Genomic DNA, 72089 nt, shown 5'->3' with positions numbered 1-72089 from the left:
TGGTATTACTGAATGAATGTATGTCCTTTATTTCTGAACTGTACTGTGGCATCCTTAGTACCTACGGTTTACTGTTACTGTTACTGTTACAGAGATCTCTGTCGGTTCCCTCGTGGAACCACTACTGTTTACTGACTGATGGCCATCATTACTGTTCGGTCTTTTAAGACCTACTGTTACTGTTATGCTAATGGATGTACCACATATGACTGTTTACTGTACTGAACAACTGAATGACTGATTGAAATGAACTGTTTTCATACCGTAAAGACATTCATTCTTAACCTCTTTACATATTGTGTTATTCACTGGGCTTTAGCTCACTGTTTATATATATATGTAGGTGTACAGGCACCAGACCGCAGCTAGGAGCGTCAGGGTAACTCCAGTTTTGTCAAGCCAGCCTATGTGCCTCACTGCGAGGTTCCGAGCCTATCTGTTAAGGCTTAGGGGTCTTTTACAATTCCCCCTTCTGTACTGTTTTACTGTTCTGTATAGACCGAGTGTTACTGTACTGTTATATAAGGTTGAGTCCCTAGTCTGAATGATTGTAAATATTCTGTATAGACTGTACTGTTTATGTATAAATGTATGAAAAGTCCTTTTGCATACAGACTGTCACAGCTCAATGGACACTATTTATTTACTGTATTGGCTTCCGCCAGGCCCTGTACTTTGTTTTACTGTATTACTGTTCTGCAGGCCTTCGGTAATCTCGGATTATTGGCCGGTTACGGTGCTAAACCCATAGGGCCGGGTTTGGGTCGTGACACTAATACCACTCTGTCACGACCCGAACTCGCGCCCATGGGTTAAGGACGTAACCGGCCAGTAATCCTGAGATTACCTATGGCCTCGAACCAAAATAGACATAAGTCAACAGAGTAGAGGGGCCAAACGGAAGCAATAATAAAAAACTTTGTCCATAGAGCCGTGCTTATATGCACTACAAAACAAACCAAACTCATATACGTTAATAACCCACGTCAAAAGTACAGTACCATAAAATTCTTTACAGACAGGATCATCTAATTAAGTCAACCCATGATAGACTATTTACAAATATACATAAAGTCCTTGCCGGCAAGACAAAATATAATTACGTAACAAAAAGGCAAGGATAGGTCTCAAGAGTGAGACGGAAGGCCGACTTCCTCAAAACTCGTATTTTTCCTAGCAGACTTCACTGGGGCTGGGTTTGGACTTCCCTTGGCTCACCTACAAACACATGAATGAGCGTGAGCGATAGCCCAGTGAATAATATCAAATACAGAAGTCATATAAACAATATGTAGAACAATGTACTCCAAACGGCCTTGGGCCCACTTCATATTCCTACTTAACATATGTACATTTATACAAAGTTTAGATCAAGTGACTGTAGTTCTAAACATATTGGCCTTTGGCCCATTCTGATTTCCATCTACGTCAAAACGGCCTTCGGCCCATTCATTTATGTCAAAACGGCCTTCGGCCCGTTCATTCTTGTCAAAACGGCCTTCGGCCCGTTCATTCTTGTCAAAACGGCCTTCGGCCCATTCATTCTTGTCAAAACGGCCTTCGGCCCATTCATTTGTGTCAAAACGGCCTTTAGCCCATTCATTTGTGTCAAAACGGCCTTCGGCCCACTCATTCATGTCAAAACGGCCTTCGGCCCATTCATTTATATCAAAACAACCTTTGGTCCATTATCTCTATCAAAACGACCTCTGGTCCATTCATTTATTCGTATCAGGCTTTTGTTCACGGTCCCACTTAGCAAATTCATAAGGCTTATAAGGGAATAACAATTGGACATTCACAAGCTTTCAAATATTGATATTACTCACAGTGATCGGCTTGTGGATTTGCCCTGGAGCTTGACCCTACACATTTCATGAACACAAAAGGGTCATTAACAGTTCAATCCGTTCCTTGCTTCACATGTTCCTCATTAGGCTTTATTCATATCTCATTAATTCATTTATAATGCTTAACATATGCCTAAGAGTGCTTACAAGTGAAAGAGAACGGAAAACAGAACTCAGAATGCAAAAACAGAATCTCAGAAAACAGGGTCCCCGCTCTAGCGTGGACTTCCCCGCTCGAGCGGATCCCTGGGACCTGCAAAAGTACTGGATATAGGAAATTTATGCTCGAGCGTTAAATCTGGCGCTCGAGCGGAGGGCCTCTTTACATGGCTCCCCGCTCGAGCGCGAACTTACCCGCTCGAGCGGAATCCATGCCTGCAAAAAGTTCTGGATGTCTCATTTTTACGCTCGAGCATGGACTTCCCCGCTCGAGCGGATATCAAGGGCTGCAGAAAATATACTGGGAGCACGTATTTCTCGCTCGAGCGGCAGTTCCCCCGCTCGAGCGGACATCAAAATCTGGGAATTCCAGATTGAGTTCTTGAGCTCCAATTCGAAATCTCAGCCTCAATGCTTGCATGCAATGGCTCAAATCTCAAATATAATCATACTAACATGGTACCAATGCAAGATTATAACATTATGGAGTTCAATTTCTTGATTTATCTACATGCATGTCTCACAACATGTCAAACTCAACATCAACATAACAAACTCATGCATTCAAGCTCATGTCTTCTCAAATTGTACATGGATTATACAAAACATGCAAATTCAAGGTACTTTCTTACATGCATGCACATAATGGCCTTCAATTCAACCAAACCACTTCAATTTCCTCATAATCAAACTAAATCATGTTCTTGACCATTATTTCAACTTGAATTCACAAAATTACAACTTAATATTCATGGATTCACTTACCTAGAGGCTTGATTCTTCCAATCTATGATCAAAACTTGAATAATCTTCAAGGCTCCCAAGCTTTGAGCTAAGTTTGCTCAATTCTCTTCTCTCCTCCTCTCTACAGCCGGCTCTCTCTTCCTCTCAATAGTCTAACTCAGATTTTGAGTTCATAAGGGCTAGAGGGGAGTGTAATGCTATCATACAACAAGGCCTATTAACATAATATTTCAATATAAAATATTTGGGTACTAATTCATCAATTAAATCGACTTAATCTGGCCCGAATAAATTTTCAATTAAATTTCACCGTAGGCTCTAAAAATTATGCCAATCACAATGGCGTAATCAATTTCGGGTTCCGTGACCGATAAGGCCTTCAATTTAATTTCCAAAACAGATTATTCAGACAGGTATTCCTACGGTGAACAGATAAGATTTCAAAATCACAAACATTCACATAATGACACATAAAATCATGCTAAACACATAATCATACTCAAATTAAGGACCAATTAGCATATTACGGGACAAGGGTATCACAACTGTGTTTTTTGAGAGAAAAAAAATGATTGTGTTTTTTAACTATCAATTAACTTCATTGCTTATTATGAGTAAAAGAGTAATGATTGAAACCCCTACAAAAAACTCCATCCCACATCATCCTATGTAAGAGAGAGAATGGGAAAAAAAAAACACAAACACACACACAAATACACATGGACTAATCACACAATTTAGGGGTCATGGGAATCCCAAATTGGGGGTCTCAAGCATTTTCCACATGTTATTGTATTTCCTTACACTCCGTTTTGATCACATTTTTGAACTGATTGTGTTTTTTTACACTCCATTTCAATCACATGATGAGAAAAAAAAAATTGTTTGGGTTGTGACAATCTTTGTGTTTCAACTATCAATTGACTTAATTCATTTTTTAATTTGATTTTTAACTCACTGTGCTTTTTGAAGAAAAAAACGGATTGTATTCATTAGGTTCACATAATGTACCCATTATTGATGATGATTAGATTGTATTTTGAAAAAAAAAAAATTGTTATTGATTTTTTTAACCCACTGCGTTTTTTTTTTTTTAAATATTGTGTTTTTTAATTATGAATTGACTTAATTTATGATTTGATTTTTAACTCACAGTCTTTTTTGAAAAAAAAAATGGATTATATTCATTAGGCTCACATAAAATATTCATTATTGATGATAATTAGATTGTATTTTGAAAAAAAAAAATTGTAATTGATTTTTTAACTCACTGTGTTTTTTCATTAAAAAAAAAATTGACTTTGTTTTTTAACTATCAATTGGCATGGGAGAAGTCAATGTGTTTTTAATCCATAAGTTTTGTGGGAGTTTCAATATCTCAATCTTAATATCTTAATTTTTTTGATTTAAATAAAAAATAAAAAAACTCAGCACTTATTGACTTCTCCCAAACTTTTTTGACTTTTTTCATACACAGTCTTTTCAACTTCTCCCGTACTTATTGCAGCCTTTTTCCACTTCTACCGGCAGCACATTTATCTATCTATAACACATAATTATTCACTTATTTTTTATACTAGAAGGACAAACTAAGATAAAGAGAAAGTTTCAAAACCTGTAAGTAATCTTTTCATTTATTTTTTTTTATTGTGAGAAAAATATGATCGTAGTTAGATAAACATGAACAGTCACAAAGAAAAAGTTTCAAAACCTGTAAGCAATATTTTTATTTATTTTTTAATGGTTCTTTTTTTTCATTTATTTTTTTTATTATGAGAAAATGGTGATTGCAATTAGATAAATATGAAGAGTTACAAAGATAGCATAACAACGATAAAACAACCAAACGTAAACTCAAATACTCAACCATTCTTTCCAAGTGTTCAGCATATCTACACCAAAAAAAAAAAAAAAAAAAATTGTGATTTGTTTTTTTAACTCATTGTGTTTTTTTTTTTAATTGTGTTTTTTAACTATCAATTGACTTAATTTATGACTTGATTTTCAACTCACTGTATTCTTTGAAAAAAAAATGAATTTTATTTATTATGTTCACATAAAGTACCCATTATTGGTGATGATTAGGTTGTATTTTGAAGAGAAGAAAAAAAATTGTAATTGATTTTTTAACTCATTGTGTTTTTTGAAAAAAATTTACTGTATTTTTTAACTATCAATTGACTTGATTTGTTATTTGATTTTTAATTCACTGCATTTTTTGAAAAAAAAAAATTGGATTGTATACATTAGGTTCACATAAAGTATCCATTATTGATGATAATTAGATTGTATTTTGAAAAAAAAATTGTAATTAATTTTTTTAACTCACGGTGTTTTTAGAAAAAATTAATTGTGTTTTTTAACTATCAATTGACTTAACATTGGTGCTGTTTGGTGTAGCTGTTAAAACATATTATAGATTATAACTTAACAGATTATAGATTATGACTTTAATCAGAAGCTGTTAATCTGTTTGGTATAACTGTTGGATTATAGATTTAAGTTACTGAGTAGTGTTTGTTAAATAAGCTGTGAAGTAACTTTTTCAATTAATTTTTATTTTTTATTATTCACTATTTGTCTACATTTTTCATAAAAAATAATAATAATATTTTATAGTCTATTTGGGTCTTTTTCTATTTTTAAAAAAAATAAAACATAAAAAAATCTAAGAGTATAACCGTGAATTAACATATTCATAGCAGAAACTGATAATCAGAAGCAATGGGTGAGCAGCTTCTCAGAATCAGCTTTTTTGACTTAAAATAAGTTGTTAGAATCAGAAGCTGCTTGAAATAAGTTTAACCAAACAGTCCAAAACAACTTTTTAAAAGCCAGAAGCCATAAGCTGGCTCAAAAAAGCCCCACCAAACACCCTTATTGTGGTCGAAGACATGATTGGTTCAATAAATCTCCCCGTTCAAGATAAATGGATAGAGTTTATCTTGTGATGTCAACCATAATATTTGAATAATATGAGATCAAATATAGGAAATTATAAAATTTATTATAAATAACTTATTCTTATCTTTTCAAACACAATATTATAATTCTAAATTTTTATAGTATAATGGAGTTGGAATGATTAAAAGATTATTTTGCCTCATGTCAAGATCGTGCCTATGCATTTATTATACCTGCAACAACAATGCTACGTTAACTAGATTGTGCACCATGCTTGACGTTTGTTTTAAATATAGATTGATCTACAGGATGTCTATATCTTTTAGACGGTAAAAATATATATATATAATATGTAAGTATAACATTTTAACTTTATTACAGTTTATAAATACATAATATATGTGCTGTTTATCAATTATAATACTAATTATCATGTTGACAATGCAAGAATGCTGATAGAAGACCCACAACAATTTAGATTTTAGTTATAATATATTTTATTTATTCGGTGAATTTTGAACAAATGTAATAAATTTTTATTTTTATTACTTTAATTATAAAATGTCAATATTTTCTTTTAAAATTATGTATATTTTATGTTAATAATTTAAAAATATTTTTGATATAATCATAAATAAAATTAATCTAATCCCGTATATAACACTGGTATGCTAGTTCCATATGAACCAAACCAAAAGGCAATAGGTAGTATGACATTAGCCCGAGTCATATTAAATATTTTTTTGCCGGCCACTACCAGATCATCACACTTAATTGTTCAAAAGATGACATTATTAATGATAGACTGTGGAAGACACATCATTTGTGAATTATATATTTTAGTTAAAAAATTATTATAAATTATTATATCATTATTTTTTATTTTTTATATATATTTTTAAAAAATATTAAAAAATTATTAAAATAATATATTTTTAAATGAGATTTTATATTTAGAAAAAAATATGTAATAGTTTTAGGAGATTGTCACCTAGTGCCCTAATTCAATATGATTGATTAAAATTATAAAACTCAATACTTTTTGTTAAGTTAATAAAAAATAACTTAATAAATGTCAAGTGTTTAGTAGCATGGCGCAATACTCCTAAATCACCTAATAATCTCTCTTATATTTGGATCACAATTTCCCATCAAGGTAGTTGTAAGGTCAAACAGTCAAACACCAAAACCAGATATTTTGCAGCCAGCATTTGGATCAAAGTACTAATTATAATCTGAATTTTGGTATTGAATTCTTACCTTTCCCTTTACTTCATGACTTCAATACATTACCAAACTCATATGGGAGTGTTTAGAAAACATGTAAAAAATAATTTTTTAACTTTTAACTAAGTTTTTGATTTTTTCAAAACAAATAATTTGAGAAGTTGATAAAAGGTTACTTTTGATTTTTTTGATTAATATTTATTTATGATATTAAACCACAATGAAATGATCAAACTATCTCCATTTAATTTAAAATATTTACAATTTCGCCCACGTAACATATTTTGACTCATGAGGGGTAGAATTGTAATTTCACTAATGACTAAAAATCAACTTTCCAAATGTCTTTAAATACAAAAAAAAAATTACATTTTTACTTTTGCTACAAACTTAAAAAAGTGACTAAAACCTATTTTCCCAAAGACCAATAATCTCCTTAGGAAAATCATAACTGAGAAGTCCACAAGTGTTGTCAACTGAGAGCCTCTCAAATGTACATTTAAAAAATAGTCTGACAAACACTTCAGTTGCTTTCCATATAATATAAGGGGTGGCATCAATTAGGCTGAGGCCAAAAATCTTATGCTCAAGTTCTTCTCATAAATTTTGAAAATTAAACAATTGCTTCATAACAAACATCAGATGAACTACACCACAATTCTGGAAAAAAACAATTCCCAACCATTTTTATTACATAATTCAGCTTACAGCCAAAAAAAAAAAAAAAAAGAAAATAAAAATAGCTATATACATTTCTTTTCAAATGAAGGGGGAAAAAAAGCTTATGCTTTTAACAAAATACAATAGACAACAAAAAAAAACAATAATAAAAAGTATGTAGATGTCACAAAAATAAAATAAAAACAAAAAATAGCAGTGAATGCTTCAAAACCACCTTAGTGGCTTAAGCTCTAATTCTCTAAGTAAGACCCATCACCAATGCTACATAGGCTCTAATGTATCCATAAAACATTAGACCTAGAAACATTACAAATACATTATATACCCCAAAACGGGTTAATGCCCACTTGAGAAAAATTTCAACTATTCTATACATAGAATCTGATCACAAAACTGGACAAACTCTATGATTGTGCCTAATTTTATATTCAGATTGTGTGCGCTTATAATTTTTTCCAAAAATTCAGACCCATTAGTCTCTGTGACTCCAAAAACACATGTACAACCCAATTATTGCTATTTGAATGATCTCTCTCAATAGAGAACTGGTGTAGACATTTTGCCAACTTGATCAAGAACATCAAGAACCTCAGCCCTGCTCCTCACAATCCTATGAAACACCTCCCTCACTTGTTGCTGAAGTGGCACCAATTCATCCATTTTCTGACAAATCTCCGCCAGCTCGGTCACCTGCGCCGCCACCTCCTCCACCTTCTCCGCCTCCGCCGGGAACTGAAAATTGTCCGCGAAATCGACCAAAGACTGTGACACTTTCTCCATCCTCTGAATCTCCTCCAACAACCCACAAGTCCCCTTCTTCTCCTTCTTCTTCCACTCCTCCCCAATCTTCTCCTGAAGCCCAATCATGGCTTGGGCCCAGACCAACTGCCTCGGGACCGGAAAATGGGTCGCAAGCCCAGTCCTCTCCTGACACGGAATCGCCGCCACCAAAGCCCACATCACAAAAACCAGAACCGTGCTCATTATATAGACCGGCAGGGCCAGACCGGTCGGTTCGCCGCCACGTGGCGCGACGAGATTGGAGGACATGGCTTGGATCTGTTTCGAAGCGGACCACGATTTCGCGACGGTCCACGACAGGGACCGGAAGGTTCCGGCGGTTCGGTCCTTGTTCACGGAGGCTCCACCGCCGCGCCGACCGAACGACCATGAACGCTCCGTCGACTTGCCGCCGTGGCTATTGTTCTCTTTGTCATCAAAAGTCATGGAAGTAAGGAGCGTGTTGAGAGACTTTTTGGCGCGCCTGACGTGTCCTTCTCCAATTGGTCGTTGCTCGAGAGCCGTGACGCCGATTTGAGCCAGCTTCTGCCAGTGGCACACGAGCTCGACGCCGTGAGTGATTGCATTGCAGACGTCTAGGGCTTTGACGGTCCGGTCCAGGAGTTCGGGGATGAGGCGGTCCAAGGGAGGTTTGGCGAATTGGGTCGGATCGCGGCCCATGATGAGAACCGCCTTGAATTCGGCTTCGCAGCAGAGGAAGGCGTCGAGGAGTTTCCGGAACCAGGCTATGGAGAGGAGGGTGTCCGCGGGCATCAAGGCGGAGTCCGGGGAGGAATCAGCGGCGGTGGGTGGTGGTGGTTGAGTAGTGACTAGATCGGAGAAGCGATCGACGACGTGTTTCTGGAAGAGTTCGAGATCTTCGAGCTCTTGCTCGTGATTGACGTCCATCGAAACCACCTGGTTTCGGCGGATGCTAATTCGGTTGAGGAACGAGCCCTGGTTGTCCGTTGCCGGCATGGTTGAAGTTTTAGAGAGAGACTGTGTGGAACGAGATGATTTTGAGGATGTGAGAGAGAGAGAGACAGACAGAGGGGGGTAGGAGAAGTGTCTTTCAGGATAGGGAGAGAGAGAGAGAGAGAGAGAGAGAGAGAGTATTTTTAGAGAGAAAAAGGACGAAGATGATTTTGACGATGATGAGAGAGAGAGAGAGAGAGAGAGAATAGGGGAAGGTGTGGAATGGGCAGTTATAGAGGTCCGCAATTGGGTGGTCATTATTAGCTCGTCTGGTACGAGAGACCGTTTCTTCTTCCTTTGTCTTGGACGCTGACTGGGCTGTTTTCCTCTTGTCTATTCCCACAAACACCTTTTGTCTTGTTCTACAGTAATCGTTGGGTTTCGCATGAATTAAGGTTGAATAGTAATTAAAAAATAAAATAATTTTTTTAATTTTAAATTAATAATTATCACATTTAAAATATAATTATTTTTTTTATAAAAATTAAAAAAATTATTTAAAAAGAATAATTAAAAAATCAAAAAAGCTAAAACCACCTCACACCCCCAAAGAAACCCACAATTACAAGTAAAGAAAAGCTGTGAGCCTAGACTTTTTGTTGCGCTGACCGTGAGCCTAGACTTTATCAGCCCATAAATTGAACAATAATCGTACACATCGGGGAAGGAATATCATAAAAAAATCTTCATGAAAATTCTGTAATCATTCAATTAGTTTGTAATATTTTTAGATTGTTTCATAAATATTTTTTATAATATTTTTTTATAATACATAATTTACAATACATAACATTATTCTAAATTGAATTGATGTAAAGTGAATTTATATATGTACATATATATGAATGGTCAAAAATCTTATAAAGTCATAGTTATCAATTTAAAATTTAGTTGAAATATCAATAAATTTTAAAATATGATCTTATGAATTATTTAGTCATTTTTTTATGAATTCAAAAGTTCAATTAAAATGAAAATTACACAAAAAGGTTTTGGGTTTAATTTTTTAGAGATAAAAGTGGGTTTCTCCAAAGGTAAAATTACACATTTAAGCAATCCGTGCTATAGAGGTTTTGGATTTTCCTTCTCATGGAACAAATCTCACTTTACGAATAAAAATGTAACACTTCAATGTAACACTCTAATAACGTACCATTCCAAAGTAACATACTAAGAAACTCTTTGGTGTACTTTTCTCAAACGTAACAACGTAACACTCAAAAAAAAAATTTTACTGTATTTTTTTTCCAAATGTAACACTCTAATATAATACACACAAAAAACTAATACACTCTAAAAGAAATTATTAGCGTACGTTTTCCAAACGAAACACTTCAATATAACACACAAAAAAAAAAAAAAACTTATTAGTTTATTTTTTCCAAACATAACACTCCAATCAATGCAATTCCAAACGTAACATTCCAATATAACATACTCCAATTTAACATACACACACACACACAAAATACTTTAAAACTCTTTAATGTACTTTTTTTAGATGTAACACTCACAGTTTGAAATTTTCACATTTATCTAAAACTTACTAACGAATTTTTATACTCCTTTTGAAATGATTTAAAGAATCTCACTTCCTTTATTTAGAGTGTTACGTTTAAAAAAAGTACACTAAGAATTTTTTTTTGTATTACATTCCAGTGTTACACTAAGGGTGTTTTTTTGAAGTGTTATATTGGACTGTTAAGTTTGACAAAAGTATAAATATTTTTTTTTGAAGTATTACATTGGAATATTTTATTTGAGCGTTACATTGGAGTGTTACAATTTTAAATTATACATTTACTCAAAACTTACTAAAGAATTTTTGCACTCCTTTTAAAATGTTTGAAGAATCCCACATTCTTTTGGAATCTTTGAAAAATCTCATATTTTAAGTCATTTTTATATTCATTTTGAAATGTTTTTTCAAATAAAAAAGATTCTCATATAAAAATTAATTCCAAATTTGCGTCTCATAGATTGTGTACTTTACCTTTCTAATACAAAAGAAAAAAGAGAAGGAAACATAATAAAAACAAGAGTATAATCGAAAATCTAATTTTTAAATAATATATTAAATATATCATTTCAAAATTAATGAGACTAATTGGTCAATAAGAAAATCTTTGGGGCTAAATGGATTATCATTCCTTAATATGGGATTTGTAGATAAATTTTTCTTAAAATTTACCTGAATGTATTTGTGTGATAGGGATTAAAGGTTGTTTTGGAAAGTAGATTAAAAACTAATTTTTTGACTTTTTTTAAAAAAATTTAAAAAAATCTGTAAAAAATGTAAAAAGGTGATGTTATTCAAAATAAGTTCAAAATCAAAAAATAACTTTTAATATTTTACCCAAAAGTGGCCTAAATTGATGATATGTGATGCTTATAAGTAAAATGAATGTGATCTACTGATTCATTTTTATATATAAATTCTGAATTTATAAGTTTAGATTTGTAATTTTGTTGGTGAATGATTTTTTTTTTTTATAAAATTTAATTTTGTACTGTTACTGTTAAAAATATAACACCTACTACAAATTGATACTTGGAACTTTTAAAAACTAATTTTTTGACTTTTTAACTTTTTTTAAGCTCACATTATATCTCTATTTTTTTCAATTTTTTTCAAAAAAAAATTAAAATGTCAAAAAGCCAACTTTTAACCTACTTTCTAAAATAGGCTAAAAAATTTAAAAGTTAAAACTTTTTTATTTGATTTGGTTAAATATATAATTTTTCAATTTCCTTGTTATTGTTTATAGATTTGTGTAAAGATGTTTTTATTCTTAATATTTTGCTAAATTTCATTGTGCCCTTTTATTTTTTATATATATATTTTTGTTCTTAGTAAACTTTTTATATTTTATTCTGCCTTTCTTTTATAATATACTTTTTAGATGTAACTAAAATTTATAATATTTGCAAAAACAGTTAAAAATTCTCATAAAAAAAAAATCAATACATAGTTATTTTCTCTGTCGTGAACATTTTTTTTTTTTATAGATTTTTTCACAATAATTATACTTTTTAAGTATATTTTAATTAGTTTGACTAAAATAAAAAAAAAAAAAAGAATAATGCTTGGGATCCCCTTTTGGGGGTCACCCCCTCACCCCCCCATTTGCCACGTGGCGGGTGGTGATTGGAGGAGCAGGAAAAAAAAGAAAAAGAAAAAGAAAATGTAACCAATGAGAGAGAGAGGGGGTCAAAGGGGGTGGGAGGAAAAGGGGGGATGAATCATTGTTGAAAAAAAAATTCACTAAAAATAAAAATCAAGAAAAAACAATAAAGTAATTTTTAAAATCTATAAAAAAAATTATATTATTAACTTAATTGTCTTGCCAATGCAGGAGAGAGCAAAGCAAAATGTTGAGAAGTTGGGTAAACCAAAATGGCAATTTGGTGGTTCCATAGTTAATAATGGCCTTGAGTTTACCACTATTTTTTGTTGCTTACCAGAGTCGAAGCTTGGTTGCGGCTTTGAACGAGTCGTTGAGAACCACATACCAAAAAAAACACAGTTACACAGTCACATGTCATCCCATTATGGGAAAAAAAATAAAAATGGAAAGGAGTGAGTAGTAGTAGTCTATTTCAGTAAATTGTATAATAATAATGGTGTTCTTTCTAATAAAAATAAAAAAGTAAATTATAAATATATTTATGAATCATTTTAAAGATTATAAATTTGTTTATTTAATAGAATTAATGAAAAAATAAATTTTTTAATTAATTTTATATCTATATAATAAAACAACTCTGTTTTTTTTTTTCCTTGATGGGACTTTTGTTCCGTTGTCAAAATATGGACCCTTAGATTTAATTCAATCTAAGGGCTCACAATGTATCACTCACCCTCTATTTGGTCCAAAATATGAACCATTTTCAACACGCACCCCCTCTCTCTCTCTCTCTCCCTCTCACACACACGCTCCTCTCATCTCTTTTTTATTTCAAATTTTGAGCACACCTCTCTCTCTCTCTCTCCATCGAACGTGCTTCCCTGTCGGAGCCCAACCCTTGCCGACGCGACCGAACCCCAAACCCCCTATTAGTCTCTTCATCTTCTCTCTTCATCTCAATCGTCATCAACAGTGGTAGCCCCAAACCCCCTTCAATATTGAACATTAGCTTGAATGGAGCCACTGCAAAAGAGATTAGAGAGATGGGAGATTTAGAGATGGGAGTCAAAAATGTATGTATATATATGCATTTTTGTGTATTATATATATAATTTTATATATGATTATGTATGTATATATAAAAGGTTAAGATTTAGATATTGGAATATGTATGCATATATATGAGATTGAAATGTGAACATTGAAATGCTTAGAGATCAGCCCTGGTTTTTTTTTTTTTTAGTTGTCATCTATGTATATGTATTTCTGTGTATTATATATATAATTTTATATATGATTATGTATGTATGTATATATATATATATATATAAGGTTGAGATTCAGAGATTGGAATATGTATGTATATATATAAGGTTCAAATGTGAACATGTTGGATAATTTTCACTGTATTTAAATAAATAATTCTGTTGTGTACTTAACAACGACTAGAATATAAAAGAAATAAAGGAAATGAGAGAAAATGTTTGATTACAAAAAATCAAACTAAAAATAAAAATAAACAAATAAAAAAATAAATTTTATTTTGTTACAAAAACAAAATTAAAATCTAATTTAAATAAACAAATAAAACAGAAAATAAATAAATAACTTACTTGATTAATATCTTGAATATTATTCTGATCAAGTCCAGTGTTCGACACTGTCTCTTCAAGACAGATTCGTCCTCTCCACGGTGCTTTCAGAATACGGACATCTATCTCCCAGGATAAAATGATCTATCAACGAATAAATGCAGCACTACAATTTATTCGAACGACGAACACACTAAGTGTTTATACTCTCTCTCACAAGAAAATAATGCAGCAATATGAAGAGTATGTTTGCAGAATTTTATGGACGAAATTGGTGAATCAATTATCAAATGAGGGCTGTCTATTTATAGATGGATTAGTTGTTGCAGGTTTTGAATTAAACATGTGCAACCTGTTTGAATAGGTACAGTACCTGTTGGGTTTTGAATTGGAACTGATTAGATTCAAATTTGAACAGATAAAAAATCGAATAACCTAGATTTGAATCTGTCCGGGTTATTTGAATTTTAAATAGTCAATTCTGTTCGGGTAAGAGAAAACCAGACCAGATTTTGAATTTAAATTCCGAAAACCAAATTGAAAAAATTAGAAATTAATTTTAGAAAATAAAATTCAAATGTTTTTGGCCCAAAAAGATAGGTATTGGGCCGAACAAGCCCAACCCAACCACACTCCATGCACCCGCGCCCAGGCCCAGCCCGCCCGACTGGACAACTGCAGCGGCGCGCGAGCACATGTGTGGTGATTTTTGGGTTCAATGGGTCTAGCCCATTTTGCCCATAACCTCCATCTCTACAAAATTTGGGTACCCCTTGGGGCACACACCAAGTTCCAATCCCATGCCTTATAAACTCATTCAAAACTTCCCACTAAATCAATGTGGGACAAGTCATTTTTCAACCTTAAGAAATTTCCACCAAAACTACATTTCCTTGGAGCTCACTTTGGTTTCAATTTTCCATTCACCCGATAATGGTTTTGAGCAACCAAATATACCACGTGAATCACAACGCGACATAGAACGCGTTACCACTTAGACCCGCCAAATTTGACACTCGCGTCCCATAGACCAAAGTTAGGAAAAAATTTTGATTTTACCCAGAATTTTCCAACCATTTCCAACAGAACATTGAAATGCTTAGAGATCACCCATGTTTTTTTTTTTTTTGGGTAGTTGTCATCTATTTATATATATATATATATATGCATTTCTGTGTATTATATATATAATTTTATATATGATTATGTATGTATCCCTGTTTTTTTTTTTTTAGTTGTCATCTAGGTAGAGTTGTGTTGAATGTATCCCTGTATGTATATGTTCAATACTTATTTAGGGGTTGGATTGATGTAATGAAGCATACAAACGGAACTTTGAGACCCCAATAGCAAGGGTGCAAATGTTTTATCTGGTTGCTCTAATTTTGATTATGTATGTATGTATATATATGATTATGATTATGTATATAACTAATTTCAATGTGTAAATCTAAACAACATTTCATTTTTCTATTTCAACAAATAGGCCCTTATAGAATTCATGAGTTAATTTTTTAAATTAATTGATTTTTAAATTCATACTGTGGTATCATACCATTTGATTTCTCAAATTCATACTTTGGTTTGAATTTGTGGTGTTATATATTGTTCAAACTTTAATTAATCTTATTCGAAACCCCTGTTACTAAATTTTATTTTTTTTTCAAAAGGAAAAAGAAAAGGCTAAGATGGCTTAACAAAAAAGAAAATGAAAGCTATGCAGGAATGGGAACACAAAATGTACCGCAAATGGTATGGTTCTTCAATCATTACTTTTTGAGTTTGTTTTTGGAATATTTAGCAAGTAAAGCAATCACTACGGAATGTGTATATTTTGGAGCATGCAGAACCTATTTTAGTGTAAAGTTTCTAATGATAAGCATGATTCTCTTCTACTAAATGATTGTATAAATTTAATCTATAATTTTTTCTTATAAACTGAAAGTGTATTTTTGTAGTTGCTATGGTCCATTTCTTATTCTCTCTCTCTCTCTCTCTTTGTTTTTTCAAGACCTCTAAATCTCATTTGTGATTGGCAGCAATAGGCATTGACAGGTGTGCTTTCTTATCAACTATGTTGTCCATATATCTTTGCTTAGACTCTACAAAATTGAAGACTCTTATGAAATAGTTTTAATTGAGTGTGACATAGTTTTTAAAAAAATTATTGTTGACATAAATTGAAAAACTTCATTTTTTCTATAAAATTTTGTAGTGTTTCCAATATTAGGTGATCCATTATATTGTCATTGCTAACTTAGTTTTAGTTGCCAAATCCTTGGACACATTATTTGGAGTTTGGATTTACAGAAAAACAAGAAACATGAAGGGAGAAGCATGGGAACATGGTGAATACATCTATTTTGGATTGGAAGATTTAACCTAACAGGAAAATGTGCATAGTGAAAAAAATAAAATAGAAAACATTGTAGGTCTTAAGATAATATACATATCTTTGTAAATTTTGAGTTACTTTAGGAATAACTTTGTGCTAAGTTATTGTCAATATTGAAATCTATGTCTAATTGCAAATATTTTTTTTTTCCAATTCACGTCTCTATCGTATTTGTTTTAATCCCCAAACCAAACCAAACCAAGCCTTAAGTCCCATCAAATGGAGTCGGCTACATGAATCCCTTTGTTTTAATCCCCATTGGAATAAAAGCTAAAAAAATCATAGTGTAGTGCCTTTGTTGTCCCATAGTTCTTCCTACATGTGACCTTATTTTTTTGTTAAGAGAAAATATGTGTGCTCATTTTTTTATCAAGTGCTTTAGAGGAGATAGTAAAAGTAGATGAGGAAAACAGGTGAAGAACATGGGAACAGGTATCACAAGAATTAGCATATTTTTTAGCAGTTAGAAAGTTCATTGCTTACTATGGGACATGATTTGGAAATACCAAACATTAGTTTTTTTTTAAGAAATGATTTCGATTTCTTTGTTAAGATTTTCCATTTAAAGTTTTGATAAATATGGAAGTGTCTTTCTCCCTTTAATAATTAGTTTTCCTAAATTCCAGTTTGTTTCTTTTTGCCATTTTCATGTTGTGTTGTGTCTTTTTGTTGTAGGTCATCAATTTATGGGTTTTCGATATAATCAAAGGTATAAACTCTAAAAGATTTTTTTATTTTATTTTATTATATCTGTTTCATTAATCAGAAAATTTTAGAAAATTTATTTTTTTTAGGCCTATTACTTATTGGGTGTTTTGTTGGATCTTTTGGTATTTTGTGCTTTTTTTTCCCCCCTACTCCTCTCCTCCTCTTCTCTCCTTAATCTTTATTTCTTTTGAATGGTAGTTTTGTGGAAGTCTTTGTAGCTTTCCTATGAGTGGTTTCGGTAGATGTTAGAGTTGTATACTGAAATATAATGACTTTTGCATGATATTTTGGTTTTTGTATTTTGCTATTTGTTGGCTCTGGGCTGTGCACAACTAGCATAGTTTCCCACCCATAAAAAATTGTTGGCTTGACTATTTCATATTTTGTTGATTGTTGGGATGACTTCAATTCCATGTCATCTAATAAATGTGTAGAAGATTTAAACTAACAGCAAAATGTGTATAATGAAAAAAATAAAATAGAAAATATTGCAGGTCTTAAGATAATATATATCTTTGTAAATTTTGAGTTACTATAGGAATAACTTTGTGCTAAGTTATTGTCAATATTGAAATTTATGTCTAATTGTGATTTTATTTGGGTTTTTGGTTTGTATACATTTTATTTATAGAGAAACTATAAATTGCAAACGTTTTTTTCCCTTCCCTGTCTCTATCGCATTTGTTTTAATCCCCATTGGAATAAAAGCTAACAAAATCATAGTGTAGTGCTTTTGTTGTCCCATTGTTCTTCCTACATGTGAGCTCATTTTTTTGTTTAGAGAAAATATGTGTGCTCATTTTTTAACAAGTGCTTTAGAGGAGATAGTAAAAGTAGATGAGGAAAACAAGTGAAGAACATGGGAGCAGGTACCACAAGAATTAGCATATTTTTTAGCAATTAGAAAATTCATTGCTTACTATGTGACGTCATTTGGAAATACCAAACATTAGTTATTTTTTATTTCAAAATGACATTAATCCATCTCGACTTATTCTTTTCAAATCCATTTAATTTGGCTATTTTTTAGGGATTTTTTTTTTTTATAAAGAGTAAATTTCACCATTTAAGCAGTCTTTATATGGGAGTGCTTTGTGGTTAAAAAAATTATAACAGTGCCTTTTTTTCTTTATTTTTCTCACTATATTTCAGGTTTATAATCTGCAAAGAATTGTTAAAATGTGATTGGCAGTAATAGCACTAGCAAAGTGTACATTGTGTAACGCCCTCAAAATAATAACATTAAACCCATCAAATAAGACATTCATTGACATATGAAATAACCACATTCTTCTATTCATCAGAGTTTCATTACAAAAGTATTACATGTTAACAACAAAAGCAAATGCCCTACGGGCTTACAGCTTTCCAAGTTAACACTTGGTTACAACAAAATAATACTAACTCGTTTACACATTAAGCCCTTGGCTTGAATTTACATGTAATACATCAAAAATAAAACGACAAAAGTATGTCCGCCTCTAGCCTCCCAAGCTATGTCCTTGGAGGTGGCATGCTACCTGTACCTGAAAATGATATTCCCATATAGGGTGAGCCACAGCCCAGCAGAAATATACTAAACCAACCATGAACAATGACTAAAAGATTAGCAATTGATAGATGGCCAACACTGATACATTCACATAAATCACATTTTATGTCATCCGACTTATGAGTCCAAGTTACTATTCATTTTCCCTTTTTCAACAGATATGCATATTAGCTCTATCATCATCTCAACAGATATGTATAACAACAATATCCTACATTCACAGATAAGCATATAAGCTATATCCACATTCTCAACAGATATGTATAACAACAATATCCCACATTCACAGATAAGCATATAAGCTGTATCCACACTTCACAAAGATAAGCATATGAGCTCTATCTTCACTTCTCTAGACAAGCATATGAGCTGTATCTACGGAGTTCATCCCCTATCTTCTCCCAACACTATCCGGTTTAGAGGTACATCCCCCATCTTCTCCTAAACCGCGGAGTACATCCCTCATCTCCTCCTCTACACATAACGTATACAAACACATTGGTTCTATATACAATCACTCAATACATACACTTAATGTATTCTATCAACCGTCAAATTCCATGACACATTCTATTGATTAGTTTCCGTTTGCCTAATCATCATGCATTGTCTACAACAATCACGACTATCCTCCACCGATAGCACAAAGCGATTATTTCTAAACAGAAAATAAATGCACAAATGGATATTCAATCAACATTTCAATTCGGTGTGTGATAAACAATTCAACTACACCCTTTAACCCCATACATTCCCAATCTCAACAATTCCATTTCATTTCCTCATTTCTCACAATTAATTATCTCAATTAATCAACAATGTAATTAGGTCATTTTCCATAATTACCATTTCAACCCTTAGGTCCCATTTTCATCAACGATTCAACATTTATTTCCATTTCTCTATACCAACCATGCATCTAGGTTTATTATAAATAAAACCTCAACCTTTGTAAAATAACACAAAAGCCCCAAATCTTCACAAGATTACCAAACCAACCCCAACATCTCAAAATACCAAAATTTAAAGACAAAATCCATAGAGAGGAGTAGGATATCCCTACCTCAAATTCGGAGACCCAAAGGAGAAGATGACAAAACCCAACGTGCTCCAAATCCCGAAATTTTCAGATTAAAATGTAGCCCTCGACGATCAACAACTTTTTTGTAAAGGCCAAAGGTGAGCAAATCACTCCTATTAGATCAAAACCTAGAGAGAAGGTAGAGTTCTAGAGTGAGAGGCTCAACAATGGTGTTTTTGGAAAAGTAAGAGAGAGAAGAGAAAGTGAAAAAGTGATTTGAAAAGTCAAAACACGGAACTTAAACCCAGTCGCCCCGCTCGAGCGTCACTCACAGACTCCCGCTCGAGCGTCAACAATCCCGCTCGAGCGGCGGATACACACTCCCAGAACTTTTACAGAACCAGGTCTCCGCTCGAGCTTCCAACTCCCCGCTCGAGCGGCCAACTCCACGCTCGAGCGTCCAATACTGCACAGGAAATACTGGGTGGGTGCAATTCCCGCTCGAGCGCTAAAACCCCCGCTCGGGCGAACAGGTCAAAATCTGGGCAGCTAGTTTTGGTTTCTAAACTCAACCAACCTGTAACAAACTTGCCCAACACATCCTATAACTCAATACGAAGTAAGAAGGATGTAAACAAGATAATAATCAACTACCAACATCCACGGACACATGTCCGGATCACTGTACAACAAGGGTAAACCCGGGATCGCTATAACCTCCACCCCTTAAAGAATTTCGTCCCCGAAATTAAGCACAAGTTTTCAAAAACAAGTTTTCCTCCATTTTAAACAATGTTACATTTTAACATTCAACAATTCGACCCATTACCGGTCACCCCATCCCTTTAACAAGAGACATTTCACAATATGTAAACAACATATGTACTTTCAACACGCATCAATCATTACGCATTTCCTTTCCAATTTCAACAATATATTCAACATATATAATGTTACATTCAACTTCCATATGAGGCAAGTTCCAAAACATACATCCAATAAACTAAACATTTTCAATGTTTCACAACTTAAGACATATATAAAAGCTCTTAAGTTCAACAATAGTTCAAAATCTAAATACAAGATTACATATCAACGAACAAGTCCGGATATTTTTCGCGGACTTCCAACTCACGTTTCCAAGTGGCTTCCTCCACTCCGCGATGTTTCCACAAGACTTTCACCAAAGGAATGGTCTTGCCACGCAGGATCTGATCCCGCCTATCCAAGACCCGAACCGGTCTCTCCTCATACGAGGCATCCTCATCTACCTCTAAATCGGTCCAATCCAACACATGCGATGGATCCGGTTCATACTTCCGAAGCATACTCACATGAAACACGTCATGCACTCCGGACAACTGCGGCGGTAAGGCTAACTGATAGGCAACTTCGCCAATCCTCTCGAGGATCTCAAAAGGCCCAATAAACCGAGGGGATAACTTCCCACTCTTCCCAAATCTCATCAAGCCTCGCCTAGGTGATATCTTCAGAAAGACATAATCACCTACCTCAAATGCCAAAGGCCTCCTCCTACGGTCAGCATACGATTTCTGACGACTCTGGGCTGTAACAAGCCTCCCATGGATAAGCTCAACCTTCTCCGTCGTCTCCCTAACCAACTCCGGACCCAATAAAGGTGCATCACCCACCTCGGCCCAACACACTGGAGACCTACACGGTCGGCCATACAAGGCCTCAAACGGTGCCATACCGATGCTAGACTGAAAACTATTGTTGTAGGCAAACTCTACCAAGGGTAAGTGCCTCTCCCACGTCCCACTGAAGTCAAGGACACAACCCCGAAGCATATCCTCGAGGATCTGAATAGTACGCTCGGACTGCCCGTCAGTCTGAGGATGGTAAGCCGTACTAAAGGTCAACTTAGTGCCCAAGGCACTCTGCAAACTCTGCCACAACCTAGCAGTAAAACGAGGATCTCTATCTGAGACGATCGTCACTGGGACCCCGTGCAACCTCACTATGTCCCGAATATACAAGTCGGCAAGATGATCTACCGAATCTCTCACGCGCATAGGAATGAAGTGCGCCGACGTAGTCAACCGGTCTACAACCACCCAATTAGCATCACTACCCCGCTGAGTCCTCGGAAGACCTACAACGAAGTCCATAGTGACATGCTCCCACTTCCATTCGGCAATAGGCAAGGGTTGCAACAAACCCGCTGGCCTCTGATGTTCGGCCTTCACTTGCTGGCAAGTAAGGCACTTCGATACGAAAACAGCCACATCTCTCTTCATACCCCGCCACCAAAACTGGCGACCCAAATCCTGATACATCTTAGTACCTCCCGGATGCACCGCAAGGCGTGAATGGTGAAACTCTCGGAGTACTTCCTCTCGGCAAGACTCCGGCATAAACAAACAGTCTCGGTATTTCACACTCAGGTCGGGACACACCGTCAAACCCTTCTCAACCTTCCCACTGGAGATCTTCTCTCAGAGGGATTCTACCTCAAGGTCACCTCCCTGTGCCTCTAACACTCGTGTCACAAGTGTAGGCTGCACAACAACAGAAAACAAGGCAGCAGCCTCAACGGATTCGCCCAGTAGCAAATCAAACTCGCCAAGTGCTCCCAACATCTCCCATTCTCGGATGGCTATACTAGCTACATCACTAATGGGTTTCCTACTAAGGGCATCGGCCACAACATTGGCCTTTCCCGGATGATAATGCAACTCAAAATCATAATCCTCAATGAACTCCATCCATATCCTCTGCCTCAAATTCAGGTCTCTCTGTGTAAACAGATACTTTAAACTCTTGTGGTCCGAGAACACCTCGAACTTCTCACCATAAAGGTAGTGCCTCCAGATTTTCAAGGCAAAGATCACAGCCGCTAACTTTAGGTCGTGTGTAGGGTAATTCTTCTCATGTATTTTCAACTGACGTGAGCCATAAGCTACCACTTTCCCTTCTTGCATCAACACACAACCCAAACCCTCTCATGAGGCATCACAATAAACCGCATAACCCAACCCTCTCTCTGGAATAATCAACACCGGAGCGGTGGTCAATCTAACTTTCAGCTCTTGGAACGACTTTTCACAAGTCTCACTCCACACAAACTTGACTCCCTTCCGAGTCAGTCTAGTCAACGGTGACACTAACCTGGAGAAATCTTTCACAAATCGGCGGTAATACCCAGCTAATCCCAGAAAACTGCGGATCTCAAACACACTCTTAGGCTGTGCCCAATCTTGCATTGCCTCTACCTTGGATGTATCAACAGACACCCCTTCCCCGGATACTACGTGGCCTAAGAATTTGACTTCCCTCAGCCAGAACTCACACTTCCCAAACTTGGCATACAGCCTATGGGCTCTAAGCAACTCAAGCACCACTCTCAAGTGTTCTTCGTGCTCCTCCTCAAAAGGCGAATAGATAAGGATGTCGTCCACGAAAACGACTACGAATCGATCCAAAAATTCCCGGAAGATCCGGTTCATCAAGTCCATAAAGACTGCCGGTGCATTGGTAAGCCCGAATGGCATCACCAGAAACTCATAGTGGCCATACCGCGTACGGAATGCCGTCTTCAGAATATCCTCCTCCCTGACCCTCAACTGATGGTAACCCGATCTCAAGTCTATCTTAGAGAAACAACGGGAACCCTTCAACTGGTCAAACAAATCATCTATACGGGGCATAGGGTACTTATTCTTAACCGTAGCCCGATTCAACTTCCGGTAGTCAATACACAATCTCAAGGCACCATCTTTCTTTTTAGCAAAGAGGGTCGGTGCTCCCCACGGTGAAACACTAGGGCGAACAAAACCCTTATCTAGCAATTCCTGGAGCTAAACTTTCAACTCAACCAACTCTGCTGGAGCAAAACGGTAAGGTGCCATAGAAATCGGCGCCGTGCCGGGCACTAAATCAATAGAGAACTCTATCTCTCGGTGAGGTGGCAAACTAACAAGATCTTCAGAAAAGACATCCGAATACTCACAAACCACCCTCGGCAATAGAATCTGGGTCTCATCACACTCACTACTCTCAAAGCTAGCAAGTAGACCACTAAGCTCACTTCGCCCTCGCGAATCATACCCCGGTGGCAAAACACTACCAACCCGGTCTCCCAAGAAATGGAACCACTCCCTGCTCAAGGTACATAACGTGACCCTCTGGCGGTAGCAATCGATAATAGCCCGGTATGACGATAGCCAGTCCATACCCAAAATAACATCAAAACCCTTCATGGGCATGACAACAAACGGAAAAGGAAGCCTATGGTCGGCGACCTCTATATCACAACCTCTAACACCCTGTTTCAGGATCAACTCACCACCAAGAGGTGACACTACACAAATAGGAGATGCTAACTGTGCTAACTCCAATTCCAAAACAGATGCAAATGCAGCAGATACAAAAGAATGAGATGCACCCGTGTCTATCAACCCATTAGCAACCGAGTTGCAAAACAGAAAAGTACCTCTCACTACCGATGGAGCTGGTACTAAATCCTGCGCGGTAACAGCATACACGCGCCCCGTAGGCCCCTAGTCTACCTGCTCACCTCTAGGAGCAAAAGACTGTTGCACAGACTGGGACGACGAAGCCCCCGGATTGGCCCTCGAGGCCTGCACAGACTGAGCTGGCTGAAAACTCTGCGTCTGCCTGGAACTAGACGCTCCCGAAGTGGCACTCAACTGTGGGCAAAACCTCTTCAGGTGCCCAGGTTGTCCACACTGATAACAAGACAAGGGCTGCCCCCTGCCCAAACTCTGACTCTGCGGTCTAGCTGAAGAAGAAGTAGTTCTCTGACCCCCACCCTTCTGCGGGCAAACTGAAACCTTGTTACCCAGCTGGCCACACTTGTAACAAGCAAACTCCCCCTAATTGCCCCTCCTCGAGCCTGCACTCGACACCGGAAAGGTCGATCTAGAAACTGCGCCCTGAGGCTGCTGAGGGTTATAACCCCTCTGTCTCCTGCCATCACCCTGACCATCCTGGCTCCTCTTGGAGCCCCTCTGCTCTTCCTCTTTTTCCTGCATCATAATTTCCATATGAGCAGCGGCATCTACCAGGTGTCTATACTCTCGGATGTAAGACCCACCAACTCTCAACTTGAGGCCCCGCCTCAACTTCCGCTCAAACTCATAGCAACGGCGTTCCTCAGACGCCACCAGTTCAGGTGCAAACCTGGACAGACTGGTAAAAGTAGCCTCAAACTCGGCCACTGACAAGCCCTGCTGTTTAAGCCGGCTAAACTGATCCCTCAGCTTCTCCCTAGCTGCTGCAGACAAAAACCTCTCCTGAAAAGCGTTCACAAACGCCTCCCAAGTACCACCAACACGAGCCTTCTCGTACTTCCACCATTGACCTGCATCTCCCTTCAGCTGGAAGGATGCCAAGGTCACTTTCAGTGCTCCGTCCTCGATGCCAAGCATCTCGAACGTCTTACTCATTTGCTCTAGCCACTCATCAGCCTTCAGTGGCTCCTTCGGATCCCCGATAAACTCATCCGGATTAGACCGGAAAACTCCCTCTTCAAGAAAGAAGGCCCTGCCTCAGCTGCCTGATTCCCAGCTCTAAGAATACCCAAAGCTCCTGCTATCTCTCTGGCCAAGGCACCCATGGCCTGCTGACCTGTTGGCTTGGCCACATTGGCCTGGCCAACTCCTTCCTGCACTGCCGGAACCTCCCCCGGTAACGGTACCTCCTGCCTCGCAGGTCTACCACACCTAGCACCTCTTCCTCGTCCTGACATCCTAATAAAGGTAATACAGAACGTTAGCACATTCATAAATGTGCCAAAACTAAACACTCGCTTCCTAATGTATGGACAGCTGTAATTCACTCCACGTAAGCACATAAACACATAAGTACTTACGAATTTCATTTCCGGATAATGATAGTCTCGAGGCGTTACTAGAGTTCCGGTTAGAAACAGCATTGATCAAGTGCTTTTCCAACAAGACTCCCAGAAACCCAAGGATCCAATCAACATCCTAGAAATCAAATCCCATACCCACATAGTCACATAAGCATGTTATCAATCAAGCACATAGCATATGATACTACATCTAAGTCTCTATCAAGCGAGACAAACCCATTGTGATCCTAATCACTTCCCACGTACCCAAAGTATTCAAACCCGGTACGCTGTGATACCAAGTTGTAACGCCCTCAAAATAATAACATTAAACCCATCAAATAAGACATTCATTGGCATATGAAATAACCACATTCTTCTATTCATCAGAGTTTCATTACAAAAGTATTACATGTTAACAACAAAAGAAAATGCCCTACGGGCTTACAACTTTCCAAGTTAACACTTGGTTACAACAAAATAATACTAACTCGTTTACACATTAAGCCCTTGGCTTGAATTTACATGTAATACATCAAAAATAAAATGACAAAAGTATGTCCGCCTCTAGCCTCCCAAGCTATGTCCTTGGAGGTGGCATGCTACCTGTACCTGAAAATGATATTCCCATATAGGGTGAGCCACAGCCCAGCAGAAATACACTAAACCAACCATGAACAATGACTAAAAGATTAGCAATTGATAGATGGCCAACACTGATACATTCACATAAATCACATTTTATGTCATCCGACTTATGAGTCCAAGTTACTATTCATTTTCCCTTTTTCAACAGATATGCATATTAGCTCTATCATCATCTCAACAGATATGTATAACAACAATATCCTACATTCACAGATAAGCATATAAGCTATATCCACATTCTCAACAGATATGTATAACAACAATATCCCACATTCACAGATAAGCATATAAGCTATATCCACACTTCACAAAGATAAGCATATGAGCTCTATCTTCACTTCTCTAGACAAGCATATGAGCTGTATCTACGGAGTTCATCCCCTATCTTCTCCCAACACTATCCGGTTTAGAGGTACATCCCCCATCTTCCCCTAAACCGCGGAGTACATCCCTCATCTCCTCCTCTACACATAACGTATACAAACACATTGGTTCTATATACAATCACTCAATACATACACTTAATGTATTCTATCAACCGTCAAATTCCATGACACATTCTATTGATTAGTTTCCGTTTGCCTAATCATCATGCATTGTCTACAACAATCACGACTATCCTCCACCGATAGCACAAAGCGATTATTTCTAAACAGAAAATAAATGCACAAATGGATATTCAATCAACATTTCAATTCGGTGTGTGATAAACAATTCAACTACACCCTTTAACCCCATACATTCCCAATCTCAACAATTCCATTTCATTTCCTCATTTCTCACAATTAATTATCTCAATTAATCAACAATGTAATTAGGTCATTTTCCATAATTACCATTTCAACCCTTAGGTCCCATTTTCATCAACGATTCAACATTTATTTCCATTTCTCTATACCAAACATGCATCTAGGTTTATTATAAATAAAACCTCAACCTTTGTAAAATAACACAAAAGCCCCAAATCTTCACAAGATTACCAAACCAACCCCAACATCTCAAAATACCAAAATTTAAAGACAAAATCCATAGAGAGGAGTAGGATATCCCTACCTCAAATTCGGAGACCCAAAGGAGAAGATGACAAAACCCAACGTGCTCCAAATCCCGAAATTTTCAGATTAAAATGTAGCCCTCGACGATCAACAACTTTTTTGTAAAGGCCAAAGGTGAGCAAATCACTCCTATTAGATCAAAACCTAGAGAGAAGGTAGAGTTCTAGAGTGAGAGGCTCAACAATGGTGTTTTTGGAAAAGTAAGAGAGAGAAGAGAAAGTGAAAAAGTGATTTGAAAAGTCAAAACACGGAACTTAAACCCAGTCGCCCCGCTCGAGCGTCAAACACCCCGCTCGAGCGTCACTCACAGACTCCCGCTCGAGCGTCAACAATCCCGCTCGAGCGGCGGATACACACTCCCAGAACTTTTACAGAACCAGGTCTCCGCTCGAGCTTCCAACTCCCCGCTCGAGCGGCACTCACACAACCCCGCTCGAGCGGCCAACTCCATGCTCGAGCGTCCAATACTGCACAGGAAATACTGGGTGGGTGCAATTCCCGCTCGAGCGCCAAAACCCCCGCTCGAGCGGACAAGTCAAAATCTGGGCAACTAGTTTTGGTTTCTAAACTCAACCAACCTGTAACAAACCTGCCCAACACATCCTATAACTCAAATACGAAGTAAGAAGGATGTAAACAAGATAATAATCAACTACCAACATCCACGGACACATGTCCGGATCACTGTACAACAAGGGTAAACCCGGGATCGCTATACATTGTTTGGTGAGATTGTAGAGCACCAACTAATGTGCATTTTAATTTTAATTTTTTTGAATTGCAGAGTATTGGCCGGAGTCCATTTTATTTTTACTTTTTTTTATATTCCAGAGTATTGGTTGATGTACATTGTTTGGTGTTTTGTTTTAATTTTTTGGGATTGCAAAACACTTACTAGTGTGCTTACTAATTTTTATTTTTATTTTTTGGATTATAGAGTTAACATGTGTACAATAGCTTTGGTTTGTACAATTTTTTCTTGACTTTCTTAGCAGGTGTGTTTTTATTTTTTATTTTTGTGTTGACGTGCGGTTTATACTTTGGTGTTGATATAAAGCTTACACTTTGGTGTTTGTTAATAGAAACGAAATGTCTATAATAAAATTAAAATATATTTTTAAGTTTTATTGGGCGTGCCTTCAGGCACGGGTTATTCGTAGAGTTTACACATAAAGCCTTCAGGCACGGTCGCTGATTGTAATTGGAGCCTCCATTAAAGTAAAAATATGTAAGAAGCCTAATTTTTTGTTATTATTTGGGAATGTGGATTGGTATGTTGTGATAGAAACTATACTTCGAGCTTTGTTTTTTAATTTTTTTTTCCTTCTTTTTTAGACTCGATAACTCAAGCAGTGCTTAAAGCTCAAACAATTACATTTTTTCGCATTTGTTTTGTTATGCATGTGTTTCAGTTGAATAGAGATTTTAAAGAATCAATTTGATTTGGGTAATGCTTTACATTTGAATGACTTCTTTTTTCTTTTTTTTTTCTTTTTCTGTCAATCACTCCATTCATCTTAGTAACAAAATGATTTTTTTTCTTTAGTTCGTGTTTTAGGTGTGATTTTTTTTTTTTTTTTTTTTTTGAAAATGCTATGCTCTGCAAAGTATGGATATCCATGTTGATGATAATGAACTATAAAAGTGATTCGAGCTGTGACAAAGTCACCTAAGATATCCTTATTTTCTTTTAGTTACTCCGTGTATAATGGACGTCCATGTATATTATCCCTTGCACTGTCTACAACATTAATAGTACTTTGATTAATTATTTTCTTTCCTTTGTTTCGGTTGCTATATTTCTATAAATCAATTTCTAATATCTGATTTCCTCTTGCTGTAGTTCATTAATTTTTGATGCAGTTCATCAGTTTCTTTAATGAAAAGAATTCTATTTTTTGATTTCTTTGATAATATTTTTCATTAAAGTTTTGATAAATATGTCATTTCCTTTCACCCTGTAATCATTAGTTTTCTCTCAAGTTTTAGTTTGTTACTTTCTGCTATTGTCATATTGTGTTGTATTTTTGCTGGTGGTCATCAATTTCTAGGTTCTCGATATAATCAAATGTATAAACCCTCTCACACAAATTTTCTTTATTACATCTATTTCATTACTCATATAATTTTGATGAAAGTTAAATTTTTTGGTCTATTACTTTTGTAGTTATGTTTTAAACAAAGCTCCCTTTCCATTTGCATAAAAGATAGACACAAAATGGTGCTAATGAGTAGTAAACAACGATAAAAATAAAAAATAATAATTAGTATTGCTCAAAAATTTTGCTTTAATTTGCTTTTTTCACTAGATTATTTTTCTTAATCTTTCTTTCTGATGTTTTCTATGAGTGGTTTTGGTGAATGTTCAAGTAGTGGAATGAAATAGAATGGATTGGTATGACCTATGAGAAACCTAATGGAATGGCTTATTTGAATGACTCATACACTGTACACTAGATTTCTTTTCCCCCCATAAGAAAGTGTTGGCTTGGCCATTACATATTTTGGTGATTGTTTGGAGTATGTGTTGAAGATTTAAACCAAAAAGAAAATGTGCATAATGAGGATTAAAAAAATTTAAAAAATAGATAAAAAGGGAAGATAAATATAGATAAATCTCTCTTTTTTTTTTCTTTTTTTTGGGGTGAACACACAGACTAATCTTGGTAACAAAATAAATGTGTTTCTTAAAACAATATACGTTGGTAAATTTTGAGTTACTTTGGAAATAACTTTGTGCTAAGTTTTGAAATCCCCTATTGTCAAAATAAAAATTAATGACTAATTGTCTCTTAAATTGGTTATGCATGTGTTTTAGTTGAATTGGGATTTATAAATTTACATTTTATTTAAGAAAAAACTAAAGTTGCAGGTTCTTTTTTCGTCTCTATTTCTGTCTTCTCTTTTTTAACCTTTTGGAATATGAGGACAACAAAATTGTGGTGTAGAGCTTTTGTGTCCCATTGTTTTTCTTGCCTGGTTTAGTTAGTAAAGGAAAACATGTGTTTTCATTTTTTGTCAAGTACATAGTAAAGGTAGTAAAACTAGACAAGAAAACATGTGAAGAAAGTGAGTTGGACTGTGTGTAATGCCAAGTGGTGTCTAATAAATGATAGATGCTTTTGAGCAGTAAAAAAGTTTATTACATACTATGTGACGTTGATTTGAAAATATTGAACATTAGGCATTTTTTCTCCTAATTAGATTTTTTGCTTTAATCCATTTAATCTAACTTTATTATTATTTTTCTTTTCTTTTTTTACAGGTATCTGAGAGGGTAATTTATATATAAATTGGGCCGAGCTGGGTAATAGGCCATTCTGTGGGCCACGGTAAGAAGGGCTAAGTAAAAGGGCCTTGTAATTAGTCCGGTCCAGAAGAGTCTTGCAGATAGTCCGGTCCGAATGAGCTTGGTGGTTAGCTCAGTCACCACGGTCGACGCAGTGACAGTTAGCTCGGTCATACTATATTGGGCCGATGTATGTTAAGCTTTCCTTAGAACCTTGTTATTGGTTAGCTTGGTCCAAGCTTGATGTGATTAGTCCGGTCTCAGACAACACAGTTGGAATATGTCAAACCGAGGTACACGCAGTGAAAGGAAGAACTGAGCTAGTAGGAGCTCGGTCTAGTCTGTGGCTTTATCATGGCCATGTTATCTCGGTCGTATTGACATCCAACTGTGGTAGAACCATCTCACTTAGTTTAAGCAGTGAGGGGGGGTTGATGGATAAGCATTGTCTTTCAGTAAGGTGATTCCTAGGAGGACTCTGCATGGAGGAATAAGAGTCCTACTAGGATTGTGCCACGCGAAACCTATAAAAGCTCAAAACATCACCTATGGAGAGGTAACACAACTTTGATTCTTGAATACACATAGCTTTTGTCTATTTGTCTATTTTGCTGACTTAGGCATCGGAGAGGTATCCGGTACACACCCGCCGGCTAGCTCACGTTTGTGTTTTCAGGGAGTAAAGCGACTTCGTACAGAGGAGCGCAGACTTGATCAACAGGATTATACGAGACGGTTTATTTCTTTCCCGTATAATTGGCGCCGTCTGTGAAAAAATCAGACAAAGAACAAAACCTCTTGATCAAGTTTCCCTCACTAGTTGAATGGCGCACAACGAAGATTTGCCGCAATCCGCCATCGACGGACAAACCCCACAGGGGGGTGGGAGGCGCGAAGGATTACCCTCTATCCCTCCCATGGCGGACTTAGAGCCCCAGCGACAGAATCCCGGGAGGGATGCACGGGGGAGGCAGAACAATAGCCCCCGTCATTCTCGCTCACAAAGTTCTGAAAGGCAAAGGCGAAGAATCGACCCTCAAGCTCTAGAGGATCGTGTAAAAGAGCAAGATGAACTAATAAAGAAGATGGCGGCAGACATGGAGGCCATGAAGCGCCAGATCAAAGAAAAAGGGGTGGCAACAGGAGAGGGGCGCAAAAGCAATACGCCTCCTCGCCACTCAGAAGATCGTGGTAGATATACCACGCTATCGTAAGCAGAGAGTAGGAGCCTCAGGACAGGCGACACTCAATCAAGGACTTCCAGAACTCGTTACTCCAGGTCTGAGAGAACAAAATCATTAAGGTCTTACACTGAGGGAAGTACCTAACGGCCCTCGCATACGCACCAGACATCGTCTAGACAAACAGAGTTGCCTAGATCGTCCGACTTAAGGACCGTGCTTGAAGAAAGGGCACGACGAAAGGAGGATGCCAGGGCACGCGACCCGCACAGAGTTTCAGCCCTTTAGCGGTTGGCTCCTCGGATGCATGGAAGCGTCGAGGTTGGAATGCCAATACCGCACCTTGCCTACGAACCAATAGATAAAGCATTGGCAAGACTACATAGCTCGCCATTCGTTCCGACGATTGAGAACGCACTATTACCCTCAGGCTTCATCCAGCCTAAATTTACCACGTACGAAGGGAAGACAGACCCTTACATGCACTTAAGCCACTTTCGCCAAGTCATGGCAGTATACCGGCGGAACGAAGCTTTGATGTGCATCCTATTCCCATCTAGCCTTGGCGACCTAGGTTTAACCTGGTTTGAAAGGCTACCAGAAGGCAGCATAGCCTCATGGGCGCAATTAGCGGAGGCGTTTGTAACAAGGTTCAGAACGAACACGAAGACGCTACTGGAGATCGATCAGCTACTCTCCATTGACATAGGCGACAAGGAAACATTGAGATCCTACAACAGTCGCTACTGGGAGACATTCAACTAGATAGGGGACTGCCCCACCAATCTCGCCATCGCACAATACAAAAGAGGACTTCCAGTCGAAAATAGATTGAGGGATTCAATTACTATGACTCCACCCCTCACAATGGAAGCCTTGATGGAGAGAGTGCACCAACATATTCGGGTGGAGGAGGATGACGCCCGTGCCAAGGCAAAATCTGGTACAACAGCAACACTAGATAAGAAGACTACGGCAAAAATCAACACGGTAGAATGTCCAAGTAAGAATGGACGAGGCAGACGAGACAACAAAGAGGACCGAGATAAAAGATGGTTAAGAGTCCGTACTGCCATTACCACGGTATTCAAGAAACCAATCTACCGAATTCTCAGCGAGATACGCGATGAACCTTTTGTTAAATGGCCAACTAAATTGGGAGAGGCATAGAAGGACTACGACGAAAGATCTCGATGCACCTTCCATGAAGAAAAGGGGCACTGCACTGAAAACTGCACGCCGTTGAGATAGCATCTGGAGGAGTTAGTAGCAGCTGGTCACCTGGACCGGTACATAGAGGGAGGGACGCAGCCAGCCCCCCAAAACCACGATCACCCAGACGGAACACCGATTAACGCCCTACCTCAAGGCGTGATAAATGTAATACATGGGGTATTCAAGCCTGAGCGAGTATGTGAGCTCAGGGGTATGATAAAGAAGGCTGAGCACTTAAGGGAGGTATTGAGTGCACAGCCCACCATTAAAAAGGAAAAAACAGAGGCCACAAACATCATGTCTTTTTCAGACAGAGACTTGGCAAGGATATATTGCCCTCACAATGATGCATTGGTCGTCACTCTCCGTGTCAAGGATTACGACGTCAAGCGAATTTTGATCGATCAAGGGAGCTCATGTGAGATAATATACTACGAAACTTTCAAACAGCTGGAACTGGAAGACAAAGACTTGGCACCTGTCGTATCTCCCCTGATCGGATTTAACTCAATGCCAGAGTGGCCAGTCGGCAAGATAATCCTCCCAGTCAGAGCAGGAAGCATGACTAAACAAGTGGAATTCTAGGTATTGAATTTTCCTTCCACTTACAACATAATTTTGGGGAGAACATGGCTGCACGCCATGCGATCGGTAGCGTTAACCTACTATCAAGTAATGCAGTTCCCCAACGAAGCTGGAATAATTAAAGAGGTCTACGAAGACCAAATTATGTCCAAGCAATGCTTCGTCACGGTAAATGGCAGCTGAGCTACCAAGGGGTTTGTTCAGAGGATGGAAGAGCCCGAGAGTAATGAATTGTTTGCGGATGTTGGCAAAGCCACTGAACAGAAGGCAGTGGAAGACTTGGTACAGGTAAGCATAGATGAAAAGAACCCGGATAAGTTCTTTTTGCTTGGCTCATCTATGTCCAGCACTGAGAGAATTGAGGTCATGGAATTCTTGACCTCCAACATCGAAGTGTTTGCCTGGACGCCGTATGACATGCCTGGCATTGACCCATGCTTCATCTGTCACCAACTGAATGTCCACCCAACTGCCAAACCAATTATACAACGCACTCGCAGATCGGCACTCTACCATGCCAAAATAGTGGGGGAAGAAGTAGAAAACCTGCTAGAAGCAGGAGCTATCAGAGAGGTGCACTACCCCAAACGGATCTCCAATACAGTAGTGGTACCTAAAAAGAATGGAAAATGGCGTGTCTGTGTGGACTACAAAATAGTCAACAAGGCATGCCCAAAGGACAACTTTCCTCTACCATGGATAGACTAACTGGTAGATTTGATGGCAGGACACAACCGTCTTAGCTTTCTTGATACGTACAGAGGGTGCCATCAGATCGCCATGCATGAGCCAGACCAGGAGGTTACATCTTTTACGACGCCAAAGGACTATATTGTTACAAGGTCATGCCCATTGGCCTTAAGAACGCAGGGGCAACGTTCCAACGGATGGTCACCAAGATGTTCGAACCATTATTAGGCAGAACAATGGAGGCCTACATCGACGACATGGTGGTCAAGAGCAAGAATAAGAATGACCACCTCAGGGACCTAGGTGAGATGTTTCAGATCCTAAAGAAGCACAAACTACGCCTTAATGCATCCAAGTGTGCATTCGGCGTAGGATCTGGCAAGTTCCTAGGCTTCCTGGTGACCCACCAAGGTATAGAAGCAGACCCCTCTCAAATCAAAGCAATTCAGGAACTAGAGAGACCCAACTCTGTAAAAGAAATACAGCATCTCACCGGAATGGTAGCCGCACTAAACCGGTTCATAAGTCGGTTGTCAGACAGATGTCGACCATTTTTTCAAGCATTAAAGGCCAAGTTTGAGTGGGATGAAGAATGCGACCGTGTCCTTGAAAGTTTGAAAGAATACATGTCTTCTCCACCACTGCTAGTGACCCCAATACCTGGAGAAGAACTATTTTTGTACCTGGCAGTTTCGCAGCACACAATCAATGCAGTGTTGGTCTGAGTAGAAGGAATCCAACATCTGCCTATTTTCTATGTCAGTAAGACATTGCTAGGTGCGAAAACCAGGTACTTACCATTGGAAAAATTGGCCTTAGCCTTGATGATGGCGTCAATGAAATTGTCGTATTACTTCCATGCCCACACAATAATCGTCCTCACAGCTTTTCCATTAAAAGCTCTGTTTGAGAGGGCGGACTTTTCTGGATGAGTCTTGAAGTGGACAGTCGAGTTGGGAGAGTTCGACATCAAGTTCTAACCCAGAACCGCCATAAAAGCCCAAGCCTTGGCAGACTTTGTCGCAGAATTCACCCCAGGAAATCATCATATCTACCCAGTTGACCTGACTGATACCACCGAACTAGGGTTGGAAGTTGACGCTGGAATAGCGCAACCCCTGGTGCAGGATACCCAGTCAGACCTTAAGGCAGACCAGAGTAAAGTAAGGGAGGAAGAAACAAACCATGCTACACCAAACCAAGACTCACCAACAAATAACGACTTGGTACAATCAGATAGCGAGGGGCAAACAGCAAGCATGGACCTCGAAGAAAACACCAGCAACACTCTTGATCCCAAGGCATCATCTGATCCCTCCACTTGCTGGAAACTGTTCGTTGGAGAGATGTGGAAGCTCATCGTGGATGGAGCGTCCAACAGGCACGGTGCAGGACTAGGCATAGTCCTCATCTCACCAGATGGCCTAGTGGAGGAGCAAGCAGTCAACCTTGGCTTCCTAGCATCGAACAACGAAGCAGAATATGACGCACTTCTGGCCGACTTAAAATCAGCATCCTATATGAAGGCCACCGAGCTAATGGTTTCCAGTGACTCACAGCTGGTGGTAAACCAAATTTCAGGTGACTACAAGGCAAAGGATGACAGGATGGCTAAGTACCAAGAGTTAGTCAGAAAAGAGATCAAGAAATTTGAAGTAGTGCGGATAGAGCAGATCGGCAGGGAAGAAAACAGTAGAGCGGACGAACTAGCAGGCTTTGCTTCAATAGCAGATACATTCGTCCCACATCCGTTACTGATTGACTACTTACCAAGACCAAGCATTGAAGAACCTGAAGTGGAAGAAGTATGTTGCGCCGAACTAGGCCCTTCATGGATGGATCCCATCATAGCATTCTTAAAAGACCGCATCCTATCGGAAGAGAAGAAAGAGGCCAACAAAATAAGAGCAAAGTCGCAGTGATTTTGGCTCTCCCTATCAATGGCCTTGTATAAGAAATCCTTCACAGGACCTTACCTAAAGTGTGTCCATCCCAGCAAAGTTGAAGCGTTTTTGTTCAAGATACATGAAGGCGTATGCGGAAGCCACCAAGGAGGAAGATCATTAGCTTACAGAGCCATTTCGCAAGGATATTGGTGGCCATACATGCAAACAGATTCTGAGAAATATGTCAAGAAGTGTGAAAAATGCCAGAAGTTTGCACACCAAATACATCAACTGGCCAGAGAGCTTCTACCTTTAACTAGTCCATGGCCCTTTGTAATGTGGGGCTTGGACATAGTAGGACCACTTCCAACGGCACTCGACAACAGAAAGTTCTTTCTCGCAGCAACAGACTACTTCACAAAGTGGGTGGAGGCAGAAGCACTAGCATCAATAAAAGAGAAAGATGTAAAGAAGTTCGTCTGGCAAAATATCATCACTTGGTTTGGCATACCGAAAGCTCTGATATCTGACAACGGCACTCAATTCGACGGCAAAATTTTCAGAGGCTTCTATGAAGAATACAAGATAGAATTCTACAATTCTACACCAGCATACCCCCAAGCGGAAGAAAACTGCATGTTGATAATGCACTTGTAATATTTGTTGTGAAATGCCTCTTGAAAAGAGATGGAATTGACCGGTAATGGGTCGGGTTGTTTAATATTTTAGTTGTTTTGATAGAGTGTTGAACTTGGGAAATTTTGGGACTTAGGGTTTCAAAATGTGTAAAAAGGGTTTTAGGATTTTGGGCTCATAATATGTATCTTGGGTTTCAAAATGATGATATTATTGTTGGTTGGTGATATTGGAACCTTTGGGTTAATATCGAGAGTTGAGGGTAAAACCCCTAATTTGTTGTTTAAAATTAATTGGTATAATTAATTTGGGAAAATTGTGAACTTATGGAATTGTGTTGGAAATAATGAAATTGGCTCATTATGTTGTGAAATGATGGAGTTGGATTTATAAATCGCTCACTTTTGAAAACATTGATATTTTATCTGTTGGAGCTTTTATTATCTGTTTAGAAATAATTGCTTGGGCTACCGGTGGAGGGTAGTTTTGATTGTTGTAGACAATGCATGATGATTAGGCAAACTGAAACTAATCAATTGGATATGTCATAGAGTATGACGGTTGATAGAATACATTAACGTTATGTATTGATTGATTGTGTATATGACCTTTGTGTATATATATATGCATTGTGTGTGTGGGAGGAGATAGGGGATGTACTCCACGGTTTAGGGAAAAATAGGGGATGGACCTCTAAACCGGATGTTGTGTGGGAGAAGATAGGGGATGGACTCCACTGATACAGCTCATATGCTTGTCAGATAATGTGTTGATACAGCTCATATGCTTGTCATTGGAAGTGTTGATACAGCTCATATGCTTGTCCTGGGAAGTGTTGATATAGCTAATATGAATATCTGTTGAAATGTGGATATAGCTTGTATGCTTATCTGTTGAGATATTGATATAACCTGTGTGTTTATCTATTGTAAAAATGGAAAACGTTTAATATGAGTTTTGGTCTCATATAAGTGGTTGGCCAGGTTCTGAGCCATTGATGGAAATTGTGAAATTGATAAGAAATTGAAATAGATTATGAATTGGTTTGTGGAAATTGAACACCTATCAATTGCTAATGTCTTAGTCATTGCTCATACTATGTTTAGCATATCTCTACTGGGCTGTGGCTCACCCTATATGGGAATATCATTTTCAGGTACAGGTAGCATGTCACCTCCAAGGACATAGCTTGGGAGGCTAGAGGCGGACACACTTTTGTTGTCTTATTTCTAATTGATGTATTACATGTAAATTCAAGCCAAGGGCTTAATGTGTAAATGAGTTAGTACTCTTTTATTGTAACCAAGTGTTAACTTAGAAATTTGTAAGCCCTTAGGGCATTTGCTTTTGTCGTTAACATGTAATACTTTTTGTAATGGAATTCTGATGAATAGAAGAATGTGGAGTTTTTATTTATCAATGCATGTCTATATTGATGGGTTTAATGTTATTATTTTGAGGGCGTTACTACTTGGTATCAGAGCGTACCGGGTTCGAATACTTTGGGTACGTAGGAAGTGATTAGGATCACAATGGGTTTGTCTCGCTTGATAGAGACTTAGATGTAGTGTCATATGCTATGTGCTTAATTGATAACATGCTTATGTGACTATGTGGGTATGGAATGTAGTTTCTAGGATGTTAATTGGATCCTTGGGTTGCTGGGAGTCTTGTTGGAAAAGCACTTGATCAATACTGTTTCTAACCGGAACTCTAGTAACGCCTCGGGACTATCATTATCCGGAAATAAAATTCGTAAATGCTTATGTGTTTATGTGCTTACGTGGAGTGAATTACAGTTGTCCATGCATTAGGACGCGAGTGCTATAGCTTCGGCACATTTGTGAATGTGCTAATAGTCTTGGTTACCTTTATTAGGATGTCAGGACGAGGGCGTGGTAGGCGTGGCAGGCGTGGTAGGCATAAGGTACCTGTACCGGATGACGTTCTGGCAGTGCATGAGGGCTTCGTCATCCCAGTCTGTGCAGCAGTCGTTTGCTCCTAGAGGTGAGCAGGTAGATCAGGGGCCTACAGGGCGCGTGTATGCTGTTACCGCGCAGGACCTAGTACCGGCTCCATCAGTAGTGAGAGGTACCTTTCTATTTTGCAACTCGGTTGCTAGTGTGTTGATTGACACGGGAGCATCTCATTCTTTTGTATCTGCTGCATTTGCATCTGTTTTGGAATTGGAGTTGGCACAGTTAGCATCTCCTATTTGTGTAGTATCGCCTATTGGTGGTGAGTTGATCTTGAAACAGGGTGTTAGAGGTTGTGATATAGAGGTCACCGACCATAGGCTTCCTTTTCCATTTGTGGTCATGCCCATGAAGGGCTTTGATGTTATTTTGGGTATGGACTGGCTATCGTCATACCGGGCTGTTATCGATTGCTACCGCCAGAGGGTCACATTATGTACCTTAAGCGGGGAGTGGTTCCATTTCTTGGGAGACCGGGTTGGTAGTGTTTTTCCACCGGGGTATGATTCGCGAGGGGGGAGTGAGTTTAGTGGTCTACTTGCTAGCTTTTTGAGTGGTGAGTGTGATGAGACCCAAATTGTTTTGCCGAGGGTGGTTTGTGAGTATTCGGATGTTTTTCCCGAGGATCTCGTTAGTTTGCCACCTCCTCGAGAGATAGAGTTCTCTATTGATTTAATGCCCGGCACAACGCCAATTTCTATGGCACCTTATCGTTTTGCCCCAGCCGAGTTGAGTGAGTTGAAGATTCAGCTCCAGGAATTGCTAGATAAGGGTTTTGTTCGCCCTAGTGTTTCACCGTGGGGAGCACCGGCCCTCTTTGCTAAAAAGAAAGATGGTGCCTTGAGATTGTGTATAGACTACCGGAAGTTGAATCGGGCTACGGTCAAGAATAAGTACCCTATGCCCCGTATAGATGATCTGTTTGACCAGTTGAAGGGTTCCCGTTGTTTCTCTAAGATAGACTTGAGATCGGGTTACCACCAGTTGAGGGTCAGGGAGGAGGATATTCCTAAAACGGCATTCCGTACGCGGTATGGCCATTATGAATTTCTGGTGATGCCGTTTGGGCTCACCAATGCACCAGCAGTCTTTATGGACTTGATGAACCGGATCTTCCGGGAATTCTTGGATCGTTTTGTAGTTGTTTTCATGGACGACATCCTGATTTATTCGCCTTCAGAAGAGGAGCACGAGGCACACTTGAGAGTGGTGCTTGAGTTACTTAGAGCCCATAGGCTGTATGCCAAGTTTGGGAAGTGTGAGTTCTGGCTAGGAGAGGTGAAATTCTTAGGCCATGTGGTATCCGGGGAAGGGGTGTTTGTTGACACATCCAAGGTTGAGGCAGTGCAAGACTGGGCACAGCCTAAGAGTGTGTTTGAGATCCGCAGTTTTCTAGGATTAGCTGGGTATTACCATCGGTTTGTGAAAGATTTCTCCAGACTAGCTTCGCCGTTAACTAGATTGACGTGGAAAGGGGTTAAGTTTGTGTGGAGTGAGACTTGCGAAAAGTCGTTCCAAGAGTTGAAGATTAGATTGACCACCGCTCCGGTTTTGATTATTCTAGAGAGAGGGTTGGGTTATGCGGTTTATTGTGATGCCTCACGAGAGGGTTTGGGTTGTGTGTTGATGCAAGAGGGGAAAGTGGTAGCTTATGGCTCACGTCAGTTGAAAATTCACGAGAAGAATTACCCTACACACGACCTAGAGTTAGCAGCCGTGATCTTTGCCTTGAAAATTTGGAGGCACTACCTGTATGGTGAGAGGTTTGAGGTGTTCTCGGACCACAAGAGTTTGAAGTACCTGTTTACCCAGTGGGACTTGAATTTGAGGCAGAGGAGATGAATGGAGTTCATTGAGGACTACGATTTTGAGTTGCACTATCACCCGGGAAAGGCCAATGTTGTGGCCGATGCCCTTAGTAGAAAATCAATTAGTGATGTAGCTTGTATAGCCATCCGGGAATGGGAGATGTTGGGTACACTTGGCAAGTTTGATTTGCATCTGGGCGAATCTGTTGAGGCTGCGGCCTTGTTTTCTGTTGTTGCGCAGCCTACACTTGTGACTAGAGTGTTAGAGGCACAGAGAGGTGACCTTGAGGTAGAATCCCTCCGAGAGAAGATCTTAAGTGGGAAGGTGGAGAAGGGTTTGACGGTGTATCCCGACCAGAGTGTGAGATACCAAGACCGTTTGTTTGTGACGGAGTCTTGCCGAGAGGAAGTACTCCGAGAGTTCCATCATCCGCGCCTTGCGATGCATCCGGGAGGCACTAAGATGTATCGTGATTTGGGTCGCCAGTTTTAGTGGCGGGGTATGAAGAGAGATGTGGCGGTTTTCGTATTGAAGTGCCTTACTTGCCAGCAAGTGAAGGCCGAGCATCAGAGGCCAGCGGGTTTGTTACAACCCTTGCCTATTACCGAGTGGAAGTGGGAGCATGTCACTATGGACTTCGTTGTAGGTCTTCCGAGGACTCAGCGGGGTAGTGATGCCATTTGGGTGGTTGTAGACCGGTTGACTAAGTCGGCGCACTTCATTCCTATGTGCGTGAGAGATTCAGTAGATCATCTTGCCGACTTGTATATTCGGGACATAGTGAGATTGCACGGGGTCCCAGTGACGATCATCTCAGATAGAGATCCTCGTTTTACTGCTAGGTTGTGGCAGAGTTTGCAGAGTGCCTTGGGCACTAAGTTGACCTTTAGTACGGCTTATCATCCTCAGACTGATGGGCAGTCCGAGCGTACTATTCAGATCCTTAAGGATATGCTTCGGGGTTGTGTCCTTGACTTTAGTGGGACGTGGGAGAGGCACTTGCCATTGGTGGAGTTTGCCTATAACAACAGTTTCCAGTCTAGCATCGGTATGGCACCGTTTGAGGCCTTGTATGGCCGACCGTGTAGGTCTCCAGTTTGTTGGGCCGAGATGGGTGATGCACCTTTGTTGGGTCCGGAGTTGGTTAGGGAGACGACGGAGAAAGTTGAGCTTATCCGTAGGAGGCTTGTTACAGCCCAGAGTCGCCAAAAGAGTTATGCCGACCGTAGGAGGAGGCCTTTGGCGTTTGAGGTAGGTGATCATGTTTTCTTGAAAATATCACCTAGGCGAGGTTTGATGAGGTTCGGGAAGAGCGGGAAGTTATCCCCTCGGTTTATTGGTCCTTTTGAGATCCTTGAGAGGATTGGCGAGGTTGCTTATCGTTTAGCGTTACCGCCACAGTTGTCCGGAGTTCATGACGTGTTTCATGTGAGTATGCTTCGGAAGTATGAGCCGGATCCATCGCATGTGTTAGATTGGACCGACTTAGAGGTAGATGAGGATGCCTCGTATGAGGAGAGACCGGTTCGGGTCTTTGATAGGCGGGATCAAGTCCTGCGTGGCAAGACCATTCCTTTGGTGAAGGTTTTGTGGAAACATCACAGAGTGGAGGAAGCCACTTGGGAACGTGAGTTGGAGGTCCACGAGAAATATCCGGACTTGTTTGTTGATGAGTAATCTGATATTTAGATTATGTAATGTTGTTGGACTTAAGAGCTTTATATATGTCTTAAGTTGTAAAATATTGGTAATGTTTTGGTTTAATGAAAGTATGTTGTAGAACTTACCTTGATATGGGAGTTGATTATGATATTGTATATGTTGGCTATTATTGTAGAATTGGAGTTGTATCATGTATATTGATTATGGTATGAACTGTGAACCATGCATGTTGAAAATGGTTGGAAATGGAAGAAAACTGCATGTTGATAATGCACTTGTATTATTTGTTGTGAAATGCCTCTTGAAAAGAGATGGAATTGACCGGTAATGGGTCGGGTTGTTTAATATTTTGTTGAAATATTATTGAGAATGGAGAAAACCTGTTTATGAAAAACTTATGTTTAATTTCGGGGACGAAATTCTTTAAAGGGGGAGGTTATAGCGATCCCGGTTGTCCCTTTACTGTTCTGTTGTATTCCGGACTCGGTTCCGTGAGGTTGGTTATGGTATCTATCTTGTTGTCGTCCTTTAATTCCGCTTGATTGAGTTTTAGGATGTTTTGAACAGGGTTGTTACAGGTTGGTTAGGCCTTGGTTTCAATTCCTTGTTGTTCAGTTTTTAGGCGATCCGCTCGAGCGGGTCTTCTTGCGCTCGAGCGGGGATTGCATACCTCCAGTAGTTCGTGTTCCTGCAAAACTTCTGCAGATGTGATTTTTGCGCTCGAGCGGGTTTGTTTACGCTCGAGCGCGTTTGTTGGCGCTCGAGCGGGTAGTACTTTCTGGATATAGGTTCTGGGAGGGGGAAATCTACGCTCGAGCGAACTGGTTTGTGCGCTCGAGCGGAAGTGCTTTATTCTTGTGTCTTGGCGCTCGAGCAGGCCTTATTGCGCTCGAGTGTGTCCAGATTTTGTTCTTGGCGCTCGAGCGTTGTGTTCTCCGCTCGAGCGGGTCATGCGTATATGAGTTATCCGCTGGGTGATTTTAAATCACTTTTTACTTTCTTTTCTCTCTCTTACTTTTTCAAAAACACCATTGTTGAGCTTCTCACTCTAGAACTGTACCTTCTCTTTAGGTATTGATCTAGTAGGAGTGATTTTCTCACCTTTGGCCTTTACAAAAAAGTTGTTGATCGTCGAGGGCTATCTTGTGATCCGAGAAACTCGTGATTTGGAACAAGTTCGTTTTCATCATCTTCTTCGTTGGTTGTCATCTTTTGAGATAGGGATTCCTACTCACTCTTATGGTCTTTGACCTAGATTTTTAGTTGTTTTGATAGAGTGTTGAACTTGGGAAATTTTGGGACTTAGGGTTTCAAAATGTGTAAAAAGGGTTTTAGGATTTTGGGCTCATAATATGTATCTTGGGTTTCAAAATGATGATATTATTGTTGGTTGGTGATATTGGAACCTTTGGGTTAATATCGAGAGTTGAGGGTAAAAGCCCTAATTTGTTGTTTAAAATTAATTGGTATAATTAATTTGGGAAAATTGTGAACTTATAGAATTGTGTTGGAAATAATGAAATTGGCTCATTATGTTGTGAAATGATGGAGTTGGATTTATAAATCGCTCGCTTTTGAAAATATTGATATTTTATCTGTTGGAACTTTTATTATCTGTTTAGAAATAGTTGCTTGGGCTACCGGTGGAGGGTAGTCTTGATTGTTGTAGACAATGCATGATGATTAGGCAAACTGAAACTAATCAATTGGATATGTCATAGAGTATGACGGTTGATAGAATACATTAACGTTATGTATTGATTGATTGTCTATATGACCTTTGTGTATATATATGCATTGTGTGTATGGGAGGAGATAGGGGATGTACTCCACGGTTTAGGGGAAGATAGGGGATGAACCTCTAAACCGGATGTTGTGTGGGAGAAGATAGGGGATGGACTCCACTGATACAGCTCATATGCTTGTCAGATAATGTGTTGATACAGCTCATATGCTTGTCATTGGAAGTGTTGATATAGCTCATATGCTTGTCCTGGGAAGTGTTGATATAGCTAATATGCATATCTGTTGAAATGTGGATATAGCTTGTATGCTTATCTGTTGAGATATTGATATAACCTGTGTGTTTATCTATTGTAAAAATGGAAAACGTTTAATATGAGTTTTGGTCTCATATAAGTGGTTGGCCAGGTTCTGAGCCATTGATGGAAATTGTGAAATTGATAAGAAATGGAAATAGATTATGAATTGGTTTGTGGAAATTGAACACCTATCAATTGCTAATGTCTTAGTCATTGCTCATATTGTGTTTAGCATATCTCTACTGGGCTGTGGCTCACCCTATATGGGAATATCATTTTCAGGTACAGGTAGCATGTCACCTCCAAGGACATAGCTTGGGAGGCTAGAGGCGGACACACTTTTGTTGTCTTATTTCTTTTTGATGTATTACATGTAAATTCAAGTCAAGGGCTTAATGTGTAAATGATTTAGTACTCTTTTATTGTAACCAAGTGTTAACTTGGAAAGTTGTAAGCCCTTAGGGCATTTGCTTTTGTCGTTAACATGTAATACTTTTTGTAATGGAATTCTGATGAATAGAAGAATGTGGAGTTTTTATATATCAATACATGTCTATATTGATGGGTTTAATGTTATTATTTTGAGGGCGTTACAAATGGCCAAGCGGAAGCATCAAACAAAGTCGTCTTGGATGGACTAAAGAAAAGATTAGAGAAAGCAAAAGGCAAGTGGGCGGAGGAGCTCCCCCATGTTTTATGGGCTTACCGCACCACACCACGACGGTCAACTGACGAAACACCATTTTCCTTGGCCTATGGCATGGAAGCAGTAATACCACTGGAAGTTGGCCTCCCCACTATCAGAAGTGAAAATTTTGATCCAGACTTAAATAGAGAAGCCATAGCATTGGAGCTCGACCTGGCAGAAGAAAAAAGAGAAAGTGCACTGGTTCACATTGCTTCATACCAGCAAGAGTTGTCCAGAAAGTATAACAAGATAGTGCACCCTAGGCAATTCAAGATTGGAGATTGGGTACTGCGCAAAGTAATGGGAAACACCGTGATACCCGGAGATGGCAAGTTGGGGCCCAATTGGAAAGGACTTTACAAAGTGATCGGATTAGCAGGAAAATGGGCATACCACTTGGAAGATGAGGACAACAAAGCCATTTCCAGGCCATGGAACACTGTCAGTCTCAAACTATTTTATTTTTAGCTTTTCTTCTAAGTATTTGTAATTTTCTTTTTTCTTTCTCAGTAAAACAAGTAGCCACTTTTCAGCACAGTTGTTTCATTCTGTAAAAGATTGTTTTAGTGAGTTAGGGACATTATAAACATGGTTGGTTGGAATAACCAACACCCCTCCTAAGCCCAGGTTAAGGATCCAGGCTGCAAGACGTTTGGTCGGAATAACCAAACACTTTGCTTTGAGTTGGCAGAAATAACCAACTTAGAGGTTGGCTGGAATAACCAACACCCCTCCTAAGCCCAGGATAAGGATCCAGGCTGCAGGACGTTTGGTCGGAAAAACCAAACACTTTACTCTGAGTTGGCAGGAATAACCAACTTAGAAGTTGGCTGGAATAACCAACACCCCTCCTAAGCCCAGGATAAGGATCCAGGCTGCTGGACGTTTGGTCGGAATAACCAAACACTTTACTTTGAGTTGGCAGAAATAACTAACTTAGAGGTTGGCTGGAATAACCAACACCCCTTCTAAGCCCAAGATAAGGATCTAGGCTGCAGGACGTTTGGTCGGAATAACCAAAACACTTTACTCTGAGTTGGCAGGCATAACCAATTTAGAGGTTGGCTAGAATAACTAACACCCCTCCTAAGCCCAGGATAAGGATCCAGGCTACAGGACGTTTGGTCGGAATAACCAAAACACTTTACTCTGAGTTGGCAGGAATAACCAACTCAGTGGTTCGTTGGAATAACCAACACCCCTCCTAAGCCCAGGATAAGGATCCAGGCTGCAGGACGCTTGGTCGGAATAACCAAACACCTTACTCTAAGTGGGCAGGAACAACCAACTTAGAGGTTTATTGGAATAACCAACACTTATTCTTCAACCAAGATGAGGATCAGGGCTGAAGAATGGTTGGCTGGAAAAACCAACACTTAGCACTCCTCAGCCGAAATAAGGATCAAGGCTGAAAGAATGATTGGCTAGATAAGCCAACTTTTGATTACTCCTCAGTCGAGGTAAGGAGCAAGGCTGAAAGAATGATTGGCTGGGCAAAACCAACTTTTGTTACTCTTCAACCGAGGTAAGTAGCAAGGCTTGTTATAATCTTCAGCCGAAATAAAGACCTAGGCTGAAGAGGTTGGCTGGCATGGTAAGAGGTATCAAGATTAAGACCGAGATAAGTATCTCGGCTGGAAACTGCTATACTTTATTCTGACTATAGTTAGAAAGAAAAAAATATGCATGAATGTAAACTGAGATAACAGTCGAAAAACAAAAGAAGCTTTCATTGAAGATTCAAATCAAGTACATAGGAGGGGCCTCAGCTCGGTTATAATTTTTTGTCCAAAAGAAAAAAGAAGAAAAGTACAGAATCAAGCAAAAAGATCATCTAAGTCAGCATCAAAAACAATCTGATCTTCACCCAAGGGTAGCTCGGTTGTGGCAAGCACCCCTTGGTTAGGCTCGGTCGAGAGCACTGCATCAGCAAAGGTGGGATGGAGACCTCTGGAGTGGGAAAGGTAGACTGGCGACCGGGCTGAGCGTTGTCTTTTGGAGCCTCATCCTCATGCTCCTCCAGAAATTTTTGCTGAATGGTAGCAGCGTACTCCGTCATAGAGCTCGGTATGAAATATGGAGAAGGATTGAAGACCTCGGTCTCAGATCCAAGTCCGAGCTGCGCTACAGCCCCCCTCCACCCGCATTTGAAGAATAGATCCTTCGCAGCCTCGCACTGCTTGATGTACAAGGCATCGCCCTCTTTGAAACCGCGGTTCTCTGCATCCTCCAGCTTCTTCTCAAGCTTGGTTATTTTGGCATTATTTTTCCCTTCAAGCTTGGCCAGCTCGCGCAAATATTTGTCTTTTATCACGGCTGCAACCTTTTGTTTGTCCGCCTCAGCCGAGCTAACAAGACTGGTCAGACGACCATTCTCAGTTCGTAACTCGACTATCTGCTTCTTGGCCTCTTCTAGCTCTGCGATTTTTTTAATTACCTCTGCCATAGCCTGCCTTGTTGTTTTTCGAAGTTCCAACACTCGCTTATGAGTGATATGGTTCTTTTGTATGGCCTACAAAAGGATGGTAGAAGCAACTCTTAAGTAAAACCAGGCAGAAAGTTGCAAAAGAAGCTACTTACTAGCACCATGGATTTTGTGGACGAGCGAAGGGCCTTCAGCTCGGTTAGGTGGTCATGGTGCTCCATGTCGGGTGGAAGGCAAACGCTCTTGGCCAGGTTAGATGCCATTAGGTGGTCTTTTTCAGCGACCATTGAGTCAGTATCCCATATAGCACGATTCTGAAAAGTGATCTAGGGAGCCCACTTGGAAAAGCTAGCTCGGTCGAAATGCTCCGGTTATGGGTTCGATGGAGGGCTTGGTGGAAGGATGGGATCTTCTTCATCAACAAGACGTGGCTCGATTGTGGAAGTCCGAGCACGCTTATTGGGACGTGATGATGAGGGTTGTTGGGATGGAAGGGCCACCACGGTCTCTTGAGTCTGACCGGCTAGTGGTACCTCGGGTTGGTTTGTTTCGGTCAGGAGTGCCCTTACAGCTCGTTTCTAGGCCATCTATTGCTCAGCGGTTAGAGGGATCAATCTGATTTGGGGCAAGTTTGGGTCCGGTTCAGGAGAGGCTTCCAACAAAAAGTCAGTTACCTTGGTCTTTCGTTTACCGCTATATCAGTAGGTCGGCTCAAAATCCAGTAGCTCGGTCTAACTTCGGTTTGAATATCGTAGCGCATCACGAAGAACATTCAAATTGGGGTAGCTATATTAGGACTTGAGAAAGTTTAAATCTGCATGAAGGAAGACAACAGTTAGTGCGGTTTTAGATAAGAAAACCGAAGTAAAAAAGGCATAGAATGAAGCCGAGGTAACTCTACCGGCTACACCGTTGTTCCAATTTATTCTGTCGCCAAGGATCTGGGCTTGTTGGTCCTCAAATTTCCAGATACCCAGAGGAAATCATCATCGTTCACATCTTTATCCGGGGTATCCTTTATTATCTTTTCACGCCGGCGTCTTATTCTTAAATAATAGACCCATCCATCTTCGGCGGAGCCTATAGAATATTGATGGAAGAGCTCGGCTAAACCAAGATTAAGACCAGCCCGGCGGTTTAGCTCGGCAATACCATTTATTATACGGTAAGAACTGGTGGAAAGTTGGGTTGGGCAAAGGTTGGTTTGCCTAAGGAATTCGTAGAGAAGAGGCTGTACAGGGAATCTTAGTCCGGTTTCTACTATAGACAGAAGGGTAAAGGGAACAAAGCCGTGTTTTCCTCATGGTGTGATATCCAGGTCGGCTAAGGTAAGATGAACATCATCAGGGATGTTATAATCCTTTCAAAATTCGGCCATGGCACCTGGTGAGTTAACTAAGAACCTATACTTTCCCATTTGTGGTTTAAGTTATAAATAAATTAAACAGGAGTATTAGCTCAGTCGAAGTATGATGTTGAGTAGCTCGGTTAAGCGCTCAAAGGAGTGCCTGGGCAACCTAAGTCTGCAAAGTGAAAAACAAAGGTGTTAAGCACAGATCGCTGAACCGTGCTAAAAGAAACAAAGGCAAGATAAGTAAAGTCCTAGCTCAGCTATGTGAGGTGCTACGGGTCTTAGCCTGGTTTGAGCAAGGGGCTATTAGCCCGGTTGAACTTTTGGGGCAGCATTCTTAGTTTGGTTCTTAGTTTGGTTTTTAACTATGGGAGCTGGTTTAGCTCCAAGTTTTAATTCGGTTAGTAGTTAAGGCTTTCTAGCACAGTATTACGCAAAGCTAAGACAGTGCGCTAGCTCAACTACTTGAAACAAATGGTATTTAGGATCTATTAAAACTACAGGTATGGCGAAAGTTTTAGTTCAGTTTCCTAGTTTGGCCAAGAACATAGTACAAACAATATCCTAGTTCGGTTGGAGTGTGATTTTGGATCAAAGGGAGACTTGTTTAGATTGTTCATGTACACAGTGGCTATATTGCAAGGTTTCTTTTTCAGAAAACCCAAAGTTAAGCAAAAATGGAATATGTTTTGAAAAACATACAAATAAACATACTAGACGTGCAAAATTAACGGAAATGAAGAAGATTCGAATCAACTTACCAGTTCAAGGAGAAAACACTGAAGATGGGGGTAGTATCAGCAAGAACACGAGCTTCACAGGTGGAATGATGAGGAAGAATGAACGCTCAAAACGAGAGAGAAAAAAGGTGAACAGTGCAAGCGAATGATTCAAAAAAGTAGGGTTTGTTTTGTGGAAAAAGAAGCAAAATGGCAGGACTGTTCAAAAAACGCGGAGTATGAAGACGGCGTGACAGGTGCATTTGGCTAATCAGAGTTTGCCACGTGTCTTTGGAATAGAAATCGATTCAGTTAGAGATTGAAGAGGCGTTTTGACTGGACAAATTGGGAGCACGATGTAAATTTAGCTTGGTTGGAAGGCTAAAGTTTTTAGCCCGGTTAGAAGGCTAAAGATTTTTAGCTCGGTTGGAAGGCTAAAGTGTTTTTTAGCTCGGTTGGTAACAGGTAATCCCTATCATGCTGCGCAGATGGGATTAAGGGGTAATTGAGAGGGTAATTTATATATAAATTAGGCCGAGCTGGGTAATGGGCCATTCTGTGGGCCACGGTAAGAAGGGCTGAGTAAAAGGGCCTTGTAATTAGTCCGGTCCAGAAGAGCCTTGCAGATAGTCTGGTCCGAAGGAGCTTGGTGGTTAGCTCGGTCACCACGGTCGGCGCGGTGACAGTTAGCTCGGTCATACTATATTGGGCCGATGTATGTTAAGCTTTCCTCAGAACCTTGTTATTGGTTAGCTCAGTCCAAGCTCGATGTGATTAGTCTGGTCTCAGACAACACAGTTGGAATATGTCAAACCAAGGTACACGCAGTGAAAGGAAGAACTGAGCTAGTAGGAGCTCGGTCTAGTCTGCGGCTTTATCATGGCCATGTTATCTCGGTCGTATTGACATCCAACTGTGGTAGAACCATCTCACTTAGTTTAAGCAGTGAGGGGGAGTTGAAGGATCAGCATTGTCTTTCAGGAAGGTGATTCCTATGAGGACTCTGCATGGAGGAATAAGAGTCCTACTAGGATTGTGCCACGCGAAACCTATAAAAACTCACAACATCACCTATGGAGAGGTAACACAACTTTGATTCTTGAATACACATAGCTTTTGTCTATTTGTCTATTTTGCTGACTTAGGCATCGAAGAGGTATCCGCCACACACCTGCCAGCTAGCTCACATTTGTGTTTTCAGGGAGTAAAGCGACGTCGTACAGAGGAGCGCAGACTTGATCAACAGGATTATACGAGAATGTTTATTTCTTTCTCGTACAGTATTGATACTAGAATGGCTATTGAACGACTTTCAAATCCTTTTATCTTTGGCCAATTTCTAGGGCAACAATTTCATTTTTAAAATTGTTTTAGTTAATGTAATTGATGACTTTTTTGCATTAATCATCTTTGCATTAACTTTTTGGTTTAGCCACATTCAACCAATATATGAATGCGATGATTTTTGTTGACAACTTACTCGACTTAGGTTTGGATGTATACTATATATGCCTTTCAAACTGTATGATTGGCTGGAAGAAGAGTGCCTTTAGGTTCGGGTGAAAATATTGTTGAAATTATGCACCAATTATATAAATAAAATTATATACACACTGGTAAACCCACTTAATGTAATAAGGTAATTTCAATTTCAAAGTATTTTGATATTATTTTTTTTTCAACAAATGTACTAATCTATATTTTTTTGCTTCTACAAATTACCAGATTGTTGTGCATATTCCTCATTGGAGATACATACAAGTTGATACAAAGACTTTTTAGAAAGTAATGAGGAGGAAGTTTGGGTAAACACTTGTTTGAAGACATTATTGACACATCTTTTGTAAAGCATACACCCACTTTTTATGAAGCAAACACATCTTTTGTAAAGATTTTTCCCATTCTTTTATAAAGTATACATATATTATCGGCTCAGGTGTATGGCAATATAATGTTTGTTTTTCTTATATGGTTATAATTTGATTGGCAACAGTAGTACTAGCTGGTGTGCATTTTTTTTTATATTTTTTTTTAGATTGCAGAGCATTGGTTGATGTGCATTGTTTGGCATTTAACTTTTTTTTATATATATATTTGATTTGTTTGGATTTGTAGAGTACAGATTGGTGTGCATTGTTTGATATTTAATTTTCAATTTAATTTGTTGAGATTGCAGAACATTTGCTGGTGTGCTTTATGTGGTGTTTAGTAATTGTTTTCTTTTTATTATAGAATGTTAACGAGTATACAGTAGCTTTGATTTTTGTATTTTGTTTAGTTTTTATAATTTTTTTTACTTGCTCATATTTTGATTTGCAATATTGGTAAACTTTATAAAACTTATGTTTTTTTGAACGCTACAAAACTTATATGTTTGTTTCTTAATTTGCATTAAGATTAGGGAGAGTTGTTATTTTATTTGAGTTTTATACAGCAGGCCCGTTTGGTAGAGCTGTGGGAAAGTGATTATAGATTATAGCTTAACAGATTATAACTTACAGCTGTGAACATAAGCTGGTAACCTGTTTGGTGCAGCTATGGGATTATGGACACCACTTGGCATTACACACAGTCCAACTCACTTTCTTCACATGTTTCCTTGTCTAGTTTTACTACCTTTACTATGTACTTGGTGTTAGGGAAAATATGTGATTCCCCACAAGTAAATCAATCAATGAGAATAAAAACTAATGCGGAAAAATTAAATCAAAAGCAACACAAGAATTTTTACGTGGTTCCCTCAATGTGAGGTATGTCTACGGGATCGAAATCTGATTCCACTATCAACCAAATAAGTTTCCAAATGATTACAAACGAGACACGAATGATCTCACAAAACCACCCTTAGGTGAATTCCAAATAATTACAAATAAACAAGAGGAAAGACCTCACCAAATAGATGAACAGAAGTCTTCGAAACAAAGTTGTAGAAGACCCAAAATAATGACTCAAATCAGATCCAAAACTGAGACTGTAGCAGCATCAAAATTACGCACAAAGAACCACTGAATTTGATGTAGACTGCTGCTCCTCCACACAAGGCCCACTCACCGAATTGTTCATCAATTATATTTAAGCCATTGCCATGTGCAATGAAAACAAAACAATATTTATATATTGTTAATTCTAGGGTTTGTTTTATCAAAACCCTAGTTGTTACCAAACTGAATTAGGTCTCTAAAAATTAGATATAGTATATATAAAATATATTATGCCTAAACCAAACCAAATTAAAATTCTTTAACAAGCCAATTGGGTCACAAACTCCAATAAGGAGATATACCCCAACAATTCTCCCCCTATCGACTAGGTGGAGACATCAACCATACCCGTCAAAGTTCGACACTTTAAATGTTTGTCCCTCGACAAAGTCTTAGTCAACATATCCAAAATATTATCATCTGTGTGAACCTTTTCGAGTTGCAACAATTTCGAATCTAACACATCACGAATCCAGTGGTATTCACATCAATGTATTTCGATCTTGAATGAAAAGTAGAATTTTTACTTAAGTGAATAGCACTTTGACTATCACAATAAAGCACATACTTTTCTTGCTTCAAACCCAACTCTTGCAAAAATTTCTTCAACTATAACTCTTCTTTGCAAGCTTCTGTAATGGCAATAAATTCAGCTTTGGTAGTTGAGAGAGCAACACATTTTTGTAATTTAGATTGCCATGCCACAGCTTCCCCTATAAAGTCATCAAATACCCCGAAATAGATTTCCTAGAATCAATATCACCGGCCATGTCAGAATCTGTAAACCCATCAAGCATCGGCTTACCATCCCCAAAACACAAGCACACCTTCAAAGTCCCTCGAAGATACCTTAGAATCTATTTTACCGCTGCCCAATGTTCTTTACCCAGATTAGAGAGAAATCGACTCACCATACCAACAGCGTGAGCAATATCCATCCTTGTACAAACCATGGCGTACATCAAAGAACCAACTGCTGAAGCATAAGGAATTTTCAACATCTCTTCTTTGTCTTTCTCACTTGTAGGACATTGATTCAAACTAAGCTTGAAGTAATCCGCAAGTAGACAACCAACCGGCTTTGCTTTATTCATGTTGAACCTCTCAAGAACTTTTTCAATGTAGCTTTCTTGAGACAACCAAATCAGACCCTCTTTGCGATCACAAACAATTTTCATATCAAGTATTTGCTTTGCAGGTCCCAAATCTTTTATAGCAAAAGATTTACTCAACTCTAACTTCAACTTGTTAATCATGGTAGAATCTTGACCCACAATTAACATGTCATCAACATAAAGCAAAAGAATAATAAATTTACCATCCGGGAAATTTTTCACAAACACACAATGGTCCGAAGTGGTTTCAGAAAAACCATTATTAATCATGAAAGAGTCAAATTTTTTGTACCATTACCACGGGGCTTGCTTAAGGCCATACAACCTTTTCTTCAATTTGCAAACAAATTTCTCTTTCACTTTTTCCACAAAACCTTCTGGTTGCTCCATGTAAATTTCTTCTTCAAAATCATCGTGAAGAAATGCGGTCTTCACATCAAGTTGCTCAACTTCAAGGTTCATACATGCAGCCATGCCAAGTACAACCCGAATAGAAGACATATTCACAATCGGCGAAAAAATCTTATCAAAGTTAATACCTTTCTTTTGCCCAAAGCCTTTCACAACAAGACATGCTTTGTACCTCAGATTCTTACTATTATTCTTCAATTTGAAAACCCACTTATTTTTCAAAATTTTCCTTCCCTTAGGCAACTTCACTAAATCATAAGTGTGATTTTCAAGTAAAGAATTCATCTCCTCTTCCATGGCCTTTTTCTAATTATCTTTCTTTGCGTGCTCAATTGCTTCTTGGTAGCTCTCGGGCTCCCCTTGATCGGAAATCAACACAAATTCATTGGAAGGATACTTTCTTGAAGGTTGTCGGTCCCTTGTAGATTTCTTCAACTCAAGTTGTGGTGGCAGTTCTTGAGTTGGATGCTCTTCCTCAATTTCTGGCTCAAGTTCATTAGGATTAGTATCATCCTCCACATCTTCAATAGGTGGCTGCACATCTCCTCCATTTTCATCATCAACTGAAGATGAAGGAGATGGATCCATGTCACTGAGATCACTAGTTTTTTGCTCTGGTTGATCACCTCTGCCAAAGTCTTCAATTGTTTGGTCTTCAAGAAACACAACATCACGGCTTCGAATAACTTTCTTGTTGACCAGATCCTACAATCTATAACCAAACTCATCACGCCCATAACCAAGAAAAATGCATTGTCTTGACTTCCTATCAAGCTTGGACCTCTCATCCTTTGGAATGTGAACAAAAGCTCGGCAACCAAATACTCTCAAGTGCTCATAAGATACATCTTTGCCAGTCCAAACTCTTTCAGGAACATCACCATTCAAAGAATAGAAATGAGACAAATTGATCACGTCAACCGCTGTCTTCATTGCCTCACCCCAAAAAGATTTTGGCAATTTAGCTTATGAAAGCAAACACCTTGGTCTTTCCACAATGGTGCGGTTCATCCTCTCGGCAATGCCATTTTGTTGAGGAATTTTTTTAACTGTCTTTTGGTGCCGAGTACCTTGGCTGCGACAATAGTCATCAAATGGCCCAATGTATTCACTACCATTGTCTGATCAGATGCACTTCAATTTCTGCCCTGTTTCTCTTACAACCATGGCCTGAAAATGCTTAAATACTTCTAGAACTTGATCTTTAGTTTTTAGTAGAAAAATCCAAACTTTCCTTGAATAATCATCAATGAAAGTAACAAAATAAAGTGTACCACTATGTGTTCTAACTTTCAAAGGACGACAAACATCCGAATGAATCAACTCCAACACATTTTCTTTTTTAGAAGCAATATTTTTATGAAAATAAACTCTATGTTGTTTACCCGCCAAACAATGAACACAAGTTTTAAGATGTGTACCTTTCAAACCGGGTAGAAGCTCTTTCTTGAACAAAACTTATAGCCCATTTTCACTCATATGGCCAAGCCGCTTATGCCACAATTCGGTAGAAGTATCATCTTCAAGTGCATGGACAACACCTTTATGTTAGAACAATCTTCTGTGTAAATAAAATAAATGGAAACTAAATCAAACAAAATAAAATAAAGACTTACAGAATTTATTTTGTCTAACCAAATAAAAATTAAAAGACCAAGTCGAGTGTGTGACACTCTGTCCTTAAGACAGAATCGCCCCATTACGGTGCTTACAGTTGAGTGGCGTGTATCTCCTAGGATACAATGATCTTCATAAACTTGTAGTAGCACTCCACACAAATTTGTACAGCAAACTAGAACCTGTGTTCTTATACTCTCTTTAATTTATCTCTAAAACTAGAATAAAGATTAAAATGCAAAGGAGAAAATTCTGGACAACAATATGAAAATTGCAGACTGATTTTCGGATGCTTAGACTGCTGGAAGTGACAAGTATTTATAGGCACATAATGCTGTCCGAACAGGTATGAAGACAACCTGAACAGGTGCATTTTCAAACTGTACAGGTATAGTTTGAATTTCAAACAGATCCAACACTGTTTCAATAGATAACTACAGCAGTTATTCATCTGTTCAGAAACAGCTCATAACCGAATCTGTTATGCACTGAATAAGAAAAGAATTTAAGACACAAATTAAATTCAAATTTGAATTTAATTAAATTTTCCCGCAATTAATATTAGAACCAACTCGACCCACACGTGCGCCCGGACGGACAGCGGCGGCGCGCGCGCGTGTTGTGTTTGGGCGAAGGTTCACTTTGTCCATAACTCCTCCCTTCTATAAACTTGGGGTGCCCCTTGGGGCCCAACCCAAGTGTTGTAGGCTGGAGCTTATACACTTAACAAAACTCTCTTAAAGTTTCAATGTGGGACAAGCCTCACAAGGAAACCCACATTAAAAACTTTAAATGTCCATTCCATGAACCTAAAAACGACGTCATGTTCCCATTCACTCATAAATGGTTTTGACGAATCGTCTTCACCGTGTGACTTGCCACGGGGCAAGAAACACTTCACCTCTTTGGACCCGCCCTAAAAGACGTTTGGGGCCCACTTAATTTTGGGCTCAATGTCGGCCCAAAATAAGCCTAATAAACCAAATTTTCCAACACTTTACAAATTTTTCTTTGCATGGAATAAAGTGTATGAGTTTTCTTACACTTAGCCACCACCAAAGAACCCTTTCTGAGCTTCCATATTCCATTACCAAATCTATTGTTGAAGCCTTCATCATCTAGCTTCCTGGTAGAGATCAAATTGAGACGAATGTTGGAAACATGCCTCACATCTTTAAGCAATAACTTGTAACCCAAATTTGTTTCCAAGCAAACATCACCCATGCCAATAATCTTGGACAAACCTTCATTATCCATTCGAACAGAACCATAATCTCCTTTGGTGTAAGTAGTGAAGAAATCAACTCGAGAAGTCACATGAAAAGAAGCACCGGAATCAATCACCCAATTGCTCTCTTGGCCCACAAAATTGATATAATCATCTTCACAAACGACCATGAGATCATCGGTAGTAACTGCCATTGTGTCTTCTTGCTTCTTATCCACACTTTTGTCACGCCTTTTCTCCTTGTTCTTGAGCTTTCGGCATTCTCGCTTCATGTGCCCTTTCTCATGGCAATAATAACACTCAATGTCTTTATTTGAAAAAGAACCATCTCTTGATTTGTCATGGCTTTGATCACGACCATGAGGAGTCTTATTCCTCCCCCTTATTTTGCTTCGGCCTCTTACAACAAATGCTTCTGAATGAGAGGAACCCGCTGATTTTCTTCTAGTATCTTCATTTAACAAGCTACTAGTGACTTGGCCCATTGTGACAACTCCATCAGGTGCCGAATTACTAACCGTCACAACCAAAGTCTCCCAACTTTCAGGCAAAGAACTAAGTAATATCAAAGCCTGCAACTCATCATCAAAAATAATTTTTATAGAAGCAAGTTGGTTAACAATACTCTTTATTTCATTCAAATGTTCTGGAATAGGGCTGCCATCTTTATATTTTAAATTAACCAACTTACGAAACAGAAAGGCTTTATTTGTGACTGATTTCCTATCATAAAGGCCTTCTAATTTTTTCCATAAATTATGTGCTGAAGTTTCAGTAGCAACATGATGAAACACACTGTCATCAATCCATTGACAGATAACACCAACGGCTTTTCGATTAAGCCTGTTCCATTAATCATCTTTCATACATTCGGGTTTGCCACTATCATTCTCAATGGGTCCATACAAATTTTTACAAAATAATAGGTCCTCCATTTTAGTTTTCCAAGTTACCTAATTTCTTCCATTGAAGCTAGACATACGACCCACATTACCCTTTATTGATTTACACAAATAAATAAACCCAAATAAACTGTAAGCTCTGATACTAGTTGTTAGGGAAAATATGTGATTCCCCACAAGTAAATCAATCAATGAGAATAAAAACTAATGCGGAAAAATTAAATCAAAAGCAACACAAGAATTTTACGTGGTTCCCTCAATGTGAGGTACGTCTACGGGATCGAAATTTGATTCCACTATCAACCAAATAAGTTTCCAAATGATTACAAACGAGACACGAATGGTCTCACAAAACCACCCTTAGGTGAATTCCAAATAATCACAAATAAACAAGAGGAAAGACCTCACCAAATAGATGAACAAGAGTCTTCGAAACAAAGTTGTAGAAGACCCAAAATAATGACTCAAACCAGATCCAAAACTGTGACTGTAGCAGCATCAAAATTACGCACAAAGAACCACCGAATTAGATGTAGGCTACTGCTCCTCCACACAAGGCCCACTCACCGAATTGTTCATCAATTATATTTAAGCCACTGCCATGTGCTATGAAAACAAAACAATATTTATATATTGTTAATTCTAGGGTTTGTTTTATCAAAACCCTAGTTGTTACCAAACTGAATTAGGTCTCTAAAAATTAGATATAATATATATAAAATATATTATACCTAAACTAAACCAAATTAAAATTCTTTAACAAACCAATTAGATCTCAAACTCCAATAAGGAGATATACCCCAACACTTGACAAAAAATAAAAACGCATGTTTTCGTTTACTAACTAAACCAGGCAAGAAAAACAATAGGCCACAAAAGCTCTACACCACAATTTCATTGTCCTCATATTCCAAAAGGTTAAAAAAGAGAAGAAAGAAATAGAGACGAAAAAAGAACCTGCAACTTTAGTTTTTTCTTAAATAAAATGTAAATTTATAAATCCCAATTCAATTGAAACACATGCATAACCAATTTAAGAGACAATTAGACATTAATTTTTATTTTGACAATAGGATATTTCAAAACTTAGCACAAAGTTATTTCTAAAGTAACTCAAAATTTACCAACGTATATTGTTTTAAGAAAGGCATTTATTTTGTTACCAAGATTAGTCTGTGTGTTCACCCCCCCCCCCAAAAAAAAAAAGAGAGAGATTTATCTATGTTTATCTTCCCTTTTTATTTATTTTTTCAATTTTTTCAATCCTCAGTATGCACATTTTCATTTTGGTTTAAATCTTCAACACATACTCCCAACAATCACCAAAATATGTAATGGCCAAGCCAATACTTTCTTATGGGGGGAAAAGAAATCTAGTGTACAGTGCATGAGTCATTCAAATAAGCCATTCTATTAGGTTTCTCATAGGTCATACCAATCCATTCTATTTCATTCCACTACTTGAACATTTACCAAAACCACTCATAGAAAAGCTACAAAGACTACTACAACACCCTTTATTAAGCTCCATTAGAAAGAAAGAAAGATTAAGAAAAATAATCTAGTGAAAAAAGCAAATTAAAGCAAAATGTTTGAGCAATACTAATTATTATTTTTTATTTTTATCGTTGTTTACTACTCCTTATCACCATTTTGCGTTTATCTTTATGCAAATGGAAAGGGAGCTTTGTTTAAAACATAACTACAAAAGTAACAGACCAAAAAATTTAACTTTTATCAAAATTATATGAGTAATGAAACAGATGTAATAAAGAAAATTTGTGTGAGAGGGTTTATACATTTGATTATAGTGAGAACCTAGAAATTGATGACCGCCAGCAAAAAACACAGCACAATATGAAAATAGCAGAAAGTAACAAACTAAAACTTGAGAGAAAACTAATGATTAGAAGGAGAAAGGAAATGACATATTTATCAAAACTTTAATGAAAAATATTATCAAAGAAATCAAAAAATAGAATTCTTTTCATTAAAGAAACTGATGAATTGCGTCAAAAATTAATGAACTGCAGCAAGAGGAAATCAGATATTAGAAATTGATTTATAGAAATATAGCAATCGAAACAAAGGAAAGAAAATAATTAATCAAAGTACTATTAATGTTTGTAGATAGTGCAAGGGATAATATACATGGACGTCCATTATACACAGAGTAACTAAAAGAAAATAACGATATCTTAGGTGACTTTGTCACAGCTCGAATCACTTTCATAGTTCATTATCATCAACATGGATGTCCATACTCTGCAGAGTATAGCATTTTCAAAAAAAAAAAAAATCACACCTAAAACACGAACTAAAGAAAAAAAAAATCATTTTGTTACTAAGATGAATGGAGTGATTGACAAAAAAAAAAAAAAAAAAAAAAAAGAAGTCATTAAAATGTAAAGCATTACCCAAATCAAATTGATTCATTAAAATCCCAATTCAACTGAAACACATGCATAACAAAACAAATGCGAAAAAATGTAATTGTTTGAGCTTTAAGCACTACTTGAGTTATTGAGTCTAAAAAAGAAGGAAAAAAATTAATAAACAAAGCTTGAAGTATAGTTTCTATCACAACATACCAATCCACATTCCCAAATAATAAAAAAAAAAAATTAGGCTTCTTACATATTTGTACTTTAATGGAGGCTCCAATTACAGTCATCGACCGTGCCTAAAGGCTTTATGTGTAAACTCTAGAAATAACCCGTGCCTGAAGGCACGCCCAATAAAACTTAAGAATATATTTTAATTTTATTATAGACATTTCGTTTCTATTAACAAACACCAAAGTGTAAACTTCACATCAACACCAAAGTATAAATCTCATGTCAACACAAAAATAAAAATAAAAACACACCTGCTAAGAAAGTCAAGAAAAAATTGTACAAACCAAAGCTATTGTACACATGTTAATTCTATAATCCAAAAAAAAAAAAAAATTAGTAAGCACACTAGCAAGTGTTTTACAATCCCAAAAAATTAAAACTAAACACCAAACAATGTAGATCAACCAGTACTCTGCAATATAAAAAAAAGTAAAAATAAAATGGACTCCAACCAATACTCTGCAATTCAAAAAAATTAAAATTAAAATGCACATTAGTTGGTGCTCTACAATCTCAGCAAACAATGTACACCCTCCAAGTGCTATTACTGCCAATCACATTTTAACAATTCTTTGCAAATTATAAACCTGAAATATAGTGAGAAAAATAAAGAAAAAGAGGCACTGCTATAATTTTTTTAACCACAAAGCACTCCCATATAAAGACCGCTTAAATGGTGAAATTTACTCTCTATAAAAAAAAAATCCCTAAAAAATAGCCAAATTAAATGGATTTGAAAAGAATAAGTCAAGATGGATTAATGTCATTTTGAAATAAAAAATAACTAATGTTTGGTATTTCCAAATGACGTCACATAGTAAGCAATGAATTTTCTAATTGCTAAAAAATATGCTAATTCTTATGGTACCTGCTCCCATGTTCTTCACTTGTTTTCCTCATCTACTTTTTTTTACTATCTCCTCTAAAGCACTTGTTAAAAAATGAGCACACATATTTTCTCTAAACAAAAAAATGAGCTCACATTTAGGAAGAACAGTGGGACAACAAAAGCACTACACTATGATTTTGTTAGCTTTTATTCCAATGGGGATTAAAACAAATGCGATAGAGACAGGGAAAGGGAAAAAAACGTTTGCAATTTATAGTTTCTCTGTAAATAACATGTATACAAACCAAAAACCCAAATAAAATCACAATTAGACATAAATTTCAATATTGACAATAACGTAGCACAAAGTTATTCCTATAGTAACTCAAAATTTACAAAGATATATATTATCTTAAGACATGCAATATTTTCTATTTATTTTTTTCATTATGCACATTTTCCTGTTAGTTTAAATCTTCAACACATTTATTACATGACATGAAATTGAAGTCATCCCAACAATCAACAAAATATGAAATAGTCAAGCCAACAATTTTTTATGGGTGGGAAACTATGCTAGTTGTGCACAGCCCAGAGCCAACAAATAGCAAAATACAAAAACCAAACTATCATGCAAAAGTCATTATATTTCAGTATACAACTCTAACATCTACCGAAACCACTCACAGGAAAGCTACAAAGACTTCCACAATACCACCATTCAAAAGAAATAAAGATTAAGGAGAGAAGAGGAGGAGAGGAGTGGGGGGGGGGGGGAAAGCACAAAATACCAAAAGATCCAACAAAAGACCCAATAAGTAATAGACCTAAAATAAATAAATTTTCTAAAATTTTTTGATTAATGAAACAGATATAATAAAATAAAATAAAAAATCTTTTAGAGTTTATACCTTTGATTATATCGAAAACCCATAAATTGATGACCTACAACAAAAAGACACAACACAACATGAAAATGGCAAAAAGAAACAAACTGGAATTTAGGAAAACTAATTATTAAAGGGAGAAAGGCACTTCCATATTTATCAAAACTTTAAATGGAAAATCTTAACAAAGAAATCAAAATCGTTTCCTAAAAAAATAACTAATGTTTGGTATTTCCAAATCCACATAGTAAGCAATGAACTTTCTAACTTCTAAAAAATATCCTAATTCTTGTGGTAATTGCTCCCATGTTCTTCACCTATTTTCCTCATCTACTTTTACTATCTCCTCTAAAGCACTTGATAAAAAAATGAGCACACATATTTTCTCTTAACAAAAAAATAAGCTCATATGTAGGAAGAACTATGGGACAACAAAGGCACCACACTATGATTTTTTTAGCTTTTATTCCAATGGGGATTAAAACAAAGGGATTCATGTAGCCGACTCCATTTGATGGGACTTAAGGCTTGGTTTGGTTTGGTTTGGGGATTAAAACAAATACGATAGAGACGGGAAACGGAAAAAAAAAAAAAATTGCAATTAGACATAAATTTCAATATTGACAATAACTTAGCACAAAGTTATTCCTAAAGTAACTCAAAATTTACAAAGATATATATATATATATATATATATTATCTTAAGACCTGCAATGTTTTCTATTTTATTTTTTTCATTATGAACAATTTTCTGTTAGGTTAAATCTTCCAATCCAAAATAGATGTATCCACCATTTTCCCATGCTTCTCCTTCATGTTTCTTGTTTTTCTGTAAATCCAAACTCCAAATAATGTGTCCAAGGATTTGGCAACTAAAACTAAGTTAGAAAATGACAATATATGGATTACCTAATATTGGAAACACTACAAAATTTCATAGAAAAAATGAAGTTTTTCAATTTATGTCAACAATAATTTTTTTAAAAATTGCGTAAAAAATTAATGAACTGCAGCAAGAGGAAATCAGATATTAGAAATTGATTTATAGAAATATAGCAATCGAAACAAAGGAAAGAAAATAATTAATCAAAGTACCATTAATGTTTGTAGACAATTCAAGGGATAATATACATGGACGTTCATTATACACGGAGTAACTAAAAGAAAATAACGATATCTTAGGTGACTTTGTCCCATTTCGAATCACTTTCATAGTTCATTATCATCAACATGGATGTCCATACTCTGCAAAGTATAGCATTTTCAAAAAAAAAAAAAAAAAAAATCACACCTAAAACACGAACTAAAGAAAAAAAATCATTTTGCTACTAAAGATGAATGGAGTGATTGACAGAAAAAGAAAAAAAGAAAGAAAAAGGAAGTCATTCAAATGTAAAGCATTACCCAAATCAAATTGATTCATTAAAATCCCATTTCAACTGCAACACATGCATAACAAAACAAATGAAAAAAAATGTAATTGTTTGAGCTTTAAGCACTGCTTGAGTTATCAAGTCTAAAAAATAGGGCAAAAAATTAATAAACAAAGCTTAAAGTATAGTTTCTATCACAACATACCAATCCACATTCCCAAATAATAATCAAAAATTAGGCTTCTTGCATATTTGTACTTTAATGGAGGCTCCAATTACAGTCATCGGCCGTGCCTGAAGGCTTTATGTGTAAACTCTAGGAATAACCCCGTGCTTGAAGGCACGCCCAATAAAACTTAAGAATATATTTTAATTTTATTAGACATTTCGTTTCTATTAACAAACACCAAAGTGTAAGCTTCACATCAACACCAAAGTATAAACCGCACGTCAACACAAAAATAAAAATAAAAACACACCTGCTAAGAAAGTCAAGAAAAAATTGTAAAACTACACAAAGCACACAAACCAAAGCTATTGTACACATGTTAACTCAATAATCCAAAAAAAAAAAAAAAAAAAATTAGTAAGCACACCAGCAAGTGTTTTGCAATCCCAAAAAATTAAAACTAAACACCAAACAATGTACATCAACCAGTACTCTGCAATATAAAAAAAAAGTAAAAATAAAATGGACTCCAGCCAATACTCTACAATTCAAAAAAAATTAAAATTAAAATGCACATTAGTTGGTGCTCTACAATCTCACCAAACAATGTACATCCTGCTAGTGCTATTACTGCCAATCACATTTTAACAGTTCTTTGCAAACTATAAACCCGAAATATAGTGAGAAAAATAAAGAAAAAAAGGCATTGCTATAATTTTTTTAACCACAAAGCACTTCCATATAAAGACCGCTTAAATGGTGAAAGTTACTCTCTATAAAAAAAAAATCCCTAAAAAATAGCCAAATTAAAAGGATTTGAAAAGAATAAGTCGAGATGGATTAATGTCATTTTGAAATAAAAAATAACTAATGCTTGGTATTTCCAAATGACGTCACATAGTAAGCAATGAATTTTCTAACTGCTAAAAAATATGCTAATTCTTGTGGTAACTACTCCCATGTTCTTCACTTGTTTTCCCCATCTACTTTTACTATCTCCTCTAAAGCACTTGTTAAAAAATGAGCACACATATTTTCTCTTAACAAAAAAAATGAGCTCACATGTAGGAAGAACAGTGGGACAACAAAAGCACTACACTATGATTTTGCTAGATTTTATTCCAATGGGGATTAAAACAAATGCGATAGAGATGGGGAAGGGAAAAAAATGTTTGCAATTTATAGTTTCTCTGTAAATAAAATGTATACAAACCAAAAACCCAAATAAAATCACAATTAGACATAAATTTCAATATTGACAATAACTTAGCACAAGGTTATTCCTATAGTAACTCAAAATTGACAAAGATATATATTATTTTAAGACCTGCAATGTTTTCTTTTTTATTTTTTTCATTATGCACATTTTCCTGCTAGTTTAAATCTTCAACACATTTATTACATAACATGGAACTGAAGTCATCCCAACAATCAACAAAATATGAAATAGTCAAGCCAACAATTTTTTATGGTTGGGAAACTATACTAGTTGTGCACAGCCCAGAGCGAACAAATAGCAAAATACAAAAACCAAAATATCATGCAAAAGTCATTATATTTCAGTATACAACTCTAACATCTACTGAAACCACTCACAGGAAAGCTACAAAGACTTCCACAATACCACCATTCAAAAGAAAGAAAGATTAAGGAGAGAAGAGGAGGAGAGGAGTGGGGGAAAAAAAAAGCACAAAATACCAAAAGATCCAACAAAAGACCCAATAAGTAATAGACCTAAAAAAAATAAATTTTCTAAAATTTTCTGAGTAATGAAACAGATATAATAAAATAAAATAAAAAATCGTTTAGAGTTTATACCTTTGATTATATCCCAAACCCAAAAATTGATGACCTACAACAAAAAGACACAACACAACATGAAAATGGCAAAAAAAAACAAACTGGAATTTAGGAAAACTAATTATGAAAGGGAGAAAGGCACTTCATATTTATCAAAACTTTAAATGGAAAATCTTAACAAAGAAATATAAATCGTTTCCTAGAAAAATAGCTAACATTTGGTATTTCCAAATCATGTCACATAGTAAGCAATGAACTTTTTAACTGTTAAAAAATATGCTAATTCTTGTGGTACCTGCTCCCATGTTCTTCACCTGTTTTCCTCATCTACTTTTACTATCTCCTCTAAAGCACTTGATAAAAAAATGAGCACACATATTTTCTCTTAACAAAAAAATGAAATGGGACAACAAAAGCACTACACTATGATTTTTTTAGCTTTTATTCCAATGGGGATTAAAACAAAGGAATTCATGTAGCCAACTCCATTTGATGGGACTTAAGGCTTGGTTTGGTTTGGTTTGGGGATTAAAACAAATACGATAGAGACAGGAAACGAAAAAAAAAACATTTGCAATTAGACATAAATTTCAATATTGACAATAACTTGGCACAAAGTTATTCCTAAAGTAACTCAAAATTTACAAAGATATATATATTATCTTAAGACCTGCAATGTTTTCTATTTTATTTTTTTCATTATACACATTTTTCTGTTAGGTTAAATCTTCCAATCCAAAATAGATGTATCCACCATGTTCCCATGCTTCTCCCTTCATGTTTCTTGTTTTCTGTAAACCCAAACTCCAAATAATGTGTCCAAGGATTTGGAAACTAAAACTAAGTTAGCAATGACAATATAATGGATTACCTAATATTGGAAACACTACAGCATTTTATAGAAAAAATGAAGTTTTTCAATTTATGTCAACAATAATTTTTTAAAAAACTATGTCACACTCAATTAAAACTATTTCATAAGAGTCTTCAATTTTGTACAGTATAAGCAAAGATATATGCACAGCTTAGTTGATAAGAAAGCACACCTGTCAATGCCTACTGTTGCCAATCACAAATGAGATTTAGAGGTTTTGAAAAAACAGAGAGAGAGAGAGAGAGAGAGAGAGAGAGAGAGAGAGAGAGAGAGAGAGAGAGAATGAGAATAAGAAATGGACCATAGCAACTATAAAAATACACTTTCAGTTTATAAGAAAAAATTATAGATTAAATTTATACAATCATTTAGTAGAAAGGAATCATGCTCATCTTTAGAAACTTTACACTAAAATAGATTTTGCATGCTCCAAAATATACACATTCCGTAGGGATTGCTTTACTTGCTAAATATTCCAAAAACAAACTCAAAAAGTAATGATTGAATAACCATACCATTTGCGGTACATTTGGTGTTCCCATTCCTGCATAGCTTTCATTTCTTTTTTGTTAAGACACCTTAGCCTTTTCTTTTTCCTTTTGAAAAAGAAATAAAATTTAGTAATAGGGGTTTAAAGTTTGAACAATATATAACACCACAAATTCAAACCAAAGTATGAATTTGAGAAATCAAATGGTATGATACCACAGTATGAATTTAAAAATTAATTAATTTAAAAAATTAACTCATGAATTCTATAAGGGCCTATTTGTTGAAATAAAAAAATGAAATGTTGTTTAAATTTACATATTGAAATCAGTTATATACATAATCATAATCATATATATACATACATACATACATACATAATCAAAATTAGAGCAACCAGATAAAACTTTTGCACCCTTGCTGTTGGGGTCTCAAAGTTCAGTTTGTATGTTTCATAAGAACCATACCATTTGTGGTACATTTTGTGTTCCCATTCTTGCATAGCTTTCATTTTCTGTTTTGTTAAGACACCTTAGCCTTTTCTTTTTCCTTTTGAAAAAGAAATAAAATTTAGTAACAGGGGTTTAAAGTTTGAACAATATATAACACCACAAATTCAAACCAAAGTATGAATTTGAGAAATCAAATGGTATGATACCACATTATGAATTTAAAAATCAATTAATTTAAAAAATTAACTCATGAATTCTATGAGGGCCTATTTGTTGAAATAGAAAAATGAAATGTTGTTTAGATTTACATATTGAAATCAGTTATATACATAATCATATATATACATACATACATAATCAAAATTAGAGCAACCAGATAAAACTTTTGCACCCTTGTTGATGGGGTCGCAAAGTTCAGTTTGTATGTTTCATTACATCAATCCAACCCCTAAATAAGTACTAAACATATACATACAGGGATACATTCAACACAACTCTACCTAGATGACAACTAAAAAAAAAAAACAGGGATACATACATAATCATACATAAAATTATATATATAATACACATAAATGCATATATATATACATAGATGACAACTACCAAAAAAAAAAAAAAAACGGGGGTGATCTCTAAGCATTTCAATGTTCACATTTCAACCTTATATACATATTCCAATCTTTGAATCTCAACCTTATATATATACGTCCATAATCATATATAAAATTATATATATAATACACAAATGTTCACTTTTCAACCTTATATATATACATACATATTCCAATCTCTGAATCTTAACCTTCTATATATACATACATAATCATATATAAAATTATATATAATACACAGAAATGCATATATATACATACAGTTTCGACTCGCATCTCGGAATCTCCCATCTCTCTAATCTCTTTTGTAGTGGCTCCATTCAATCTAATGTTCAATATTGAAGGGGGTTTGGGGCTGCCACTGTTGATGACGATCGAAAGGAAGAGAGAAGATGAAAAGATTGATAGGGGGTTTGGGGTTCGGTCACGCCGGCAAGGGTTGGGCTCCGACAGGGAAGCACGTTCGATGGAGAGAGAGAGAGAGAGAGAGGTGTGCTCAAAATTTGAAATCAAAAAGAGATGAGAGGAGCGTGTGTGTGAGAGGGAGAGAGAGAGAGAGAGAGAGGGTGCGTGTTGAAAATGGTTCATATTTTGGACCAAATAGAGGGTGAGTGATACATTGTGAGCCCTTAGATTGAATTAAATCTAAGGGTCCATATTTTGACAACAGGACAAAAGTCCCATCAAGGAAAAAAAAACAGAGTTGTTTTATCATATAGATTTATTTGTTAAGACCACTTTCAATTTTTTTTTTTTTAAATAAAAGTTGATTTATTTGTTTAGACCACTTTTAGTTTTTTTATTTAAAAGTTTATTTATTTTAAATTGTTAAGACCATACAATTTATATATTAAAAAAACAAATGAAAATTTTAAAAATTACTAAAAATGAGATTAAGCTTTAAAAAAAATTCCCAAACCAAAGGAGTGGACCTAATTGAATCAAGAAATACCAACTTTTTATAAATAACATAGAGGAATGAGCCAAAAAAAAAAAATTTTGAGTTACTAGGACCGAGATAAGTATAGCCAAAAAAAAAAAAAATTATTATTTGAAATATAATAATTATTAACATAATAAGTTTTATGGAAAAAATAGTTAGAAAAATTAAAAATTTTATAGAAGTCATTTCTTATTTCTTATTTCAATTATTTCATAAGTTGTTATACTATATAATTAGGATGTTAGTGCATAATTTATTGGACTGTTATTTTAAGTCAATTTATTGATCAATATAATTTATATAAATGAAAAATATAGTTTTATGATTTTTATAATTGAAAACATAACAAATGAAATCTATGAAATAATTTTAAAAAAATTTATAATCTACATATCTAATCAATAAAATAATTTTAAAAATTTATGAAATCATTCCATATGTGTTATAAAAATACTGATAATTAGAGGGGGGCAAAAAAAATTTTGAATACTAACAACAAGAACTCATTTTATAATGTTTTAGAATAAAAGAAAATGAAAATACCTTGAAAGTGTGTTTGGAGGGACTTTCTAAAGGAAAATGCTATAAATTTCAAATTTTCTATCAAATAAATGACCAAATGTCTCACATGGGTATGGAGTTTGGTAGAAAATTTAGTATCTTTAACATTATCAATTTCTAAATTGACCCTTATTTTTATCATAATAAAAATCTTGTTTAATTTGATAAAAATACATAAAATTGGAGATCGACAATGAACTATGTGTTTGAAAATGTAAATGGCTCTTAATAATTCCAATGTTTTGTCAACTTTTTTCAATTTCTAGACGAATTCATAATCAAAATCTAATTCAAATTTGTTTCCATTTTGCCTTATGTCAACATATTCTCAAGTTATGACTATGTCATGCCACATTTTTAATTTATTGAATTTGCTATTTGCTTGAATACAGTTTACAACTACCATTCTCTCTCAACCATTGGATTTAAAAATTAGAAAAAAATAAATAAATAAAATTTTTGTTGGCCTACTCATCTCATCTCATAAGTTATAAATAAGATTATTTTGAGTTATAATTAAAACCATTTATCACTTCAAAAGAATCATCAACACTGTTTTGATTTAGAACCAAAGAACACATTAATGGGTTGTTTGAAAAGTGGGTTGACTTTTTGACTTTTTGATTTTTTTTTTTTTTTTTTTGCTATTTTAGCCTGGGGCTAAAAATCTTGATTTGGGAAGGATTTTTGGCTTTTTTTTGGCTTTTTTGACTTTTTTTAAGAGAAATAATGTAATGATTATGGGTTAGAGTGATGTTTTGTCTTATTAAGTTAAAAAGTTCATTTTATTTTTTGTGGCTAAAATAGCCAAAAAAAACCTGACTTTTGCCTTTCCAAACGAAGCCTAAATCATAAACAAAGCATATGTTACACATCTTTCTAACAAAATTTGTACAATATAATTGGTTATTGCATTATTATGTCAACTTCGTATTGTAATGGATTACAAAGTTTTACTCCTCTTGCATCATTCTCTTATTTTATTTTTCTCAATTTTAGTAAGAAAATAGAAAGTTGTTTTTATGTAATCAAATATCTTCGCTGGAACCCCATCAAATCCAATCTTGAATGGCGATCTTTCACTCCCTTCTCCTAGAATAAAATTTAGGCAACAAGTGCATATAGACCTTTTGATAAGAATTCTCTTGTTGGCTTAAAAAAAGTGTTTAGATTGTATTAGTTTGTGCAAATTGAGGTGATCGAACTAAAAACAAGTGAAATCCTTTCTAGTGAGACATTTGATTGGTTGGATGTGGCGGATTAATTGTTTTGTTAAATTGTTAATCCTTCATTTTTATGAAATAATTAGTACCCATCAAAATTATCTCCTTTCGTGCATCTAATGATGAGAAAATACTTTTTCAAATTTCAACTCATTTATCCCATGTTTAATAATATTTTTATTATGTCACACACGGGTCATTACTTCTTATAATATGTAAATCACTTGATTGAATTTTCATTTTTTTTTTTTTTTAATTGAAGAAGCAATACCCAATCCAACCTAATTTTAAAACCAACCACCTAAGTGTTGGCATGAGTTGTATTATTTCCAATTGTATTACTTCCATAAATAAGTTTTTTTTTTTTCCTTATATAGTTTTCCCTGTCCATATCTGTATTGGCTTGGTGCCTACTCCAAGATCTCTTACACCTATATAAGGCTTCTTGTATCTTCTCTCTAATTGATTGTTTTTATTAGAATAAAATTTATCACTTCATTCTTTTGTCTTGGTATCAGAGCGTGGTCCTAACCCAGTTTAGATCTTGGTTCGCTTGCTCTAAAAACCCAATCTCTGAACAAACTCTACCTTCTACATACTCCAATCATCATGACGGATGATAATAATCAGCAAGTTGCTATAACAACTGGTGTAAACTCCAATCCTGTGGTGACTATCCAGAATGATTCCTCTGTTATTCCATTTGGAATCAAATTGAATGGTTCCAATTACACTATTTGGTCTTAGATGATGGAATTACATGCTGACGGGCAAGGCAAGTTCGGCTACTTGACAGGAGAAACTCCTCGGGTGGACCAATCTGATCCTGGTTATGCAAAGTGGCGAAAGGAGGACGCTATTGTTAAAGGATGGTTAATGAAAACCATGGAACCTGATTTACTTGGCCTCTTTCTTGGCTTACCAACTGCGGCTGACGTTTGGGAAGATGTTTCTCAAATGTACTATGATGGATCGGATGAATCACAGATTTACGAACTACGCTGCAAAGCCACCCGTATAAAACAGAGTGGTCGTCCGATTCCCTTGTATTTTGCTGAGCTCAAGACCATATGGCAAGAGCTTGATAAGCGTTGTCCGATTAAAATGACTTGTGCTACGGATATAAAAGTTCGTCGGGATGAAGTTGTGAAAGATCGTGTCTATGATTTTCTTGCAGGATTGGATGATGGATTTGATGAAGTTCGCAGCGATTCTTGGCCTCTTTCTTGGCTTACCAACTGCGGCTGACGTTTGGGAAGGTGTTTCTCAAATGTACTATGATGGATCGGATGAATCACAGATTTACGAACTACGCTGCAAAGCCACCCGTATAAAACAGAGTGGTCGTCCGATTCCCTTGTATTTTGCTGAGCTCAAGACCATATGGCAAGAGCTTGATAAGCGTTGTCCGATTAAAATGACTTGTGCTACGGATATAAAAGTTCGTCGGGATGAAGTTGTGAAAGATCGTGTCTATGATTTTCTTGCAGGATTGGATGATGGATTTGATGAAGTTCGCAGCGATTTTTTGCGGATCCAGCCGCTTCCTGGCTTAGAGGAATCCTTTGCATATATCCGCCGTGAGGCTCAA

At 37.1% G+C, this 72089-nt stretch overlaps 2 protein-coding genes across 2 annotated transcripts; one reads left to right on the top strand and one right to left on the bottom strand.

Annotated features, from left to right (window-relative positions):
- Positions 1-7542: 7542 nt before the first annotated feature.
- LOC114264746 (protein ROH1A) lies at positions 7543-9640 on the bottom strand. Its single transcript, XM_028205443.2, has one exon. It carries the CDS (start codon positions 9576-9578, stop codon positions 8100-8102), a length of 1479 nt encoding a protein of 492 aa, XP_028061244.2. The 5' UTR covers positions 9579-9640; the 3' UTR covers positions 7543-8099.
- Positions 9641-49429: 39789 nt separating this feature from the next.
- On the top strand, positions 49430-71746 carry LOC145802869 (uncharacterized). Its single transcript, XM_082895668.1, has 2 exons — positions 49430-49561; positions 71246-71746. Exons 1-2 carry the CDS (start codon positions 49430-49432, stop codon positions 71744-71746), a joined length of 633 nt encoding a protein of 210 aa, XP_082751794.1.
- The last annotated feature ends 343 nt before the right edge of the window (positions 71747-72089 follow it).

Source organism: Camellia sinensis, chromosome 11, assembly GCF_055761805.1.
Source record: "Camellia sinensis isolate YWXY chromosome 11, ASM5576180v1, whole genome shotgun sequence".
Lineage (NCBI taxonomy): Eukaryota > Viridiplantae > Streptophyta > Magnoliopsida > Ericales > Theaceae > Camellia > Camellia sinensis.
The sequence above is the reverse complement of the archived record's forward strand: the minus strand, read 5'-3'. Positions and strand labels throughout refer to the sequence as shown.

What these genes read in the sequence shown, in the direction of transcription:
- LOC114264746 (XM_028205443.2), bottom strand. Translation starts at nt 9,578, where the DNA reads ATGACCACCCAATTGCGGACCTCTATAACTGCCCATTCCACACCTTCC.
- LOC145802869 (XM_082895668.1), top strand. Translation starts at nt 49,430, where the DNA reads ATGAAGAAGATTCGAATCAACTTACCAGTTCAAGGAGAAAACACTGAA. An exon ending in CAAAACGAGAGAGAAAAAAG is followed by an intron (nt 49,562 to 71,245) that starts GTGAACAGTGCA and finishes ATTTGGTCTTAG; the next exon opens with ATGATGGAATTACATGCTGA.